The 59400-nt window shown below is 41.9% G+C and overlaps 1 protein-coding gene across 1 annotated transcript; it reads right to left on the bottom strand.

Moving 5' to 3' along the window:
• Nucleotides 1-621: 621 nt before the first annotated feature.
• On the bottom strand, nt 622-32112 carry slc38a9 (solute carrier family 38 member 9). The gene is made up of 15 exons (XM_083930052.1): nt 31835-32112; nt 28667-28808; nt 26104-26233; nt 22982-23100; nt 22790-22853; nt 22546-22639; nt 16792-16962; nt 15155-15214; nt 11016-11225; nt 9207-9314; nt 8654-8760; nt 8239-8352; nt 3723-3871; nt 1910-1999; nt 622-1312 (listed from the first exon to the last, which is right to left on the bottom strand). The coding sequence occupies exons 2-15, from the start codon at nt 28774-28776 to the stop codon at nt 1147-1149; spliced, it is 1692 nt and encodes a 563-aa protein (XP_083786178.1). The 5' UTR covers nt 28777-28808; nt 31835-32112; the 3' UTR covers nt 622-1146.
• Between the last annotated feature and the right edge of the window lie 27288 nt (nt 32113-59400).

Consider the following 59400-nt stretch of genomic DNA (forward strand, 5'->3'; position numbering starts at 1 on the left):
CAAAGCTGTGGCCTCTACACTTCCTGTTCATTTTTCAATCCTAGAGAAGAAAACATTGTTGAAATCTTCTCTTCTGACACAATGAACACTTTTCTCTCATTTTGATCACTGTGTTTTAACAAAATGAAGGTGCTGCCTTGGTTATTTAAAAAAAAACCAACATGCTTGTATAGCAGTGGTTTAGCCACAGGAGATATTCTATCAAATTCTGAACAATAAAAAACAACATTTCAGAATAAATTAAGTATTAATACTGTGTCCACTTATTTTGATCTCCATTGTATGTTCAGTGTATGTATGTACATTGTGAAAGTGAGGTCTGATGCAGTGGCTTGAACCCCAAGACAAATTCCCCGGGATAGACTTTATTGCGGGACAATAAAGTCTATCTTATTGTTAAACTTTCTGGTACATACTGTTGACTCACTTATATTTCTTGTCATTCAGTTATCTGGGATTTGCACATTTATATTCACTATTCTTTCCTACTTTGTGCTGATGCATAACAAGTTCCCTCTGAATAAATAAAGTTAAATCCTATTTCACAATTTTATTAAAAGCAGGAACAAGAGGAAGAGAAAACTGAAGTTCTTTTCCACTGACATGGTTTATTTTCACGCACATATTCCCTTTGTCTATCCTATCATTAGTAAAATACAAGACATTAGATGCAGTACCTGGAAAATAGGCATCCTGTAAACTTGATAAACATGTACATCAACACTGCTCATTAAAATTAAAAGATTGTGCCGTTTCTTCAAATATATGCACACAACATGGCTTGCCTCAAAACAAAGACAGTTTACACAATCACGTTAGTAATATGTCATATAATTCCCTGGTGTCAGCGCGACATAAATCTATATGATCATAAAATCTAGCTGCAAAGCCTCAGGTGTAACAAATTTAAACCTGCAATTACATACAAGTTGTGAACGGAACATTGACATTTCACCTTTTCATAGTTGATCCGATGAACGTTTTAGCAAACAATTCCCTATTACCACATCCAGTAGTTACAGAGCAACATGATTATTGGATTCACAATAGGTACGGTTATGCACTCCATCATTTGACATCTGATTTGAGATTTCCATTCTGAGATCTCAGTCACATCTTTATAAGTGTCTGTGTCAGACTGCTTCTTTACATAAAGAACTGAGCCACCAAGTTGGCCATGCCCAGCAGGATGAGGAAACTGTGGAAGAGGGCTGATGGCCAGCGGAGCAGCCCTTGCCTTCTCAGGGAGATCATGTGGACTAAGGAAGGGAAGACGAACACTAAAGCCAATCCACATGTTGCTCCAGAAAACCTGCGCGGGGAGACATAGAGAAGATGTTCCACTTTATTATCTGGATGTCCTATCAGTATTGATGGTAAATGTAGTTGATTGACGCAATCCATTCCTCAGTGTGGCTATATTGACTGAGAAAGCTGGAGTTTATAGCTGCAGAATCTGTTGTTCTTCCTGAATCCACTGATGTGTCAGTGAGAGAGTCTGGGACAAAGAAGCACTACAGGCATCTATCTCAGCCCAGAGAACTAAACTACTCCTACTTACATATGACTAGTTAGTCTTATAGATATAATTTGGATTGTGGTATTAAAAATTAACAAGATAATAAAATAATAATAATGTTAAATTGAACATGATGCTGTGATATTGTCACACAGAAAACAGATAAAAAGGGAGCCATTTGAAAAGAGGTTGGGTCCATTGTTTAGACCCGTGCAGGCCACTGCAGTTCGTGGTCAACATAAGTTGTTTTCACACCACTTTGAAATGCAAAAATACTTTTGCAGACAGTTTCTATTATATAATGCGAATCATTTGGACTAATCATATTTGATGAATGAATAATGAGCTATCATACAGTGTACGTGAATAGAAAAACAAGTTTAAACATACCTTATGATGGATCCGATATTGGGATAAAACCTGGCCATCAGGACCCCAGCTCCAACAATTAAGATGTTCAGTCCCAGAACGTGGAAGAAACTAAAGAGAGACAATGTGAAATTCTATGATATGCTGCAGTCTTACTGCACAGGAGACTGAAAACACTGTTAAAGAGTTGATCTGTAAATAACAGTCATTACAAAAGAGGATTACAGTTTAAAGGGATTTTTGCCATGTAAAGAAATCTACAGAAAGTACACACACCTTTGAGGATGATATGACTAATGTGTCAGCAAACAGTTATATTTAGCCTTATTTTCACTTACAGCAGACACGGAGCAACATTTTTATTAATTTGGAATATTTGTGTCCAGCTGATTAATCTAATAACCCTTTCACACCAATGGCTTTAACCATAGGTGAACCAGGGTAGATTGTCTTGGACATTATTTGTCTGTCAGAACTTATTTTTCTTTTTTGGATGTTAGAGGCAGAATATCATTTCTGCAATTTTCTGCATTAGGGAAGGTTTTCACCGTACTCTACAGAGGAATTGTTGGGTCTATGTAAATCATAAATAAGTCATTGAGTGTGGTCTTTACCTACTCTGTAAAGTGTCCTGAGAAAACTTTTGTTATGATTTGGCTCTGTAAATAAAATTGAATTGAATTGCATTTTTGTTTTGCTTAAAGCAATTCTTACCTTTCTGGCACAAAGCACAGCACTTCAAAATTTTGAACATGACCAAGTCCGCCTCCCTCCAAAGTCCCGCCCTTTTCCCCCTGTCTGACCTGTGACGCTTCAAAACATTTTTTGTTTCAATCTGTTGTGGCTTTAGCTTTTTTGTTCTGAACAGAAATTATTTGATTTCAGGTGTTAAAGTGTTCAACATGACTATCTGATTAGATGATTTGGTAAAGTATATGATAATGACAGAGAACCATTCTGGCCCATATCAAACCACTGTCACCACAAGCTGGGCTACAGTCAGAATGAATAATTTCTTACTCATATTGAGAGGTAACGAAGGACCTACTCACGCTGTCCATTCGTACCGTACCCAAGCACACTTCACGGCTTAAGTCAAGTTCATTTGACCAGTGTGAGTTCAACTGTTCCATGTCTAGGCACGGCACACTTGCTGGCCACAGTCCGATTGTGAGAAGTGGGCTTTCGTAAAGCACAGATGCACATGTACGTACATGAGCATTGACAGGGTTCCTGATGTCTGTTTATATACGACTGTTCCCGGCGAGGGACATTTAAAAAGATGCAGCTGAAGGGTTTGTGGTGGTCTGATGTGGAGGTGGAGTGTTTACTGCAGATTTGGTCAGAGGAAAATTAAAAAAAAACATTCAGACATAATACCAAGGGGTCATGACATCTATAAGCATGAAGCATTTGAGCCAAGGCTCGGATCGTTTCAAGTAATGTGAGTACAAACGGGTCTGGGCCGCGGGGGAAGAGGGAGGGGGGACAATCACACTAAAGCACGGGGCACGGACCATCTGGCTGTGAGTGCGCCCTAACTGCCATTAAGTTTGAATTTCAGGCTAGGAATATTTTATGATTGATTACTGTTTATTCAAACATGTTTTCTCATAGTTCTGAATATTTTCACTGAAATTTTTGGAGATTTTTAATGAGACTCTCAACTGTGATATCATATCTACATTTTTAATACATGTTTCCAGTGGCTTTAAAGATGTTTGTTCAAATTTGAGGGCATTGTTGTAAAAAAGAAAGAAAAAAAAGAAAAAAGAAAGTAGTTCGTATGCAGATCTGCTTCCAGAGAAATAACAAGAACTTCAATGCAAATTACCTGGGATAATGATTGCCAAAGATTTGGCCCATCACCTGGACCCGCACCAAGTATCCCAGCAGGGGGTAGACTGTGATCATCTGGAACAACAGGAAGGTCCGAGCCACAAACACCATCACATCACTGCTGGGGAAGTTATCTAAGAAGTTCTGTAAGAGAGAAGAAAGTGGAGGGTTTTCAATGTGGGGTTTGTTTGACAAATCTTTAGGGGAGCTACAGACACAATTGATAATGATGTGACTTTAAAACCATGTCTGTTTTAGCAGTTTGTAGTTGTTCTCCAATCCTGATTTGTGTCGCAAATCCCTGTAATGCATTAAAATAAATGTTTCAAATACTTACGATGGCCCAATATTAACTCAACATTTGGCTTTCACTTTCATTGGGACAAAAAAAACATGTATTTCACATATCCTGAGAAATTAGAGCACATCCTTATAACTTGTAAAGTCTAACTATGTGGATTTGAATCCTCCTAAATGTCCCGCTCTTATGCCTCTTACTCTAAAAATGTTATGTTATGTTATGTGCTGTGCATGTGAAAGTATCGTAAATGTTTTATCTCAACTACAACTTCTTGTCAATAGTCAAACTGTTTTAAGAGCTTTTGAGTCATTAGCATGATCCAGATCCAACCAAGACACAAAGGTAATCCATTTTACTGATTAATCAAAGTTATGATTTTTAGTACCTAAATCTTGTCTGGTAATGCTAGAGAATGGACAGAAAAAGAGTTAATATCCAGTGAATGGCAGTGCTGTGGGTGACAAGGCCTTGTTGAGGGTAGAAGTCAGAGGAAAATGAGAAGACTGGTTCAAACTGATAGAAATTAAACAATAACTTTAGGTTATTTACATAACCCCGGTTCTCTGAGTAATATGAGTGAGATGTCTCACTATGGGATGCACGCCTCGCTGCAGCCCTCAGAAGCATTTATCTCATTAGGCCAATCCTGATTGGCTGGTGAACGGTGCCCGTCCGTCACAGGTAGTCCCACCTACCTTAAACAGCTTATGCGGACGGCACCCACTCATTCAAGATAAGCACCTCTTCTCACACGCCCAAGCAAGAAGGGTTGTCTGGTGAGACATCTTACTCATTACATAACCGGGGTTGCTCCCGTAATGCCAGACAGGCTTATCTAGCGTCCACAGACCCACAGGGAAAGGCACTCTGTTCCAATCAGGACAGCAAAACGCACGGCGCGGAGATGTCCAGCCTATAGAAACGGACAAAAGTGAGAGGCGAGGACCAGCTCCCTGCAGCACAAATGTCCTGGACAGAAACTACCCTGAATAAGGCCAAGGATGCGGCCAAGCCCCGAGTAGAGTGCGCCCGCAGGCCTGCAGGTAGCTGCAGATCCTGATACGTATAGGCCAAAGCAATTGCCTCCACGACCCAGTGGGACAGGCGCTGCTTTGTGATAGGTTTCCCTTTATGAGGATTAGCCCAGGAGACAAACAGCTGATCGCTCCTCCTGAAACCCTTAGTTCTATCCATGTAAGTACGCACTGCATGGACCTGACATAACGCATGCCACTGCTGCCCTCCTGGTGAGGCAGCAAAAGCCACAAGGTCAATAGGAGGACATGAGCCCACCACCTTAGGTACAAAAGCCGGGTTGGGCTTCAAAATTATCCTCTCATCCCCCGGGAAAAGCTGAGTGCATGACGGATGCGACGAAAGCGCATGGATGTCACTAACCCGTTAAGCCGAAGCCAGAGCCAGTAACAACACTGTCTTGAGAGACATGTGCTTCAAGTCTGCACCCTCCATTGGCTCAAACTTGGTGCCCTTAAGCCCCTCTAGAACCACAGCCAGATCCCATGGTGGCACCAATGGTCTGGATAAGGGCAGAAGCCTGCGCGCCCCCTTCATAAAACGACATCTAGCGGGCGCTGGCTCGCTGTTTGCCTGCCAAACCCCACGTGACATGCGGCGATAGCCATCAGGTACACTTTTACCAAGGAGAAGGATTTTTGTTTGTCAATCAGACAAACCCCAGGCGTTCTGGATGCTGCCATGGCTGCGCGCACAGTAACAGATAAATCTCTGCCAGCCAATGAGAGCTATCAAAATCAGCGTGTGGCCGTGGTCCCTTACTCTGGATAAAGTGGGGGGTAGCAAGGCCAGGGGAAGGAACACGTGAAGGCATGCGCTAGTGTGTTCATGCCGAGGGGAGCAACCATGCTGCGCAGAGAGTAAAACAGCGCGCACTGCGCATTTCCTCTCAATGCGAACAGGTCCACCGCGGCTCGCCCACAATGGGCCCAGATCTGTTCTACAGTCTCTGGGTGCAGAGTCCACTCCCTGTATATTGGCGCTCCCCTGGACAACAGGTCCGCACCCGTGTTCAGAGCTCTTGGGACGTAGGTCGCTCTCAGGGAGAGGAGACAACCACAGCTCCAGCGGGTCAGTCTGCGTGCCTGCATTTGCAACTGACAAGAGCGTAACCCCCCTTGACTGTTGATATACGCCACCGTCGTAGTATTGTCCGTACTCACCAGGACATGAGACAGAAGGGAAGAGTTTCAGTGATAGGAACACCACTGAAAGATCCAGAAAATTTATGTGAGAGCGCTGGAGGCCAACATCACAGCGGCCCCTCACCGACCGGCCCTCGTGGATTCCTCCCCACCCTGTCAGGCTGGCGTCCGTAGTGACCACCTTCCTTGAAAGGACTGGGCCCGTGGTTACCCAGAACTGGAATTCCCTCATGCGGAGGCGACCGAGACGGACTACGAGAATGGCGCCATAAGTCCGAGTAATCGTAGACTGATTTCAACTGAAGAAGATTTGCCTGGATGGAAAAACGCGAGACATGCCCTGAAAGCTTTCACTCGTTCCACCGAGAGTCGAGGGATAATCCCAGAAAGATTATTTCCTGTGTCGGGGACAGCATGCTCTTTTCCGCGTTTATCACAAAACCCAGATCGAATAGGTGTCGTGTGAGAATACGCGTGGCCTCCTACCTCGATTGTGCCAAAGATATAAGATCCTGATATGTGGCCAAGTGGATGCCCTGCCATCTCAGCGGGGCCACCGCCGCTTCCCTGCACCGTACGAACACCTTCAGGCTTAAAGACAGACCGAATGGGAGCACGCGGTACTCTTAAGTTCCCCGCAAAGCGAACCTTAGATACTTTCTGTAGGGAGGATAGATCGGAAAGTGGAAATACGCATCTCTTAGATCAACAGAAGTGAACCAATCGTTCTGTCGCACCAGGCACAGCAGGGATGAGTGTGTAAGCATCCTGTACTTGTATTTCCTAAGATATCTGTTCAGAGCACGTAGATCCAGGGTAGGGCGAATACCATCTCTTGGTGGAATACTGACATGACCCTCGGGTGGTGCTGGGCACTTTGGCCCGGGGGTCATGTCAGAACAGCGCAGCGACAGGGACCTAGCCGCCCCCGCCCTAGGGAAAGCCGTGGCTTTCACTGGGGGGAGACAGTGGGTTTATTTAAACGGCTTAGTCTCCGGTGACGCCACCGCAGTGACCCCCACCTACTCTCTAGCCTGGGAAAGTTGTCTGAGGAGACTTTTCTTGGTGAACACCGCACAGTGTGGACACGAGCTGGGGACATCGACAGCTGCCAGGGCATGTTCCAGCCTCAGGCAGCACGAGCAGATCTGGTGTGGACCCATGCTTGTTATCTCATTCCCGCAGCGACAGAGTCTAGCTCCAAAGTCTCCGTGCCCTCTGGTTTGAGTGGTATTAGCCTCCATCCTGCGCAAGTCGAGGCAGTTAGCTGGTGTGCTAACTGTGAAAAACAGAGAGATAAGCTGGTGTGCTAATGCTCGGCAATCAAGCAGCCGTGGTGAGGCGTGGAGAGCAGTGCTGACCAAACCGTGGAGGGGCAGGAAAGCACAGAGTTTAATCTGATGTGACCGACGAAGCAGAAAGAAAAAATATATCCAAGCAGACTGGTTTCTTGAACATGACAATGAGTTCACTGGACTCAATGGCCTCCACAGTCACCAGATCTCAATCAAATAGAGCAGCTTGGGTGGAATGGAAGATTTTCATCATGGGTGGCCAGTCATCAATGCAGCAACTGCATGATGCTATCATGTCAATATGGTCTGGAATTACAGCACCGTGTTAAATCTATGTAATGAAGAACTAAGACAGTTCTTTAGGCAAAGTGGGTCCAACCCTGTACCTTTACAAATTAAAACATTTATTTGGATAAGCCCCTTGAGATGCACCATCTCATTTGAGGGGGCCGAGACATACGTCACATAATACACAACAAAGACCAATAGTACTAGCAAGGTGTACCTAATAAAGTTGAGTGTATATTGGACAACAAAACACTGGAAAGAAAGAACTTTTCTTCTCTGCCTCAAACAGAAGTAAGATGTCGAAACAGTGGCACTGTTGGATCTCAATCTGCATCAAAAATTAATCAAGATATATTTTATATTGAACTTTATATGGTCAAAACATAAATAAACAACAAAACACTGAACAAAAAAAGAGAGATAAGATAACTGAAGTGCAAATCTTACTGGTTCAATGCAGTCTTTGAAGAGAGGAGGCGAGGGAAAGGCAGCAAAGATCAACACTCCCACATACAGATAAGTCAGCCCTACTAGAAGATAAGCCACGGACAGGTCCCGCACCTGAATAACACCAAAACATATTCAATTTAGCGTCAGCATCACTTTACTACATTTTCTGAGGTCATTCTTCTGACTAAATGTAGTTTATAAGTGTGTTTTTAAGTGTGTCATCTTAAGTAAATCAGTGTGTGTGTGTGTGTGTGTGTGTGTGTGTGTGTGTGTGTGTGTGTGTGTGTGTGTGTGTGTGTGTGTGTGTGTGTGTGTGTGTGTGTGTGTGTGTGTGTGTGTGTGTGTGTGTGTGTGTGTGTGTGTGTGTGTGTGTGTGTGTATTTGGGCAGGAGCATGGGTGAATGAGGCTCACGTTGTTCTCTTGGTGCTTGTTGCTCTTCATTAATGTGATGATGCAGTTGTGAATGAAGAAGGCCAGAGTGAGGACCCCGGTGAACTGAGGGAAGATCAGTCTGAACTCTGAAAGAACCAAGAATAAGATTGTTAGTATACATTATTGGTCCCTTAGTGGTTGCAACATTTATAACTTCCTACAGTCTAAAGGGTTTATCTCTTTGGGAGCATGAATGTGTTCAAATTTCATAGCATTATATGGTCAGGCCGGCACTGGAGGTAAGCTAATGGCGGGCCAAGAACAGAAAAGGTTCACCCTTACAGTACAATTTAATGCCATTTTGCTGAATAATTTTGATAAACATAAAATATATAGCAACACTGTCTAAAATGACCTTAAACACCCACCAGTACCAGTGTCACACGAAGGACCATTACAACCTTAACTTCAAGCAGGAATCAAAATCCTCATATATAATTGGACTACAGTTATCTAGACTGTGTGTCCTAGATTCATGTGAGTTGCTGTTAAAAGATACATAAAGAAGCATTAAAATCTGCAGGAGGTTTACCTGGAACATAGAATTTGGTTGTGTCAAACCAGTGGAACTCTAGGTGGAAGCCAAGGCGGGCAGCTTTAATAGTGACCAACGCAATCAGGTAGACCACTGATATGGTACCTGGACAGGATGAAAGAATGCAACAATGAATGGATGGATGGATGAATGATGCAGCAGCACACAGCATATTCAAGGTAAACCAGCAGCCTAACCCTGAACTCTGAGCTGAGTAACCCTGAGATAGGATAGTGGGTAACAGAACAGCCGATCAGTCAACAGTCTTTTTTTAAAAAAAAACATTTTTTTAAAAAGACAGAGCCTCCATTTGAATGTGTGTACAAGCACTATTCACATTTATCTAGAGAATAGCAGCAGTGAAAGTTGCAGCGGAGTTAGCAAGTTAAAGTAAAAATCTAAAAAAGAGAAAAGATTTTCATGTAAATTAAAGTCTGTTTAGTCACTATGGCTGAAGAAGGTAACACACTGATGATGGAGGAGACATTGACCACAGTAGCTCACTGAATGAGTATATGTAAGTATTGCTGAACTTCTTATCAAAATGACAATAGTTTGTTTTGCTGCCCCCAGGGACTTGTAGCATTAAACTGCATTTGCCATTAGTAAACAGGGTCAACCAAATCAATCTACACTGAAATGTTAAAGTGGACCTATTATACTCTTTTTCAGGTTCATGCATGTATTTTGTGTTTCTACTAGAACATATTTACATGCCTTAATGTTAAAAAAAAACACTTCAGTTTTCTTATAGTGCTCATGATGATCTTATTTGAAAATCCTTGAGGCTTAAATGTCAGAACGCCAACAAAGTAGAAAAAAACTGTGTGAAAGAAGGTGTTGACAGCAGTCTGTGTCCTGAGCAGATCTGCTCATGGGGGTTAGACTGGTTACCCAACAACACGTTTACCTCATTATTATTATGAAACTTTGGTCACAGTTAGTATGAACAGCGGACATTATAATAAGATATATATGACAGAAACTAGGGAAGAGCATAATAGGAAGGTGACATTTCCTCAATAAATGTGGTGGAATCATATAAACATGCAGTTGTGGTCTAAAGTTTACATACAGTTGTGAAGAAACATGCATGTCATGGCAGTCTGTCACAAAAACATTCATGAAGTTTGGTTCTTTTATGAATTTACTATGGGTCTTCTGAAAATGTGAAAAATTCTGCAGGGTCAAAAATACACATACAGCACTTTGAATTAACAATTGTGGTGATGTAGAAAGTTGTTTTATTTGCTTTGTGGCATGGCCTCTTAATGTCCTATGAGTGATTATGATTGCCTACAGCTGGTGACTTCCATTTAAATAGGGCTTGTTTGACACACTCACTAGACTGAGCCAGAAAAACTTTACAATGGAAAGTCTGAAGAGCTCAGCAAGGATCTGAAAAAGCGCGTTATTGAATGGAACAAGTCAGGAAAGTCACTTGGAGCCATTTCAAAGCAGCAACAGGTCCAAAGATCAAATTTGCAAACCACTGTTTGTAAGTACAAAGTGAATGGCACAGTTTTGTTACTGCAACGATCAGGAGTAAGAATGATTTTAAAAACTATACATTTACTAGTTATCATTGTAGTTGTTGTCGTACGGACAGCCCTTTAATCTCAAAGACAACCAAAGGTCACTGCTGATGTATCAAAACGTAACTGTGAACTCTGTTGAGTTTTCAAATATCAGTGAAACAACGGTTATTCGGAAAGAAATTCTGCTGGTACAACGTCAATGCTTTTTTCAAGAAAGGCAATGACTCACAAATACTGCACCTTACTCCTCATATCATCACTATCTTACCCAAGAATGTGAACCTCGCAAAGAAGGAGGCTGAGCGGAAGCAGAGCAGCGGCAGCAGTAGGATGATGAGGTAGAGGGGGATGGTGTTGGTTTTGCTCCACCAGTGTTCGAAAGAGCTGCCATCAGAAGTTTCATTTCCACTGTTACTGAGGTAAAGTGAGCTGATGGTGTAGTTCCCTCCGGGGTCAGTGTTTGGGTATGGACAGATGACTGGTGAACAAATCAAGAAAGGAATTATCAGAAGGACAGTCAGTTTGTTAACCAAAATAAAAGATTCAGGAAATAGCAAGTCATTTTTTAGAATATGAAGTGTGCAGTCCAGAAATGGGGGCACATCAAACATACACAATTAAGCATTAAGCTACATCTAACTATCAAGCAAGGAATCTCTGTTAGTGTGTCTGTAATTCACATAGCTCGAGAACCATCCATCCAATCTACAGTGCCTATAGAAAGTTCTGATGCCCTTTTGAAAGTCACTTTTTTTGTTTTACAGTCTGAAATGATAATACATGTTTTTCCAGCATGATTTACACATTTTGCCTTACAACATTCAAGTGAAATAGCCTTTTCCAAAATTTCTGAAAATTAATAAAAAAGTGAAAAACTAGAATAGCAGTGTTGTAAAAGTGCTGAGTCCCCAGATGTAATCCTTTGTGGAGGCACCTTTTTCTTTAATTACAGCATCAGTCTGTTTGGATCTGTCTCTACCAGCTACGTGCACCTAGAGTGGAAATATTTCCCCATTCTTCCTGCAGAACTGTTGGAGTTCAGTCACATTCTGTGGTGAGCGCTGATGGACTGCACTCTTTAGGTCCATCCACAGATGTTCTATAGGATTCAGGTCTGGGCTCTGACTGGACCACTCTAGGACCTTCACCTTCCTGTCCTTTAGCCACTCTGTTGTTATTATGGAGGTGTGTTTTGGGTCGTTGTCATGCTGAAGGTGAACCACCCGCCCATTTTCAAGTGTCTAACAGAGGGACCCTCAAGAGTTTGGGTGGACTTGGCAGCATCCATGTTCCCTTCAGTCCTGACCAAGTGCCCAGTCCCTGCTGAAGAGATAATGCTGCCACCCCCATGCTCCATTGATGCTGTGTTTTGGGTGGTGTGCTGTGTTTGGTTTCTGATGAACATAGAGTTTAGAGTTCAGCCCAAAAAGTTCAGTTTTGGTCTCACCTGACCGTATAACCTTTAACACATGGCATCAGAATCTTCAGTATGTTTTTTTTATGAGACTCAGTGTGACATTTTTTCACAAGAGGCTTCTTTCTCTCCACCCTGCCAAACATGTAGACAACCCTCTTCCATTAAGACTTGGAACTCCTTCAAGGTCACCATGGGCCTCTTGGCAGCTTCCCTGATCAATCTTTTCCTGGCTCAGTCTCCAGTTTGGAGGGGCGGCCTGATCTAGGCCAGGTCTGGGTGGATCCATATGCCTCCACTGCTGGACAATACTCTGAACGGTCCTCAGAGAGTTAGTTTAAGCCTTTGAAATCTGTTTATATCCTTCTCCTAACTTGTTCCTATAATGGTTATTCTAAAAGGGACTCATCACTTTTCCAACACTGCTATTCTAGTTTTTCATTATTTATTCATTTTCAGAAATTTTGAAAAAAAATATTTCACTTGAATGTTGTAAGGCAAAATGTGTAAATAACGCTGGGAAATTTTTTTATGTATTATCATTTCAGGCTGCAAAATAGAAAAGTGACCATTTCAAAAGGGTATCATGACTTTCTATAGGCACTGTACTATATTTCCAACTAAGCGAGTGTAGTGCTGGGGGCCCAGTCATGTGCTTTGTTTCGTAGGTGGTGCAATTTGAACAGAGCCTTTAAACCCACTGCAGGGAATGCGCTGGCGACACTGTTTGCGGGGCCATGCTAATCTTCTCTATATCTTTCCCAGTTTAGTACATGTAAAGTGACATGAAGCTTTTAAAAGAGCACCAGAAAGAACCCCCGAGTGCTGATGAAGATTTTTTTGTGTAAAGTCAAATTAACAACACTAGGCTATATTTTAAAAATACTAAAGGTCCTGCATTCAGAATCCTACAAAATCCACAAAAGCAATAACACCAAAATATACTTGAAATACTATAAGTTGCAAAGTAATTACAGCGGTCAAATAAAGTGTAGTAAAAAGTTGAATATTTCCTTTCAGTTGAAATGGAGTACAAGTATAAAGTAGCAGAAAATAGAAATACTGAAGTAAATTACAAGAAGGTCTACCTCAAAATTGTACGTAAATTAGTAAAGTAAGTAAATGTACTTACAACTGTTACAAATGTTACATTCAACCATTAGTCAGAATGTTCGCAGGAGCAGGCGGGAGGAGAACACACACACATTGTAGCACACTCACAATTTCCGATCCAAGCATCAGCTATGTTACTTTAAGAATTTGTGATTTTGTTCATGGAAATAGCATGGTCCCAAGTATCTGTTAGCAAATAATGTGTATACTCTAGCATTGCTGGGAGGGTGCAACTTCACTCAAAAATATAAACGCAACACTTGCTCCAGCTAAAATCAAAGATCTAAGACTTTTTCTGTGCACACAAAAGTCCTATTTCTCTCCAATTCTGTTCACAAATGCTGAGATAATACATCCACCTGACAGGTGTGGGACATCAGGGTGCTAATAAGACTGCATGATTATTGAACAGGTGGGCCTTAAGGTGCCTTCAGACCGGAGCAATTACATACAAAGTTAACGTAAAGATGCAATTTCAAGGCGGGCAGTGTGTTACTCACGTTACGTTTCTATCACGTCCAACAGGCAAGTTGAAAATATTGAACTTTTCAGGCGATTGGCGTGGCGCTGTGGTGCGTCAGCCAATCAGTATTGAGATTGCGGTAAGCGTCCTAGTAAAGTTCTCTGTGATAACATCCAGGCAAGACTAGTACTAAGAGGCTAAGTCACCAATCAAAGATTGTGGTGCTTTGGGGGTATTACGCGCTTTAAAATCTGGTCGTCAATTGCCATGATGCTCAATAGGTGGAGCACAAGAGAACAGCTCCATTGCGCATGTGGCATACCCCAAAGCACCACCATCTTTGATTTGTGGTCTCGATAAAGGGGGCTACTTTTGCCTTGTCTGCCTCGGACTTTCTGTTGGTCAAGCAGCACGTTATTCACATTTCATTGCATCTGCATCTGGTCTGAATGCACCTTTAGGCTGATGATAATAAAAGGCCACTAATGTGCAGTTTTATCGCAGCACAATGCCACAGATGTCTCATGTTTTAAGGGAATGTGCAGTAGGCATGCTGACTGCAGAAATGTCCACCAGAGTACATCCAACCGGCCTCACTATAGCAGGATAGCAGGACCTCCACATCCAACATCTCCACCTGCAAAATCATCTGACACCAGCCATCCGGACAGCTGATGCAACAACCAGTGTGCATTACCAAAGAATTTCTGTACAAACTGTCAGTTTGGTTCTTTTATGAATTTACTATGGGTCTTCTGAAAATGTGAAAAATTCTGATGGGTCAAAAATACACATACAGCACTTTGAATTAACAATTGTGGTGATGTAGAAAGTTGTTTTATTTGCTTTGTGGCATGGCCTCTTAATGTCCTATGAGTGATTATGATTGCCTACAGCTGGTGACTTCTTTCAGCCCATTTAAATAGGGCTTGTTTGACACACTCACTAGACTGAGCCAGAAACGTTACAATGGGAAAGTCTGAAGAGCTCAGCAAGGATCTGAAAAAGCGCATCATTGAATTGACAGCTGTTGCAACAACCGGTGTGCATAACCAAAGAATTTCGGTACCAACTGTCAGAAACCGCCTCAAGGAAGCTCATCTGCACGCTTGTCGATACCACAAGTGCGTCAGTACCAATTTTTATGATAATTTTTAGAAAAAACTTGATTCATTACGAAAAGAGTATTGAATAGTCTGTCCCTAGAAAAAGACCTTAAACTGTACAGTCAAAGTTTGTTTACTGACACATTCTGTTCCTGTCTTTATTCATCTGTCTGTAAAAGACAATTTAGACCAAGCCTTTGTCAAGTGAGTCAGACATTTACCACCAAACTCTCACAATGTGACTACTGATAAACCTCCCCCACATCCCCCATCTACAATAGAGTTAAAGTTGAATAGCATAAGTGCCTTACCTTTATCTGAGCCATTGGTTCCAAACTCTGAATCTGAGATGCTGATATTGTGAGCATAGTCTGTAGACAGGAGAGGAATCCATCAGATCATAGCAAAAGCAAATAATTCCCCATCTTTCAGCACAAATTAAACATTATCTACAAGTAGGTGTTTTGATGCATTATCCCAACAGTGCTATTAATTCACGTTCTGGACAGACAAAGCCACCCATCTATACTCCCTACCACCATATTGCTCTGTATTTGGTATTTGGTAGAGAACATCAGTGCAGAATTTGAAAGGTCAAAAAAGGTTTGGACTCTTAAAGATCTCAATTCTGTTACATTATACATTATATTTGCAGAACAGATAAATGTGTAGCTGTAGTGAATTTGTTCACATAAACTAGTTGGCAAACACAAATATTTTGAAAATACCCAGTTATACTGTCATTGTTCCTTGCCTTGATAGGTATCTCTCAATTTAAAAAAGGGACAAAAAATAATGAACATTATTATCACATCAAGCTTCATCTCACTCCAAGGTAGCTTATGAGTGAGAATTTCAAGAATTTTGCTTAATTTTGTGCCGTGGAGAACAAACCTTATCTTTGCCAGTGTAATTATGGCTAAATGTTACAAAGCCATACAGGATATATGCATACATGTTGCACAGCATCAGGTAATCTAAAGCACAAATCAGATGCATTGTACAAATAGAAGCCAGAGAGTGCCAAGTGTTTTGATGCATGTTGACACCACTGATGAGTGTTGCCTTTTAAGTGCTGAGCTGTCTTTGTTTGAATAATCTACCAAGGAGCTACATCATTATGTGATAACATAGACTGTAATAAGTAATGGTCGGAACAACTCTGACATCACCTATTGATTTGTGGACAAGTTTGGAACTTACCTGTCAACATCTATTTTTTAATTTCTCTTTTTCTCGTTAAGGTCAAAAGTGAGGAGCGCTAAGACGCTGTTGTTTAAATTGTGCTGTGCTAAGCAAAACAGGGTAACTTTTACTAATTTTCTACCGGCTGATGTAAGTTATCAGGTGGACTGCCGGCAGATGCCCAGGGGGGGGCCCAAATACTGGCGCCATATACTGTATATGCATATACAGCAGTGACAAAGCCAGTTGAAAATTGGGAGTGTCCCTCAAGTAACCATCCAACACTAGCGCAAGCTGCAACTACCGAATGCTGATGGAACCATTTTTTGGCAAACAAAATTTTAAAAACAAGTTCACAGGAATTTAAATGTAAACATCGCCGTGAATGTGAATCACCAGGCCTCTATCCTGATTGACAGGTGGCCATGTAGGCCCGCTTTACAGCATAGCATGCTTTTTGGTCTATTTAACTTTAAATGGGACTGTTATTTACTAAATGAACATTGTGCTATATTAAAGACTTAAAACTAGCGATTGAGAGCATTAACTCATCAGGAAAATGTTTACTGAGGTAATTCATGAAGTGAACAGTAGGCCCTTCGTTTACGAGCCAGAGGAGTCATCCTTTGCTGGAACTTGGAAAGAATGCAGGTTTAAGGATTGTATTGGCTTCACTTTTCAGGTCCGGAAGCTAAATCCATTATTTCTTACACTCTATGTGTGGTACCTTTTTTCTGGTTATGACAAGAGCACTGGGACTTACTGTTGATAAACTGTCCAGTGTTGAAGAGGAAATTGGACATGAGGACCCAGTAAACCACCATGGCTCCAATAAGTGACACCATCGAGAAGACCAAACTGGACCACTGGCCAAACTTGCCAAAGTAGTATCTACAAACATCAGGGAACTCCCAGTCGGATGTGTCCACGTAGGCTGGACAGAACAAAGAGAATAAATAGATACATGTGGAATTATTTCCAAATTTTGTAAAGCGGAATATTTTGGTGTTGGCGATCATGCCTTTAAGATATTTTACAGCCAACTCATCCACAATCAAAGATCGAGTCCCAGACATTAGCTCTCCGAATTACCAGTCCTTACCCTGCTCTGTATGGATGAGAGGATATTCAGGTCATAGGTAGGTACAATAGGGCCAAGCATGTGGGCTTCAAGGTGCATTACTGAGAAAAAACCCATCAGTGAGCTAAAATTCTATTAAGTGAGCCTTTTTATAAATGCAGCAGCTATGGCACTGTGCTCCTGTTGAATAATTGTTCATTTGTGGCAGCTCTGATTTGCATCTCTGGCTGCTGTCTTATCAACTGCCTCCTCATGGATGGCTGGATTCAGTATTTTGAGCCATTCACCATACCAGACAGAGAGGAAAAAAACTGTGCAAACTTTAAAATATTTATAACTGCAGCCATAAAGCAGCACTGTCTACGAGATCTCTAAGCCTCTCTGCTGAGGAACACTGATATTCAGACACTTTTACTGAGCCACAGCAGAGAAATTCGGATGATGCTGAAGAACAACAGAAACAACAGAGGTAAATACAAATAGGTATAGAAAGTAACACAAATAAATAAGATGTCGATACATTCACACATTCACGCATCCGCACATTGGCCCTCATTTATCAAACGAACGTACGGCAGAAAAACGTGCGTATGACCATTTCCTGGCAAACTTCGGTATTTATCAATTTGGACGTGACCGGGAGCTACGATCAAATCTCAAGTCTGGTCTGAGGTCGTGTACGCTAATTTGAGCCTGTGTATTTGCGGTGCAGCACAGAAAAATCTGGCTGAAAATAATGAACAAACCTCAGCTGTCATTAAGCATAAGCAGTCACATATTAAGAACAGATCAAAACGGATTCTTAAAACGAATAAAAAAAAAAAAATTGTGGTTGGAGCAATTGATTGTACTCATGTGTGTCTGAAGGCACCATCCATGAATGATTACGCATTCATCAATCGTCAAAAACTACCACTCGATAAATGTACAGGTGATGTGTGATGCCAAGCTGTCGCTTTTAAACGTGGTGGCCGGGGACACACACGATTCTCGGCTCCAGCCCCCCGCGACCCCGACATTGAATGAATGAATGAATGTGTTGGCGCGTGGCTGCAGCAAGATGCACTGCAGAGCCAAACTCATCTCCTCGGTTGGTGGCTACCCTCGATAAATTGCATTAAATCAAACAAGGTATCAGATGATTAACATCTTGGTATGGTTCTAGGTGACAAAGGTATTCTCTTACGGAATACCTAATAACCCGCTGGCAAACCCCGTTACAGAGCAAGAGTGCCGGTGTCGTGCCGTATTCAGCACCCCTGCTGTGAAATGCACCCCCTCGCATTATAGGTGATATTCTGGATCAGAAGGCTGTTGTTTCCACCTAAAGGAGTAGTTTATATACAGGTAACCCACAACGGTCAGACCATTGGTTACTTACAGTCTTTAAACCATTTTAAAGAGTTTAAAATCACAAACTTGGATGATAGCGAACACAAAACACCTTTTTGTATGTTCTGTGGAAATATGCTGCAGCCATAATTACAAAATGAATGAAATGGATCTTTTGAGCAAGTTGAATGTATTTGACTCAGCGTTTCCTAAATATAATCCCAGCTTTTCTTGCAATTCATATGTTCAAAGGTGTGTCCTTTTAATTGGGTTACACCTGTCCAACAGTGCGCACAGACGCACTCGGGTCACAGTGCAGCGCTGCTTCGGGTTGACTGCCTCCGTTATTCTTTTCCATACAGCGTTTTTATGGGCCTCCTTTATTCCACTCTTAAGACTACCAAAAAGCACATCTTTATTTTGCTCCATCTCGGATGTCAGGATGCCGATCTGTGTGTCGGAAAGTTTATTTTCTAACCTGCGTTCCGTCTCTCCGTGTTTGACCTCAGTGGGCGAGGCCTCCGAACCAGGAATATTTAGGGGCGTAACATGTTAAAGACCGATCGACTTCAGCCGCTGCATTTATCAAGGCCCACTCATTCGTACGCTGAGATTGGTCAGATACGAATGTTTCATAAATCACACGTGGGTCCTTTCCTACGACCAATTCTGCATTCAGATCTGCGCCCGTTTTCACGCAAGATTGATAAATGAGGCCCACTGCATACATGATACACTGCCCTTGTGGACTTGCTTATGTTAGAAAACCACAAGAAGACCTAAACAACGGATAAGTAAACACAAAAAAAAACACTATTTTCAGAAAGAATCAGGATTATCCAATAGCAGTGCATTTTAATGACGCGCATCATAAAATCTTTTGACTGTGCTTCTGTGAGATTGAACAGGTCCCCGTTCCTCCCAGGAGTGCAGACCATGACAAAAATGCTCAAGCAGCATGAGTCTGACTGGATACACACCTGAAAGACACTGACCCCTAATGGACTCAATGATGAATTGCTTTTTAATGCTTTCCTGTGAAGCTGATATTGTATGAGTGGATATTTGCAATTTTCAGTATATTTTCACACCTAGTTAATTTTTATCCTTGCTGAGTTCTAGCTAATCTAGGATAAATATGGATTACGCATATATATAACCGTATAAAGTCAAATGAAGTTAGGACATTGTGTAAAACAGAAATAAAAACAGAAAACAATTATTTGCCAATCCTTTTCAATATAATAATTCAATTCAATTAAATTTTATTTATAGTGCCAAATCATAACAAAAGTGTGTTATGGCCAAATAGAAGCCAGAGAGTGCCAAGTGTTTACTACAAAGACAAGATATTTATTGTTTAAACTGATAAACCTTGTTGTTTTTTTGCAAATATTCACTCATTTTGAATTTAATGTCTGCGAGATGTTCCAAAAAGCTCTATTGGAAACAGGTGAGTTTCATGATTGGGGATAAAAGGAGCATCTTTGTGAACAACTGTTTGAGCAAATAGTCCAACAGCTTAAGAAGAACGTTTCTCAACGCTGCCATCCAAGCACTGTCTTTTTCAGGGACGTCCCTGCTTATTCAGCAAGACAATGCCAAGCCACATTCTGCACGTGTTCCAACAGCGTGGCTTCGTATTAAAAGAGTACAGGTAATAGACTGACCTGCTGCAGTCCACACCTGTCTCCCATTGAAAATGGGTGGAGCTTTATGAAGCAAAAATACAACAACGGAGACCTGGACTGTTGAGCAACTGAAGTCGAACATCGAGCAAGAATGGGAAAGAATTCCACCTACAACCTTAAAAGGAAAGGTGATACAGTGGTAAACATGCACCTGTCCCAGTTTTTTTTGGAACGTGTGGCAGGCATCAATAAATATGTCTTTGTATTCAATTGAATATAAGTTGAAAAGGATTTGCAGATCATTGTATTCTGTTGTTATTTATGTTTTTACACAACATGCTAATAACTTCATTGGAATTGGGGTTGTACACTGGAGATCAAAATGGAAATAAAAATGATAAATACTTGATTATTCTGAAATACTGATATTTTTATATTGTTCAGAATTTGATAGAATATCAGCTGTGGCTATACCACTGCTGTACTAACATGTTTTTTTTAATAACCAAGGCAGCACTTTTATTTTGTTAAAACACAGTGAGCAAAATTTATTTTCTTCTCTAGGATTCAAAAATGAACAGGAAGTGTAGAGGCCACAGCTTTGAATGACTTCAGCACATCTGCACCCACAGGACATCACTAGTTTCTCACGCTGCTCTGGTTTGATCTGCGTCCATTCTGACTCAGTCTCTTCCACAGTTCACTAACTGGACTGGGTTTCTTACACATTTCTTTGTTACCAAGGATTTTCCAGAGATTCTCTATGGGGTTTAGATCTGGACTCTGGCCATTTCATTGTTTTAATATTCTGAGCTTCAAGGAACAGATTCACCTGTTTTGCAGTGTGACAGGGGACATTGTCTTGTATGGAAATTTCAGCTGATTTGGAGACAGTCGCAGTGAAGGTGTTGCATGTTGGTGAAAGAGGTTCACATAAACATTTACATTCACTCTGCCATGTAGCTGTACAAGAGGCCCAACTCTTGCTGCAGAAAAACATCCCCAAACCATGACATGATAATACTAAAGTTCAATTTATTTGGGTCTGATGGGAAGCATTATGTTCAGCGTCAGACTGGGAACGACTGAACCCAAAGAGTCTAAAGAAGTAAGTCAAATTTGAAAAAGGAAGTGTCTGATTCTCGATCTAAACCCCAAAGAGAATCTCTGGAAAATCCTTGGCAACAAAGTAATGTCTAAGAAACCCCAGTGGTATAGCCACAGCGGATATTCTATGAAATTCTAAATGTAAAAAATAACAATATTTCAGAATAAATCAAGTATTAATAATTTGTTCTCTAAATTTGATGTGTATTTAAAATGTTGTTCTTCACATATACCTTAATGTTAGCTACGATATCTCACATTAGCTGACATTAGCGCCTGTCCCAGCGTATAGTATCTCTGGCAGGCTAGCATAATGTCAGTTAACTTTAACCAGCCCCATTCTATGTGAAAAAACTATAGCAGAGAGAAACAGACTTAACATACTTGCTGTTTGGTAATTCCCTGTGAATTCATGGAAGACATTACCTTATGCTAGCTGTGTGGTGATACATGACTTCATGGGAACAGGCTGTGGGTCCAGATAACGAACGTTCTCTATCCTTGCCACCTCCTAGTACCTACCCCCATCCCCTCGTCAGCTACCACCACATTTAGGATCTAATTCTGTGGGAAACACTTTACAGTTGCATATTCCCAATACAGTTTACGGAAAGTACAAAGACAAAAAAGTTTGCTGTACTAATATCCACAAAATGACACTTGTATTAAAATTGCACTTCAGACACCTGTTAAAGTATTTAAAAACCACTCTAATAAGATTAACATTAAGTTTAACATGGATTTCCTACATAGACAGGTGGGCAAACAGGAAGCCCAAGCTTCCTGCCCATGGAGCTAACGTTAGCGCACTGTAACTAAAGTTATATCTGTGTGTCCTGAACCCAGTGTCAGTCAGACCCAGACTCTGTTGTTACTCAAATCACTGACTATCAGACGTACAAAATGGTAAGTATAGTTAGCATCTTTTCTTAGTTTCTGTTGTTTGTTAGCCTGTTAGCTTGCAGTGATGACAGTGTCTTTCCTCTCTGTACTGACAGTTTGCTCTGAGCTGGAGGGTTCAGGTTTCTTTGCCGGTGTTGTGTTGAAGTTGTCCCCCCGTTGAATAGGGTTTCACACATTAGACAGTGATTGGTTTATGGATTAGTGACAGACCAACTAAAGCTGCCCAAATAACTGTGAATTTCACACTTCAGGAGAGGAATGTGAAAACACCTCTTGTGACAAACGTTGATAGATACAAGTCACTTTAGTCAGTGCCAGACATTTTAGAGGACAGAAACAGAAGTGGAGGTAGACTTTAAGTGATTGCATCAAAAACATATAATAAGTTTTATATAAATTTCTGTCTGAAATTATAAAGACACCATCAGCACTATAACATATTGTAAAACTGTTCTGAACTTACGTATTGCCTTTGGTGATTTAAGGACGATGTAACAGCAGTAGAGCATCAGCAGGCCTGTGAAGATAAGGATGAGGATCCCCAGAGTGAAACCAGCCTAAGAGACAAAGAAAACACTGACTATTCAGATTTAAGTTTTTCTCATGTAAGACAAGTTTAACTGAGGTCAGTACAAAGCTATTCACGTTAGGTGTGGCTTTGACTGAGCCATTGACTTATAATATGTGGGGGGGAAAAAAGAAATCACCTGCTTTATACCCCAAGGTATGCTAAGAATAGATGTGCCCATCATTGTGTTCCATATAGCAAATCTGTGAGGAGAAGAAAGCAAGGCAATAATCAAAGCAGTCAAAGACATTTACAAGAATGAAGAGAGCATTTAGCTCAGGTTCATTTACTGACTGATAGGACTGTAGACCGTTTGGCTAACAGGGCTTACATGGTGATGATACTGGGGTTTTTAGAGGAGTGGTCGCTTCCTGTCACCTTGAAAGCTGTCCCCAGCGGACTGTAGATGTAGATCTCCCCTGGCTGAGGGATCACATGGTTTGGAGGACTCTAAAGGGAAAAAAAATTAGATACTAAAGGTGAAGTCCTCACAGGTAAAGTAACACAAGCCTTTATGAAAAATGACGTAAGAACCTTAAAAAGGCTTTATGTTCAAATTATGGTTATATAATATACAGAAGAAATCATTTTTTCACTGCAACTTTCAAACTAATCATTGCATTCAACATATCTTTACTTGATAAAGATCATCCTCCTAAGAACTGAAGAAAAATGTGTCAAATTCATTTTTGTGAGATTTCCGACCTATTTAGGGTCAATACTGCATATGTTTTTTACTCAGAGAGGAACGTTTTTGTAAAAAAAACTCAAGCCAATTCATAATTCAGAAATTTCTCTTCACTACACAAAAGACTTTTTAAATAGTTGTTGTAACCCCACCATGCATTGTTCAATCTGCCCCAAATGTTTCATGGTTAATAAGAGTCCAAGCCTGAACACATCTACATCTAAATATTCAGTCCGACTGATAGTGCCCCCTGCTGACAGGAAGTCTGCCTTAAATGACAGATTTACATGAAATGTACACAGTTTAGTCTACATTTGATGTAGACCAACATAATGCACGTTTAGTGCATGTTGTCTAATTGCATGGCGGCCATTTTGCACATCTCACCATGCAACAGAAAGTTCATGTTATGTCAGCATATATTTGTCCAACCTACCCCAAACTTCTCATGCTTGATGCGAGTCCAGGCCTGAGACCAACTTTGTGAAAATATTGACTCAGAGTCAATTGAGTCATAGCGCCACCATGTGATAACAATCATCCCATTTAGATGAAATTTACACTTTGTGGTTTACAATTGATGCAACATAATCATGCCTTATGTTGCACATTAGGGCAAGTAGTGGACGCAGGAAGTGGTGCTAAATTTGAAATAGATCATCATCAGCAGCACCACGTACTCTGTGCAGTGTCCAATGATCGCAAGAATGCGTGGCCACCAGTGCCCCTGACATGTGGGGATGCAAAGACATGTTCAACGATGCTTGCAGCTTTAATTAATCAATTGAGATGGATGGAAGAAACCTCCCTAAAATAGTCAGTCACATTAGACATAATCAGTGGACCTAGCATCAGCTGATGGAGGTCTATAAATCCCAAATATAACAATGAAAATGTTAGACCCTGGTTTATCTTTCAGGCAATAAGTTCAAAACATTTGAGCATAGTAACAGCATGTTGAATAGAAAAGAAACCACCTACCGCCCCTTCCAACTCGGTCAATTCTAAAAAGATATATAATGATCATTTATCACCACTTCAGAATCACTAAAACTTATCTCAAACTATGATTTTGTGAGTGCCAAAATATCTGGATGTATCAGAGAATAATATATTTATGTGATCAGGGTTCTGATGCTGGAGTAGACTTCTAATAAACTTGGTTAGAATGGAGATCATTTAAGGGGCGTATACAATGTCTGATACAGCTGGTCCACACAGAGGAGTCAGTGAGGCGGAAAGTTTGTTAGGTGTATGTTGTAGCATACAGATGATGCTGGAATTTGTGACCGGTGTTACGGTGACACATGTGGGTGTAGAGCATAGTCACTTGGTGTGGTGTTAAAATATGCTATCCACTAAAATTAGAGCGCCCAGGCCATTTGGGTGAAGACCACCTCTACTGAAAAATGACTGGTGGTTCCAGAAGAGATTAAAATGGCTTAGCTACTGCACCTCGCCGGCAGCAGACACGATACAGTTTGAAGCACACGAAAGAGGTGATCTTTAAAAGACTGGCAAAGTGCAAATAATCCAGAAAAAACTCCTCGTTTAGATGTGCGTTTCCACCAACTAGTGGACTCGAGTTGCACCACTAACTAGGTCTCATTATCTCCCTTTCAGGAGTGGCTACTCGGCCGCTCAGTATAAGTAAAAGTTAGTATACCGGCCTGGTCCGGTTAAGATCAAACTAATTTGAACATTTTTACAACAGCAAGACACCAACCAGTCTAATAGCACCTTAGTGCCTTCCAATGGAAAATGGGATAAATCGTCCTCTAAGGTGTCCTTCCAGTGTAGAAAATGCAATGCAGTGCCCTGAATGGTGCCCTTTCAGTGGAGAAAATGTGAGACATGGTTATATAAGACACGATTCCAGAAGCATGTGACGCATTTCTCTGGTGTAATGCCCTCTAGAGTGCCCTTAAAATAAAAAAGATGGCATGTAGTGCAATTAAGACGGCCCTACATGCTAGAAAACTTTCTATACACTGGTGCCCCACTGCATGAAGCTGGTGTCCTTTGGGTTTTTTTCACCCATGCTCCTCAGAATTACATTAATTCAGTCAGTCAGTCAGTCAGTCAGTCAGTCAGTCAGTCAGTCAGTCAGTCAGTCAGTCAGTCAGTCAGTCAGTCAGTCAGTCAGTCAGTCAGTCAGTCAGTCAGTCAGTCAGTCAGTCAGTCAGTCAGTCAGTCAGTCACTCACTCACTCACTCACTCACTCACTTTAAACCAGCTGCGTTGCGTATTTTACCAATCAGAAATGTGGAGCACAGCAAGCCTTACCCCAAAGGTTGTACTGTATGGTGTACTACTGTACTGCCACCGTAATCAGGTACATTTTGGGGATAAAATGTCCCTGGAAAATGTCCCAACACCTTGACCTTGAAACCATGACTGCCCGGGAGAGCAGAGTCGGCAGAAGAGCGGCGTCGTCCAAAATCTTGTGCAAACAATTGTTGCAAATGTGATGACGTTATAGTAACCATTGATAGATTACCACATGGGAAAAGATGTATTCCATGGTTATTGCGAATTTTCACAATCTCATACTCTTCCAAGCTTCTGCTATTGCCCACCAGCCAATTGGACACCCATAGATGAAAAAAAACACAATGCCCCATACCAAAATAATCATCATACAGTAATTGCAACATAGGTCCATAGCTACCTGGCAGGTACAGGGGGCAGTTAGTGCATTTGTGCCCCAGTCATGATAATTTGCCCGTGGCTGTGACAACTAACTACGTCGTGTTTCAACCTACTAGCAGTCTGTCAGAAGAGCCTGTGAGTCTGCCGTAGTAATGGACTCTGCTGTTGAGGATGGCAGCCTCAGCAGAGACTCTCTCCTGTGGGTCATCATCTACGATATTCCTGGGCTCTACGTGGAAAGGCCTAGAAGGAGCAGACAAAAATCACGTCATTTCTAGCAATATTTAATCTATCAAACCATTTTCATAATGCATCAAATGTTTAATGTGTTTCATTTCATTCTAAACTGAATATCTTTGTTATTTCACCTTTGCCTCTGGCAACTATTTTGTGACTTTTTACAGACATGCAGTTGATCAGAAAACAATTGAGAGGAATTAAAACAATAATAAATGCATCATTTGACTCATAAAGAACACAAATAGAAACACTATGTGATTAGTAAGAGCCTTAAACATGTCTTGACTGACAGGAATTCATAAACACTAAAACAAACACACGTGCATGTGACTTGCATGAAGGGAGTGTTTGTAATGCTTTATGTTCTAGAAAGCTAGTTGGTCACTGTGAAATACCTAACTGGATTAAAATTCACACAATCTGCTTATACTAGGGTGGTGCCAAAGACACACACACACGCTCAAACACATCTTAGTACTTGCTTGTCAAGCGAATTCCTGACCTAACTTGTAAAAAATGACCTTGTTTATCATTTAACAAACACCGTCAGAAAAGAGAAGCATTCATGGTATAAGCCAAGTCGGATCAGTTAAAAGCTTTATTGCCTTTTTTTTTCTCTACAAAGACTGAAATTAAAAAAAATCTGTGATGCAGTCCAATAAAACGTGTGCAAACTCCAGTCCAAGAGTAAATGGCACCCATTTGCTGGATTGAGTCATAAAGCTACATGATGCAAGATTTCATTGTTCATACATATGAACTAGATCTAAGTGGACAACAAGTTCACTTAATATTCCATGTAGGGTATGTTTTAAAAGAATTTGAAAATGTAAAGAACAGTTCCCATGGCATAAAATCTATGATCTCTTGATCAGACTCCAAAGTCAACCAGTTTCCAACGAAATTTTATTGGAGCCGTGACTTTACTAATGGTCTGGCTAGCAGCGTCTGCAGAAGAGTGGCAAGTTGTTTTTCCCTATCCTGATAAGTGACTCATGCCATCAACAGCCAACGTCAACCAAAACAAATCACAACTAAGATTTGTAAAATAGAAATAACAGCATAAAGTTGCATACATTTGAGAGCAGAGCTGATGGAGAGGTCTGTGCCTTCTAGCCTTGTTAGACTAAGTTTTCTATGTTACAGCTAACCTTTAAAGCTGGGCACACACTCTACTATTTGAGCCTGTTTCTTCCCTGATTTTTTAGCTGCACATCATTTTAGAGTCGGACTGAATTTCAGCTGGAGAGCGTGAGAGATAGGAGTGATGAAATGTATGTCAACCATAATCAGGCTCTCACACAGCTAAGGTAGAGCCATGAGTCGATTCCCCATGGTCAGAGCCTCTGAAAGTGCCAGGGCAGCATGACGGTTAACGGGACAGGAAGTTGAATAAAGAAACCAGAACGTATCATGTTACATGGTGTCATTGGTTATGATTACTGTGAACCACTGGTATGATACAGACCTCCACCAACTCCACTAGCAAATACACTTCTACCTACCTTGGAGCCTTCAAATTAATCTTTTTTTAAATAGACACAACGGCCTGCCGGGGTCGATAGGTCTTTTTATTTTATATTTGACTCGCACAGCGTGAGCACTCAATTTCTGAGCTTTGGCTTTACGTCACAGTCGATTTACTTGCACAGTATGGAGGTGGAATTAACCAACAACCTTTCCAAAACCATGCTTGCCCAACTAAAGTCTACTACCAGGGAGATCTGTAGGGGAGAGCTGCTAATTCTGTTACAACCTTTTTCATAACACCCAGAAATTATAAGTATGATGACATCCACTGTCCAGTGTGTGGTTTCTGTTGACCGATATTAACGTATTCATTATGGCTCTGCATCTACTTTAAACGTGGTAATACACTGAACTCCCCAGGCCCCACTCCAACTCCTGCTGCTGACCACTCCAAACTGTGAAACCTTTTAGGGGTCGTCCACACCTCAACAGAAAGTTTTAAAAAAGACATTTGTTGTGTTTCTTAAACTATGCTGCAAGTCATAGTTTACATCTAAACACAGACTACACAGTACCACTGCAGACAATACAAGTGTAAATAAATGTAATTCTAAGAACAGAACTTTTGTGTGTCTTGTTATCATAATTGCTGTATTTTATCACATGAAATACATTTTTATTTAATTATTATTATTATTATTAATTAAATTAAATGTTTTGAGATAACGACCGTCCTGCTCTCTAAATATCGCCATCGGCTGTTGAAAAACCTGTATCAGTCGACCACTGGTCTGAGTGTACCAGTAAATGCAAAGAACTCTTTCATGGTATCTATTGAACATGAACCTGTGTGCAGCAGTATCTCAGAAAACACAGGAAATACTTATTACTCTCTGTCATGTGCACGCAGCCGTAGTGCTGGTAAGTACTGCATATTGATTGGTGTAGAGTTTCAGTGTAATCTACCTTTTAGTCTTGATGTCCAGTGAGTCTGTGGAGCCTCTGTGTGAGAAGCTCTCTCCAGTCTGCTCTGAGCTCAGCAGAGGCCTGCAGTCGTCCTCCATGACCTCGGACATTCAGCTAACACCTCTTTATTCTCATCACCTGACTGGGAGGAAATATGTTGTAAAATCGGATCAGTGAGTGTCACAGAGCAACCATAAACTTTCCTATCCTAGTCTCAACTATAACACATATTTATGGATGTCAACAGAACCATCATCATGAATACGTGTGGAGAATTCTGCTATAATATGCTTTCGCCCCTCTCTTTTCAGTATTATTCCTGTTGCTTAGGCATGGCTGACACCAGGCTCAAGAGCTGTTTGATGGAAGTTTAAATAAAACTACAAATGCACCTCATCAGTCTAGAAGATTTTATACATTTAGATATGTAACTGGACACAGCTAAGAAAGAAACAACACTAAAATATCATCTCCTCCCAATAAAGTATAAAATCCTAAATTGGCAGAAAAATACTTTGTTTACTGTGTTGTGTGGGCAAGTATAGAGTATAGCCATTTAGAGACCTCTCAACTTACCTTCCAGGCACTTCCTTCTTCTACCTAAAGTTACATTCAGCAATGAAAGGCAATAACACACCAACAGATCACAGTCTTACTGTCAGTCTTCTGATGCACATGGATCTTTAGTTAATACTAAGTCCAAAGGTGTACCTCCGGGATTTACAATTGCTTGCCTCTTCATAAACTTTAGTATTATTGACCATTTCTGTCAGAGGAAATGGTCAATAATGCATCACATAAGTTAACATTTAGCAAATGTTAGCATTTTTATTGTAAAAATATCTCACAAAGCCACTCAGGAAGAGCACTTCAGTGTCGGGCTGACCCAGATACCAAGTACAGACTAAGCAGTGAATCATCTAAGAATATTTCTTATTCTGTAGTAAGAAAACGGATGGTGGTACTCATTTGGCATGTGGTTCAACGGTACTTAGGCAGATTGCAATAAAAAAAAAAACATGCAATAAGTCGATTCATGTGAATTTGATGAACAGGATATTTATGAATATCATCATGAGGGACTTGACAGCTGAATTTTACTACAGTTTTTCCTCTAACCTTATTATAAATTTGCCCACTGCCCATAAACAGTTCAAATAAAGTACAATTTATTTGATTTCACAGAAATTCTCATTTGATGTAAACTATTATAAGATGTAAAACGTTTGTATTTATTGAATAAATCTATATATAGATTGATCATTTAACAGACTGTATGCATGCAGAAATGGCCATTGCTGAAAATTGTGAATTTAGTTTTGTTAGGTTTAGTATAATGCAACATTTATACTCAAAACTATAGAGGATGCTATTTTAGAGAGTTCCCACACCAGACTCTGTTCGGGTTAATTCAGAGTTGTTTATGATCAAATGTTAAGTTATACAACTCAAATGTAAAGTTACTTTTAGGTGAATTTACTTTTACATTGAATGTCAAAAAAGGGTAGGTGTCAAAAAACAACAACACACGGAATAGGTGTTACATGACATTTAGGCTAAATCGTTTACATCTCTGGTTCGCCCCAAACAAAGATAAAACATTACAGTAATCTCACAAAATCATGTATTCCAAAAGTATGTAATCATGTCTGCGCAATTTAGACAAGTCCAATGGGGTTAGACACCAAGATCACTTGGCTAGGTCAAACAATGAAGAGGTTAGGACAGTGGTTGTCAAACTTTGTACGTACGGACCACCTCAGAAACTATCAGGCTCTGTCCAGTCCCACCACTGAGACCAGTGTTCAAACACTATTCTGCTACGGACAGGCAGGTTTACTCCTCATCAGAGGATTTTTTATTGTTGACTAGGGATAGATGATACATCGCCCCGTCGACTATATATGAGACTTAAATCGAGACTCATAACATTTGTTATCATCATTGTGTCATTTTTATGATGTAAATTGAGGCAGCAAAAGTAGAATCAGCTCCAAATATTGGCTCAAGAAAATCGGCAGTCTGTATCAGTCATCAGCTAAGGCAAAAAATCTGTATCGCCCTCAGCCCTAAAAAAATCCATATTGGTCGATCCCTATTATTGACTGTGTTCAGCCACAGCCACACTGCAGAAGAACATCAGAACGGACATGTCAGTGTTTTCAAACCAATCTTCTGACTCTCTTCCATCACAGTTTAGCTGGTGACTTATGAACGTGACTACGTAGCAGGCTGATACTGAAACAATAATGACAGGAAAAGTTGAAGTATTTTCTTAGTACTCTATTAATTTAGTAATCAATGTTTCCTTTTTATTATTTTGGAAATTCCTTGAGGTTGAGTAGCACCAGTGGTACAAGCACCACAGTTTGAGAACTGATATTTACGGGCTTCCTACCATCTTGAAAATGACACCTTTGTAGTGGTCAAACTTTGGTAAACTTTTAGTATGTTATTAAGGACACCTAACACTACAAAAAAAACAGCTGAGACATCTTTTGTTAGAATTGTCTTAGGGCTAGGTTTTTTTTTTCATATATTACAGCAACACCGGGCTTGTGTGTGAGTAACGATCTCTCTGTGCTCGATGTTGGCCTGTAAAAGTACATACTATTCACACTGACACTTCATAATGACAAACAATGGAGCTTATCCTCTTCCTCATGTCCCCCCAGCCACAGTAATGGAGTCAGCCCGGCACCTACACTCACCTACACAGCTGCTCAGAGTGACATCACTGTGACATCAGATAACCTCAAACACGTGACAACACAAATACAGCTCTGTACAAAGTAACGCACCGTGAGAGAATTACCTTTGTTCAAACATGTTCAGTGATTAAGACTGTGCGAGGCTTTACTTAAATGTATCATCCTTTAAAACATCTTCTTGTGGTAGAGACAGAGACGTGAAATTGTGTCAGCGTCGTGAAACGGGATTTCCGTAGAAATAGGAGTGCTGAGTCTGCAAAAGACATCCAGCAAACAAAATGTGTAACGCTATTCTCACAGGGTGGCACCCTTCGGTTTTCCTTTAGGTAGGTAACCTAACTAAGTCAGGTTACACGAACTAAAGTTAGGTCCACTGACACGCACTGGAGCGGATTTAGCCCGCACTGTCTCTTTTAGCACGGTTAACGTTAGCATCAGTTCAGGGGGAAACCCGTACCTTAGCGTGCAGTGAAGCGCTCCTTCCTCTTCAGCTCATCTCAGGTTTGCTAGGTCAGCAAATGTTACAACCACCAAGTTGGACTAACGTGTCAACACGGCAGCTTCCACACGTCCATGAAACACACACACACACACACACACACAGGCTCAGCAACAGCCCCCCGTCACCGGCCACGGTCCGCACGGAGGGGAAACCAGAAGTGACAGGTATACTTGTCCCTGCGTGTGTTTGTTGTTGTGGTTGTTATTGATAATACATGTCTACTTCTATGGTCTACTTCCTTTCTTCGTTTGTATTTCTTCTTCTTCTGTGGTTTGCAAAGAACGTCACAGTGTTTTAGCGCCACCTCCTGAGCTGGAATGTGTGTGCGCCAAATTGCAGTAGAACAGTGTAAAGAGGCGAAAGGTCCTCGAGGCAGCGGCCACAGGTTCGACTCTGAACTACCAAAAAATAAATAAATTCATAACAATTATTGTAGCTTAATGAACGCCAAAGCAATTTCAATCAAAAAGCAACTGGACTTGGTTATTTGTCCAGTTGCTTTTGACTGAAATTGCTTTGGGGATAATGATGACCTGGACAAATGAGCACATTCACAGGCTTAGCTTAATGAACAGTAGTCCAGTCATTTTAGTAAAACAATTGCAACAGAAGTAAACTCAATAAGTCCTTAGGAAGAAAAAAAAATCTCAACAGGGGAACGTTTCTCAAAAGACCCAAATATTCCCTATGATTCACCTTCAAAATAACCTTCAGATATCATCACCATGAAAATTACTGAGTTGATTATTGACATCAAGACAAACGAAACATGTAATGTATTTTTTGAAATTGTTTGTAAACATTAGCAAACGGGGCGTAATCTAATAACCTCTGTGCTCATTTTCATAAACATTGGGTTTATCCAGGTGAAACTGTTCTGTTGGATCTTGTTGACATAGAACATGTTCAGGTCTGAATGGACCCATTGAGTCGACCCATGAGCGTTAATAAATGGAGGCAGTAGAAGGACTTGGGTCGCTGCTGAATGGGTTTCACTCCTGTTCATGACTGAGAACTATAAACAGATCCTGCAGCAGATAAACAGAGAGATGATTCTAGCTCCCTTTGGTCTTCTGCGTTCTCCTGTTGGCTCCTGTTCTTCTCTCAGACTCATCCCCCAGAAACAGACCTACAGACCCACAGACCGACAGTCCCACAGACCCACAGTCCCACAGACTCACAGACCCACAGACCCACAGTCCCACAGACTCACAGACCGACAGTCCCACAGACCCACAGTCCCACAGACTCACAGACCCACAGACACACAGACCCACAGACCGACAGACCGACAGTCCCACAGACCCACAGTCCCACAGTCCCACAGTCCCACAGACTCACAGACCCACAGACCCACAGACCCACAGACACACAGACCCACAGACCGACAGTCCCACAGACCCACAGTCCCACAGACCTACAGACACACAGACACACAGACCCACAGTCCCACAGACACACAGACCCACAGACCCACAGACCCACAGATACACAGACTCACAGACCCACAGACACACAGTCACACAGTCCCACAGTCCCACAGACACACAGTCCCACAGTCTCACAGTCCCACAGACCCACAGTCCCACAGACACACAGACCCACAGACCGACAGTCCCACAGACACACAGACACACAGATCCACAGACACACAGATCCACAGTCCCACAGACCCACAGACCCACAGATCCACAGTCCCAGAGACACACAGACACACAGATCCACAGTCCCACAGACCCACAGTCCCACAGTCCCACAGACCCACAGATCCACAGACCCACAGATCCACAGTCCCACAGACCCACAGACCCACAGACCCACAGATCCACAGACCCACAGACCTACAGACCCATAGTCCCACAGACCGACAGACCCACAGATCCACAGACACACAGACCCACAGTCCCACAGACCCACAGACCCGCAGACATACAGACCCACAGACACACAGTCCCACAGACACACAGACCCACAGACACACAGACCCACAGACCCACAGACCCAGCCCCAAACCCATCTCTGCAATAATCCTTCAGAAAGGCTGCTTTAAAGTCCTTCTTCCTGCCTCCACTTATTACCTTAATTTATTAACTCTTAATGTTATATGTCAACACGATTCAACAGAACATTTTCACCTGGCCTTACCCAATGTTTGCATCTGTTTTGGTATTTATGAAAATTATTATTATTATTATTATTATTATTATTATTGTTATAATTATTATCATTCCATAATTAGATTATGCCTCGTTTGCCAAAAAAAAACAATTAAAAAAAACTTGTTATATATTTTTGGTTTGTCTTGATGTGAGTTATACACTCAATAATTTTCATGGTGATAATCAAAGGTTATTTTTTTCTATTCATGTGAGAAATATAATATATAGTTGAATCCATAGGGTAATTTTGGGTCTTTTTAGATTCTTCTGGGCTTTTTTCTCTTACTCAGGACATAATGAGGATACAAAATCAGTCGAGTTTACTTGTGTTGCAATTTGTTCAACGTTAACCTCTGTCTTGGCTTTAAAATGACTGGACTACAGTTGTAATGAAAATAACACTGACATGATGCAAGTTCCTGACTTTATTATTTATTTGCACATTTTACTGTTTGGGAGTTATTTGAATATTTTTATCACGTAAAGCACTTTGTGACTTTGTCTGTAAACGGTGCTATGTGTAGTGGTACACCTGAAGTGTGGACATATTTCTTTACACGCAAGCTTTATAAGGACTTTTTATGAGCTCTACTCTTCTCCCTAACATCCAATAGTTTTACAGGACATGGCCATAAGGTCAGCCAATCAGTGGCTGCCAAATTGTTGCACCGCCCAATCGGGACGAGGGAGAGGGAGAGACCAGGGAGGAGGAACGTGGAGTATGACGGGAGGAGAGAAGATGGCGACGCCAAGAGGACTCACACGTGAAAAGAAGTAACAAGAAGAAAACGGTGATGCCAACAGTGCCGCTGAGACAGAGACTGGAGAAGGCTGCACCGCTATAGCTAAGAAGGGGTGGCCGGTGGCACAGCGGTTAGAGTAGTCGCCCCATGTAAATAGGCTGAAGGTCCTCCAAGCAGGAGTCACAGGTTTGACTCCAACCTGTCTCCCCCTCTCTCTCTCCTCCATTTCCTGTCTGTCCTGTAAAATAAAAGGTTTGAAAAACCGCCAAAAAATAATGTAGCGAAGAAGAAACAAGCGCCCGGGGAGATGGAGGACACCACTGCTGCAGGGGACACTGGGTGGAGGAAAATGAAACGAAAATCTGAGGTTCAGGCAAAGGAAACGGAAGCTAAGCCAAGAAGAAACAAAAGAATGAGACCATGGTTGTACGGCCAGCAAAAAAAACACCATTGTCTGAAAATTTTTCTCTGATGCTAGTTTGCGTTAGCAGCTTTATATTCTTTCTGGCGATGATAAAACATGTTAGACGAAACTGAACTGCTTATAAATGTGCATTCAGTGATATTTGCTTTTCTTCGGTTAATATTCTTATCTGCCACTTTTGCAGGACATAAAGTTTCTGTACTTGTGCTTGTCACAAGGCAATGAACGCCAAAACAGATCCAAGAAGGACACGATCAAAGCCGATGTAAAAAGGAAAAAATGCTATAATATAATATCAGTTATGATTAGCCACAACAAATGAACGCAGAATATATATTTACTAATTAGACACAAAATGTAAACATACGCCTAATGTTATCCATGGCTCTAACATTAATCATTACATTTATTTTTTTGCATAGCATAAAAAAAAGAGAACTCACACACTGGAAGAAGTGAACGAAAAGGAAACGTTAACAAACCACGTTTATTATCGGAGTCTAAGGAAGTTCTATTGTTTTGTATTTTCCGGAAGAGTTGGAGTAGCTGAATCTAAGGAGAGTCAACTTTAAAGATGACTTTGATGCCGTTGAAGAAAGCGTGCGAGGTTTCGTGAGGCGAAATACCCTCAGTACATTACCTCGTTAAAGTAGATTTGTGTTTGGTGAGTCTAGAAACTAAGAAGCTTAAGCATCCCGTCGCCTTCTGAGATCTACGCTGGATGTTCCACAACCAGGAAAGCTGTCTCACCTGGCTGCTACAGGCGGTAGCTTCGGATGTTCCCACTCTTTCTCTCCCCCTCTCCCTTCCAATCCCAAGGCACCGACTGTGTGGTCCGTGAGTATTTACCCTGTCACATGTTGTAACAGACAGAGTCTAGATGTGCTATTACTGCAATACTGAATAGCGCCACATGGTGGTGGCGTTTCCTTTTCTTTGGGTTGTGTACATGGTTGGATATACGGATCCATCTTGTTGTTCACCATGCCTCTTGCTCCGTGAACCTCCCTCAAGAAAGAACCAGTAATGAGCTGGTGCAGGTTGCGCTGTCTACGTATTACTATGCATGTATGTCTTGTGAACGTAGCCCCGTGGAGACCTGGCGTTGTATGGTGGATGCTGTATATTTTAGAATAAAGATACTGCCTGGAAATCCCCATTCTGTCTGTCGATTCTCTGAAGCTAACGTGCTATCTGGAGCCTCTGCTAACAGCTAATCCCGCCAGTCTCTCCGCCTTCAACAACTCCCGTTACAAGTGGCACCCGAACATCATTCTCTGGACCTCGTTTCAACCCTCTGGCTCAGACTACGTACCGGACCGGACTGTTTTCGGCATCTTTTCACCGTGGGACTCCATGTAAGTGGATGCTTTGCGGTTTCACCACACATTACCGGGCAGAGTCTAAAGCTAACACCTCCTGGAGCTAACCTCGAAAGACCAGAGTAATACAAGGAGACTGGAAAAAATAAAATAGATGAATAAATAAATGAACAACAACACTCTACATTCAGTCGGGATCAGAAGACCATTCGAAAAAGTGTTTCACCTCTATCAGGATTGTGGACTTTTTCACACTGCTTATGCTTAATGCTTATGGACTGGACTGAGTGGGTAGAGGACAGTGTGAAAGTTAGAAAAAATTAGAGAGCATTGTGTATGCTTATCTGTTGGAGAGTACATTATTTTCACTGATTCACGATTTCACTAATTTTTGTGTCATTCAGCCAATTTAAGAAAAATTATTATAATTTAGTGTTTATTGTGGCGTACATTGGTGGGATTATTCTCCTTATATTTCCTCAAATAGCTTTTCGTCTATCTGTAAAAATTGTTGTGGTTTTACTAAATGTGAAAATCATATACACAAAGTGCTAAATGTAATTTGGAAGAGCCAGTATTATTTGAGTTGGACTACATTGTGATCAGTTATTTTAATTCAGTGGTACTAATTTAAAGGTGTGTGATTTAAAGCTTTAGTGCATAATGGCATCCCACCCAGACATACAAGCTGACGAGTTCGACCCTAACTCAGACTTTAACTCTGTGTCTGTGGAGGCCACTCTGGACACAGGTGCTACTCTTTCAGCTGTATGAGCGGACCTCGTCCAAGTAAACAACTCCTATCCAGCAAAATCCCATCATTGAAAAGGTCCACCTGTGAGCCTTGCAAACAACGCTTCCTGTATCCCTGATGGTGTCACCTGGCTTTCTATTGGCTTCATGAACAAGCGCTTCTACCAGCGTTTCACCGTAATTGACAACCTCTCAACCGCGTTAATTCTGGGAATGGATTTCATGATCAGAGCATCAATGACCATTCATATCCCCTCCAGAATTGTATTCATGGATGACGCCCCTTGTCCGGTGGTGGATGAGGAAGAGAGCTGTGCGGTTGAGCCAATCACCGAAGGAGGAACCATTATGTCCCTCGACACCTTACAATCCTCTCTCAGGACAAAAGTCGAAGAGGCAAACCTTGGGGAGGGACAGAAGGCGGACCTGTTCAGTGTTCTCTCTCAGTTCGATGACATGTTTGGTGGTCATCTTGGACGCACTTCCCTGACTAAACACACAATCGATACGGGAGACGCAAAGCCTATAAATCTCCCTCCATATCGTACATCTCCAGCGAAAAAACGTCTCATCGAGGAGTAAGTACAACGGATGTTACGGGATGACATCATTGAACCATCCACTAGTCCATGGGCTGCCCCAGTTTTGATTGTATACCGGCCCGGGTCTGTCCCATGGTTCTGTGTGGACTTTAGAGGAATAAACCAAGTCACACAAAAAGACTCATACCCCTTGCCGCATATTGACGAGTCACTGGACTTTCCGGAGAGAGGGCAATTCATCACAACCCTGGACTTGGCTCGAGGATACTGGCAGGTGGCAGTTGCAGAGGAGTCCCGGCCAGGAACAGCCTTCATGTCACACTGGGGTCTCTTCCAGGTTCATGTGCTCCCCTTTGGCCTCTGCAACGTACCAGCCACATTCCAGAAACTAATGAATACTGTCCTAGCTGGTCTCATCTCCAAGAGATGCGCAGTATATCTGGATGACATAGTTTGAACAACATCTAACTGATCTGGAGGATGTGCTCAAAAGACTCAAGGCTGCTGGTCTGTCTGTAAAACCCAAGAAATGTTAGTTCTGCCTGAGCGAGCTCACCTTCCTGGGCTACCGCATCACAGCCTCTGGCATAGAACCGAATGCAGATAAAATCAATGCTGTGGTGGAGTTCAAACCCCCAACCACCACAAAACAAGTCAGGCAGTTCCTTGGACTGACGGGACACTATCGCTGTTTTATCCAGGACTATGCACGCCATGCTGAGCCCCTCCCAATGCGCTCACCAGGAAAGATACAGTTTTCCACTGGGATGATAAATGCCAGGAGGCCATGGACATTTTAAGAGGAGTGTCACATTAGCACCCGTCTTGAGGTTCCCTGATTTTGCAAGCCTCTTTTTCATTCATGCCGATGCTTGTGACCTCGGCCTGGGTGCAGCCTTGAAGACAAAGAGGATTGAGAGGTTGTAGTTGCTTATGCGAGTCACTCCCTGCACAAAGCAGAAAAATCTTATTCTACCCCTGAGAAGGAGTGCTTGGCTGTGATTTGGGCTCTCGAACATTTCAGGCCTTATGTTGAGGGACTTCATCTGACTATCTATACAGACCACAGCAGCCTCAGGTGGCTAATGTCCCGTCCTAACCCCACTGGCAAACTAGCCCCTTGGTCACTGCGACTGCAAGACTTTGACTTTACCATAGTGCACAAGCCTGGGGTGTGCAACAACGTGCCTGATGCCCTATCTCGCAACCCGCTTCCCGGGTCCAGTGACACAGATCTTCTACCGGAGTATGCCGTCATCGGCAGTTTGGACCTCTGCACCCTGCCCCCTGTGATGTTAGCAGACCGCACACATTTAAAACAACAACAGTTTGATGACCCAATCACGGATCAGCTGCTCAGAGACCTTGAGGCAAGCTTGTGGTTGCTTTATCAGCTGTTTACGGCTGAGGACAGCCTTCTTATCACCAGGGGTGAATATGTAACAGTCTAGATGTGCTATTACTGCAATACTGAATATCGGCACAAGGTGGCGGCGCTTCCTTTTCTTTGGGTTTTGTACATGGTTGGGTATACGGATCCATCTTGTTGTTCACCCTGTCTCTTGCTCCGTGAACTTCCCCTAAGAGAGAACTCTAAGTAAAGAACTGGTGCAGGTTGCGCTGTCTACGTATTACTAAACATGTATGTCTTGTGAACGTAGCGCTGTGGAGGCGTTGTATGGTCGATGTTGTACATTTTAGAATAAAGATGCCGTGTGGAAATCCCCATTCTGCATCTCGACTCTCTGGAGCTAACCTGCTATCCGGAGCCTCTGCTAACAGCTAGCCTCTTCGCCTTCACCAACTCCTGTTACAATGTGACAACAAATGCCAGCGTGTCAGAGAAGGTAACGTTCTCGCGAGGGACTAGGGCTATACTTTAAGAAAGTGACGAGATGATTCTGGACACTAACAAAAGAACATTGGACTTTATATGAACAACAGCTATTGGGTTAAAGTGTACCTTGTGTTGGGTCTGGATATTTAACCAATGTGTTGTGAAGAAGTTACTGCATTTATGTGTTGTTGGGGGTTATTGAGTTCTATGAAAGTGAATGTGAAGTGAATATCCACTGTTAAAGTGATGGTCCGGTTTCTTTTTGATTCAATTCAATTCAATTCAATTCAATTCAATTCAATTTTATTTATAGTGCCAAATCATAACAAAAGTTATCTCAGGACACTTTACAAACTAGGTAAAGACCACACTCTATGACTTATTTATGATAAACATTGACCCAACAATTCCTTCATAGAGTACGGTGGCAATGAAAACCTCCCCTATAACAGGCAGGAACTTGGGACAGACCCAGCTCTGCGGAGGACGGACATCTGTCTGCACCGGTTGGGGAGGGAAAAAAGGAGAGAGAGAGAGAGAGAGAGAGAGAGAGAGAGAAAAGACAGACAGATGGACAGAGAGAGACAAAGACAGACACAAAGACAGAGACAGACACACTTCCAGTAACTATAATAATATCTATAGTAATGTGCATATAACTTATATTTTATGGCATTTAATACAGCAGAATAGTAGAAACAAGCACAGCTAAGGTGATAGAATATAATAGTAGCAGGAAGCGTCATGCAGGACCACGGCAGCAGGCACCACCACGATCAGCAGAGACCTGCGAGACGACAAAGCACAAACAACTCCGGGTAAGAAGTTGAATTAGTAACATGCATTGATGAGACATGAATGATACAGACAGAGAGGGGAGAAGCTCAGAGTATCAGAAACAGGATTATCCCCATTTAGACGAGGCCTTTAGCAGCATCATTAAGCAGAACAAGATCAGCTTAAAAATAACAACATTGCTAAGGGCTCGTAAGCCCTAGCTGTTAGCTTTATCAAAGTGGAAAGTTTTAAGTTTACTCTTAAAAACATTTCTGCTTCCTGCTTTGCTACAGTGCGGACGCTTTTCTGCTTGCTCTCGCCTTTGCTTGCATTTTTTGCTACTATCTGCTACTATTTGCTTCTCCTCAATAAGAAACAAAGAGCAACAGCTCCTGGATACTTACAAAACCAGTGGGATTATATTTCTTTTAGATAACAGAGGCATTTTTCAATATTTTTACGACTTCCTCAACGCTAGGCAGGGAGGCCTACCATTCAAGATAAGCCTGAGCCTGTGCTACAGTGCTAAAGGTAATCACCAGAAGATGCCTCCCTTCTCTATGGAAGATTACCACAAACTACTACAGAAGATTTTGCTGCTGGAAACAAAAATTAATCGGTTAGAAGTATATATAGAAGTGAATGGATATTGTGGAAACAATACCACTCTAGCACTGACTGAAAACAGTGGACAGGGGCATGCCAGAACCCAGCAAACTAGCAACGATGAAGCTACGAGGAAACGGGAGGTCCCTGTACAGGGTAATAAATCTACCAGCGATAATCCTCCCTGGAACACACTTGGGGCAAAGCCAAAGAGAAGACCACCTCCCTGCGACAAGGGAGAACGGATAACCGGGAGGACCCAGCGCCCCGATATCTCTGATCTGACCGGTTGGCCTGCGCTACCATCTCTATCCAGGCTTAGCGCTTCATCAACTCCCCTGCCACGGAGGACACAGCAACGGACAGCTGAGAAGAGGAAAAGTACCAAGAAACTTCCCCAGCAAGCAAGTGTTCAACTAAAGAACAGGTTTGCTCCACTGTTGTCGGACAATGGATCCCCCTCTGATTGCCTGAATAACCCACCATCACCACGCAGAAGGGTAAGACCTGCTAACTTAAAACCACCGAGAAAGCTAACAAGTGGGCCTGAAAATCTGATTGTGGGTGACTTTTTTGTAAAAGATATGAAAAGCAATAATAACACCAAAGTACTCTGCTTTCCGAAGGATACGGTGTCTGACTTGGAAAAAAGAATCCTGGATATTGTGGCTGCACACCCAAATGTGAAAAATATCATTCTGCACATTGGTTTTAATGACATTGAAAAACAACAATCAAGTGAGCTGAGAGAGCACTTTAATAAACTCTTTGAAACAGTCAGCGCTGTGAATGCTGAGGTGTTTATCAGTGGTCCTCTACCCCCGATCAGGAGAGGAGCTGAGAGATTCAGTCGACTTTACTCGCTGAATGAGTGGCTCTCCAGCGTTTTTCTTGCTCGTTCGATGCATTTTATTGACAATTTTAGCTTTTTCTGGGACCGCAGGCATCTTTTTAAGGCAGACGGACTTTGTCTAAATAAGCTGGGAGTAAAGCTTTTCATGACCAACATGTCTTACTTCCTGCGTCATCCATCTATCATCACTGCCAAGGACAAGAGACAAGAGGAACCAACGGATAAGACAGACACAACACAGCTTATCATGAACGTCGAAGGAGGGCCGCCATTGCAAAAGGAGAGCGCTGACCATGAGAGACACCGGAGCAAAGAGGAGACGTGTCCATCCCCCTCTACCTCCCCTTTCATTTCAAATGGGCTTGAAGATCCCTCCCCCACACCCCCCAAGCCTAAATCCAGGTCTCCATCCTTCTCCCTCCCTCAAGTAAGCCTTTCTCCCCCCTTATCCCCTTTGGAGTTCCGGGAGCTACCCCCACCCACTCCCCGCCCTACTCCTATTTTTACTCCCCTTGACCGACCTCAGCGATCCCCCCCTCAGCGTCATCTCAGTGGCACCTCCCTCCCACCTCCTCCCCCCCCTCCACAAAGGTGTGCTTCACAAACCCTCAGCCCTACTCCGCCCCTCTTACGTAAACCCCCTCTTCGCCCTCAACGTCCACCTCCAGTAGTTCATTCCAGCTCTGACGCTGCCCACTCCTCCTCCCCCTCATGGCCACCCCCGCCCCGCCCTGACAGCAGTCCTGAATATTATTGATACAAAACAGGGTTCAGCAGTAGACCACATTATCAGCTGGGCCCAAGGCTGCCTACGTCAAAGCTTGGCACCTTCTACATTCCTGTTGTGACTACCAAGAGAGAGAACATTGGGAAACGTAGACACCCTGCTAACCTAAACAATCTCATTCCTATCCTCTCCAAATCAAAGTCAACATCGAAGCCTGTCAATAACACCATCAGGATGGGTCTGCTCAATGTTAGGTCTCTGAATAACAAATCATTTTTAGTCAACGATTTTATTACTACTTCCAAACTTGATTTTATGTTTTTAACTGAAACATGGCTGGAGCAAAATAACAGTGCAAGCATTCTGATCGAGACAGCACCCCCCAACTATAACTTTATTGATGTATGTATATCTGGGAAAAGGGGGGGAGGGGTTGCTGCTATATTTAAAAATATATTTCAGGGGAAACAGATGTCACTTGGTGATTTTACATCATTCGAATACCTGTGTGCTGTGTTGAAATGCTCTCCCAAAATTCTTCTGTTAATTATTTACAGGCCACCTAAATACTCAGCAAATTTTTTCGATGATTTTACCGAATTATTGTCTAGTATCTCCACTGACTTTGACTGCCTAGTTATAACTGGTGACTTTAATTTTCATATTGATGATTCGAATGGCAAGGGTGCAAAGGAACTTTTTACTATTTTAGATACATTTGACCTGTCTCAACATGTGAAAGAGGCTACTCATTGTAAAGGACACACCCTGGACCTGATTATCACAAAAGGTCTCAATGTTTCTGATGTTCTTGTGACTGATCTTTCATTGTCTGATCACTTCTGTGTTTTCTTTAATATTTCTTTAATTCCGGAGACACAAACAGAATCAAAGAATGTCAAAAAGCGCTACATCAATGAACATGCTAATGTACTCTTTAAAAATGCCATCTCCTCGCTACCACCTCTAAACCCATGCCATGCTGATGATCTTGTAAACAACTTTAATTCGAAAATTGTGAATATCATAGATGTCATTGCACCGGTTACAGTTAAAACGATTTCTGGTAAGCAAAAGGCACCCTGGAGAAAAGCTGCTGTTGTAACAGCCCAGAGAAGAGAGTGCAGGAAGGCTGAACGAATCTGGCGAAATACAAAACTTCATAGTCACCATGACATCTATAAAGAGAGGCTCCAGGCCTACAATTTAGTCTTAAAAAGTGCTAGAGAAACATTCTTCTCCAATATCATAAACAGCAACACTAATAAGGCCAAAACCCTATTTGCAACTGTCGACAGACTGACCAACCCCCCAACACAAATACCAGCCGAACTCCATTCCACACAGAAATGCAATGAGTTTGCATTCTTTTATACTGATAAAATTGAAGGCATCAGACGTGCCATCAATATCTCAAACAAAAAAGTTGGATCACCACCCCGTTTAGGCCAAAATAACACAGCAATGATGGCAAGCTTTAATGCCATAGACTCTAAAACTCTAGTGGAAACAGTGACCGATCTAAAGCCAACCACCTGCTGTCTCGATGCTTTACCTACCAACTTCTTTAAGAATGTTTTTGACTGCCTATCAACAGACGTATTGCAAATAGTTAATAACTCTATTCAATCGGGCAATTTCCCAAAGGCCTTCAAAACTGCAGTCATTAAACCTCTTCTAAAAAAGCGGAGCCTAGATGCCTCTATTATCAACAACTACAGACCTATTTCAAATCTACCATTCATAAGTAAAATAATTGAGAAAGTTGTACTCCAACAACTAACTCACTTCTTGGCTTCTACTGGCTGCCACAACAACCTCCAGTCAGGATTTAGACCTTTTCATAGCACAGAGACGGCCCTTATTAAAGTTATAAATGACATCCGTCTTAACACAGACTCTGGCAAAACTTCAGTAATAATGCTATTGGACCTCAGTGCTGCATTTGACACTGTCGACCACTCAATACTTTTGGACAGGTTGGAAAACTGGGTGGGGCTCTCAGGCACAGTCCTAAACTGGTTCAAGTCATATCTACAAGATAGGAACTATTTTGTTTCCATTGGCGACTTTGTATCAGAACAAACCAACGTAACGTGTGGAGTCCCCCAAGGTTCAATCTTGGGGCCGACTTTATTTAATATCTATATGCTCCCACTAGGACAAATCATGCAAAATAATAACATTGACCACCATTGCTATGCCAATGACACCCAAATCTATGTAGCGCTATCAACAAATGACTATCGCCCCATAGATCTACTGTGCCAGTGCATTGAGCAGGTCAAACACTGGATGTGCCAAAATTTCCTTCAACTAAATGAGGATAAAACTGAGATAATTGTTTTTGGTGCTAAGAAAGAAAGGTCTAAAGTCATCCAACACCTTCAATCACTGTCCCTGAAAACCTCAAATAAAGCCAGAAATCTTGGGGTTATTATGGATTCTGATTTACATTTCGACAGTCACATCAAATCAGTAACAAAATCTGCCTACTATCACTTTAAAAATGTAACAAGACTTAGAGGGCTCATGTCAGCTCAAGACTTAGAAAAACTTGGGCATGCCTTTATAACCAGTAGGCTAGACTACTGTAACGGTCTCCTTGCAGGTCTTCCCAAAAAAACTGTCAGGCAGCTACAGCTTGTTCAGAACGCTGCTGCTAGAGTTCTAACAAAGACCAAAAAATGTGAGCACATTACACCAATTCTTAAATCATTACACTGGCTTCCTGTACGTCAGAGAATTGATTTCAAAATCCTCCTGCTCACATATAAATCACTTCATGGTCTAGGGCCGAGGTATATCAATGATATGCTCCCACTACATAAGCCTTCTAGATCACTAAGATCCTCTGAGACCAATCTGTTAGTGGTTCGCAGAGTAAACTCAAATCAAGGGAAAGCATCTTTCAGTCATTATGCAACAAACAGCTGGAATAAACTTCCTGAAGATTTGAGACTTTCACCCACTCTGACCACTTTTAAAACTAGACTGAAAACTTTTATGTTCACCTTAGCTTTCTGCTAAATCTTCGCACTTTTAACGTCCGCACTGTTTTGATTATTGTCTATTTTTTTTTTTTTATTCTCCTTGACTTCCTGTAACGCATTTGAATTCATGACATGTTGTGCTGTGAAGCACTTTGAGTCTGCCTTGTGTATGAAAAGTGCTATACAAATAAAGCTGCCTTGCCTTGCCTTGCCTTAAATATATAATATAACACTTGGGAGTTGGTTCCACAGGAGAGGAGCTTGGTAGCTGAAGGCTCTGCCCCCTTCTACTTTTGGAGACTCTAGGAACGACAAGTAGCCCTGCATTCTCAGAGCGCAGAGATCTAGTCGGGTAATACAGTACTATGAGCTCTTTAAGATACGACGGAGCCTGACCAAAAAGAGTTTTGTAGGTAAGGAGAAGGATTTTCAATTCTATTCTAGATTTTACAGGTAGCCAGTGCAAAGAGGCTAATACAGGAGAAATATGTTCTCTTTGATTTGTTTTAGTCAGTACACGAGCTGCAGCATTTTAGACCAACTGGAGACTCTTAATAGACTTATTGGAGCAGCCTGATAATAAGGAGTTGCAGTAGTCCAGCCTAGAAGTAACAAATGCATGGACTAGTTTCTCTGCATCTTTCTGAGACACAATGTTCCTAATTTTTGCAATATTACGCAGGTGAAAATATGCAGTCCTTGCCGTTAGTTTTATGTGAGAATCGAAGGACATATCCTAATCAAAAATAACACCCAGATTCCTTACTGTGGTGCTGGAGGACACCACAACATCATCCAGAGTAACAATGTCTTTAGCTATTGAGTTTCGGATGCCTTCGGGGCCAAGTACAATAACTTCAGTTTGATCTGAGTTTAACATCAGAAAATTGCAGGTCATCCAGTTTTTTATTTCCTTAATGCACATATTGTGGTGGAGAGGTTTGTGTGTCCCTGTGAACCTGAGGGCTGTGTTGTCTGGAGCTTAGTGCTCCTGGTAGGGTCTCCCATGGCAAAGTGGTCTCAGGCGAGGGGCCGGACTAAGAATGGTTCACAAAGACTCAATGGACAAACAACGAAGAGGAAGAGAGACCCCGCCCGGAGCCAGGCCCAGATGGAGGGCTCGTCGGCGAGCGCCTGGTGGCCGGGTTTTTGTCACGGAGCCCGGCCGGGCACAGCCCGAAGAAGTGACATGGCACCTCCCTCCTCTCCATCCTGTGGGCCCACCACTCGCAGGAGGAGCCACTTGGGTCGGGTACGCTGCTGCACGGGTGGCAGTGAAGGTGAGGGGCCTCGACGGACCAGACACGGGCAGCAGAAGCTAGCTCTTGGGACGTGGAATGTCACCTCTCTGTCGGGGAAGGAGCCGGAGCTTGTGCGGGAGGTGGAGCGCTACCAGTTAGATCTGGTGGGGCTTACCTTCACACACAGTCTCGGTTCTGGAACCGTACTCCTGGATAGGGGTTGGACACTATTCTTCTCTGGAGTTGCCCAGGGTGTGAGGCGCCGGGCGGGTGTGAGGATACTCACAAACCCCCGGCTGAGCGCCGCGGTGTTGGAGTTCACCCCGGTGGACGAGTGGGTCGCCTCCTTACGCCTGCGGGTGGTAGGGGGGAAAACTCTGACTGTTGTTTGTGCATATGCACCAAACAGCAGTTCAGAGTATTCGGCCTTCTTGGAGACCCTGAATGGAGTCCTGCATGGGGCTCCGGTAGGGGACTCCATAGTTCTGCTGGGAGACTTCAACGCCCATGTGGGCAATGATCGAGACACCTGGAGAGGCGTGATTGGGAGGAACGGCCTCCCTGATCTAAATCCGAGTGGTCGTCAGTTAGTAGACTTCTGTGCTAGTCACGGATTATCTATAACTAACACCATGTTCGAACATAAGGATGCTCATAAGTGTACGTGGTACCAGAGCACCCTAGGCCAAAGGTCGATGATCGATTTTGTGATCGTATCATTTGATCTGAGGCCGTATGTTTTGGACACTCGGGTGAAGAGAGGGGCAGAGCTTTCAACTGATCACCATCTGGTGATGAGTTGGATCAGAGGAATGGGGAAGATTCTGGACAGACCAGGAAAACCCAAACGAGTAGTGCGGGTGAACTGGGAACGTCTGGAGGAGGCCCCTGTCCGAGAGATCTTCAACTCACACCTCCGGCGGAGCTTTTCTGGCATCCCTGTGGAGGTTGGGGGCATTGAACCGGAGTGGGCAATGTTCAAAGCTTCCATTGCTGAAGCTGCAGCGGTGAGTTGTGGCCTCAAGGTCTTAGGTGCCTCAAGGGGCGGTAACCCTCGAACACCGTGGTGGACACCGGTGGTCAGGGAAGCTGTCCGACTGAAGAAGGAGGCCTTCCGAGATATGCTATCCCAGAAGAGTCCGGAGGCAGTTGCAAGGTACCGACAGGCCAGAAGGGCTGCAGCCTCTGCTGTGTCAGAGGCAAAGCAGCGGGTGTGGGAGGAGTTCGGAGAAGCCATGGAGAAGGACTTTTGGGCGGCACCAAGGTGCTTCTGGAAAACCATTCGACATCTCAGGAGGGGGAAACGGGGAACCGTCCAAGCTGTTTACAGTAAAGTCGGGACGCTGGTGACCTCAGCCGATGAGGTAATCGGGCGGTGGAAGGAGCACTTTGAGGAACTCCTTAATCCGACTAACACACCCTCTTTTGTAGAGGCAGAGCTGAAGGCTGATGGGGAATCATTGTCAATATCCCTGGCGGAAGTCACTGAGGTAGTCAAACAACTCCACAGTGGCAAAGCCCCAGGGGTTGATGAGATTCGTCCAGAAATGCTGAAAGCTTTGGGTTGGGAGGGGCTGTCTTGGTTGACACGCCTCTTCAACATTGCGTGGAAGTCTGGGACAGTACCAAGGGAGTGGCAGACCGGGGTGGTGGTTCCTCTGTTTAAGAAGGAGGACCAGAGGGTGTGTGCCAATTACAGGGGTATCACACTACTCAGCCTCCCTGGTAAAGTCTACTCCAAGGTGCTGGAAAGGAGGGTTTGTCCTATAGTCGAACCTCAGATTGAAGAGGAACAATGTGGATTCCGTCCTGGACGTGGAACAACGGACCAGCTCTTCATTCTCGCAAGGATCCTGGAGGGGGCCTGGGAGTATGCTCATCCAGTCTACATGTGTTTTGTGGATCTGGAGAAGGCATATGACCGGGTTCCTCGGGAGATACTGTGGGAGGTGCTGCTGGAGTATGGGGGGAGGGGGTCACTTCTGTAGGCCATCCAATCTCTGTACACCCAAAGTGAGAGCTGTGTCCGGATCCTCGGGAGTAAGTCGGATTCGTTTCTGGTGGGGGTTGGCCTCCGCCAGGGGTGCGCTTTGTCCCCAATCCTGTTTGTGATTTTCATGGACAGGATTTCAAGGCGTAGTCGTGGTGGGGAGGGGTTGCAGTTCGGTGGGCTGAGGATCTCGTCTCTGCTTTTCGCAGATGATGTGGTCCTGATGGTATCGTCGGTCAGTGACCTTCAGCACTCACTGGATCGGTTCGCAGCCGAGTGTGAAACGGCTGGGATGAGGATCAGCATCTCTAAATCTGAGGCCATGGCTCTTAGCAGGAAACCGGTGGATTGCTTACTCCAGGTAGGGAATGAGTCCTTACCCCAAGTGAAGGAGTTCAAGTACCTCGGGATCATGTTCACGAGTGAGGGGACGATGGAGCGTGAGTTTGGCCGGAGAATCGGAGCAGCAGGGGCATGTTGCGGTCGCTCTATCGCACCGTTGTGACGAAAAGAGAGCTGAGCCGGAAGGCAAAGCTCTCGATCTACCGGTCAATCTTCGTACCTACCCTCACCTATGGTCATGAAAGTTGGGTCATGACCGAAAGAACGAGGTCACGGGTACAAACGGCCGAAATGGGTTTTCTCAGGAGGGTGGCTGGAGTCTCCCTTAGAGATAGGGTGAGAAGTTCAGCCATCCGTGAGGAACTCGGAGTAGAGCCGCTGCTCCTTAGCGTTGAAAGAAGCCAGTTGAGGTGGTTCGGGCATCTAGTAAGGACGCCCCCTGGGCGCCTACCTAGGGAGGTGTTCCAGGCACGTCCAGCTGGGAGGAGGCCTCAGGGAAGACCCAGGACTAGGTGGAGAGATTATATCTCCACACTGGCCTGGGAACGCCTCGGGATCCCCCAGTCAGAGCTGGTTAATGTGGCCCGGGAAAGGGAAGTTTGGGGTCCCCTGCTAAAGCTGCCGCCCCCGCGACCCGACCCTGGATAAGCGGATGAAGATGAGATGAGATGAGACATTTAAAGTTTATCTAACTGATCCGTTTCTTCTGGTTTAATCGACAAATACAATTGTGTATCATCAGCATAACAATAAAAAAATTTATGGATATAATTTTTTATAATATTTCCTAAAGGAAGCATATATAAGGTGAATAGAATCGGTCCAAGGACAGAACGGCTAGCTGCACTAAGATCTAGTAAAAGAGGTACAGAGACAAGTCCTTTGTCTGAAGCTATTAGAATGTCGTTAGTAATTTTTACCAGTGCTGTCTCAGTGCTATGATTCGCTCTAAATCCTGACTGGATCTCCTCAAATAACTCATTATTATTGATCATTACAACCCCCTTGTTTAAACTGCTACATTTAAAATGAGCTAAAAACTAACCAGTGAGTAGGTCAGATGTTTCATGTTATAGGACCTGTTTAAGTTAAGACTGGGTCAGGGTGGAATTATCATCATTATATTAATACAATCATTGGGGAATAAACTTGAACCAATTGCAAATGGTTGGCTCTGTATGTTACATATGTCAAATAAAGTTATTGTTTATTCAATTCAATTCAATTCAATTTTATTTATAGTGTCAAATCATAACAAAAGTTATCTCAGGACACTTTACAGAGTAGGTAAAGACCACACTCAATGACTTATTTATGATTTACATAGACCCAACAATTCCTCTGTAGAGTACAGTGGCAACGAAAACCTTCCCTATAACAGGCAGGAACGTCAGACAGACCCAGCTCTGTGGAGGACGGCCATCTGTCTTGACCGGTTGGGGAGGAAGAAAAGGAGAGAGAAAGACACACAGATAGACAGAGAGAGACAGACAGACACACTTCCAGAGATGCAAGCAAAGCCTAACAGTAACTATAATATTTATAGTAATGTGAATATAACGTATATGTTAAGGCAGTTAATACAACAGAATAGTAGAAACAAGCACAGCTAAGGTGACAGAATATGAAAATGATAATAATTTTTAAATTTTATTTTTTATTATCATTATTTATTTCATGATTCCGTTTTAGCTACTACCTCAATGAAGGGGAGGCTGCACAGTCGTTCAGGTGTGGAAGTGAGGTGCCATGGATAGAAGTGCATAAATAGGCCCACTGAAGAACCTCCCATGGCCAAATATCGTAAAGCGACCTAACAAACAGCCTGTATATTTTATATTTTATTAAATTTGCCTGTTCTAGTACAAAAAACCTGGTTCTTGTATTTATTCATTTTACAATGAAAGAATATGTATCATATCTGCCTTAAAGTGGTAGCCACTCACTGTGCAATTAATAATCTACTCATACATACCTGGACGCTCTTCTTCTTTTTTGTGGGACAACTTAATCCACCACTAAAATGCAATAATTACATTTAACCCGTATTTTATTTACTTTAAATAACACAATGTCATAAACACTCACCAGCCACTTTATTAGGTACACCTGTCCAACTGCTCATTAAAGCGAATTTCTATCAATCACATGGCGGCAACCACGTGCATTTAGGCATGTATACATGGTGAAGAGGATGAGCTGCATTTCAAAGCAGCATCAGAATGGGGAAGAAAGGTGATTGAAGTGAACGTGGCATGGTGGTTGGTGCCAGACGGGCTGCTCTGAGTGTTTCACAAACTGCTGATCTACTGGGATTTTCACGCACAACCATCTCTAGGGTTTACAGAGAATGCTACCAAAAAGAGAAATGATCCAGTGAGCGGCACTTCTGTGGGCGCAGATGCCTTGTTTTAGCCAGAGGTCAGAGGAGAATGGCCAGACTGGTTGGAGCTAATAGAAAGGAAACAGTAACTCAAAAATCCACTCCTTACAACCGAGGAATGCAGGAGAGCATCTGTGAACGCACAACACCACCTACTTTCTACAGAGAGGGAACAGCAGCAGCAGACCACACTGACACTTTATGAAGCACCAGGTGTGCCTAATAAAGTTACCGCTGAGTGTACAGTCCTATATATTTCATCTCTATTCATCTATATTTATCCTCTATACAGTTACAGTCTACACTGAACTTATTTATCTCATTTTCAATTAATTTTACTTAACTTGTATTCTTATCTCTACTTTATAAAATAGAGATAAATAAACCATATATATATATATATATATATATATATATATATATATATATATATATATATATATATATATAGTTTATTGGTTGGTACTCTCTATATTTATTTAGCTTTCTATATTCTACACAAGTGTTTTGTAAACTGCTGGAAGACCAATTTCCTTGCGGGAGTCATCCCAAAGGGATTAATAAAGAGAAGTCTTTCTTCTTTACATTATTATATTATTATTATATTATTAGGAGCAAAGCTGCAGGTACCTGTTGTTCTTGCCAGTATTATTATTCCTCTTCCTCCTAAGAAATCCATGTTTCCATGCATGGAAATGTGCCCAACTTTGCACAAAAGTCCAGACCTGTGCCAAACTTCATCAGTCTGCTTTGTATGCTAATACTCCTGATGGTGGTGTTAAAGCAACCATTTAAAATTCAAAATTTTAAAAAGCCATAACAAATCAACCATACATTAAACTTTGCAACTTACATTAAACTTTAGTCCCAATAGAGCAGAAACTTTTTGATGTTTTGATTTGGCAGCAGTTTTGAAGTCCTTAATTTTTGTTTTTACTTACTTCTATTTTTTAACTGCAAAACTTATAAACCACTATATATCACTTCCCACACTGTTTGAATTGAAGCCAGACTCCTTCATCCAGATTTGTGATTTATGAATGAGGACAGCATACATCTGATGCTGGCTGACACTGGGGAAAGCCTAGAGCTGAAATGTGTCAGCTCACTCTGCTGTTGTGCATTATTAATAGTATTGTATTCAAAATGTATTAATACATAAAACATATTAGTATTATATATAATAATTGATCTTGAATAAGCGGGCAACATACAGAGTTTGCTATATTTAAGTAGTATCTTCCTTTAACAGTCCACAGTCTGGTTCACACCTCAGCAGAACCATGCCCACAGTATATAACTGTAGAGTAAAATGAAAATAACAATGAAAGCATTGATAATCCTGTAAAACATTTAATGAACAATGTTAAAAGAAAGATGATCAATACAACCAATAAACATATACATCTTCTTTTTCCAAATTATTTTCCAGCAACAATCGGCAAATTTTCCAAACAACTTTGACCTTTCAAGATTATATTGATGTTTGCTGTCCTTTAACTCTGTTACATGAAAAAATATTTAAACACATAAACATCTGAAGATTTAAGACTACAAAAGGATGTCATCAGATTGTCTATAGATCTTTTAGACCTTTGTCACAAAGGCAGTGTAACTGTAAATAGACTTCTTAGAAATTGAACCACCTCATGACTGACTGTTTGAGATACTTTTGGTTTATGTTGCCTTTATGATACGGGCCAATTTTCATATTTAATCATTCTCGCTCAGCCTGTTCCTGGTTGGGATTTGACTGAGAGGTGAAGAGGTTGGTGATGACATTTACAGTTAGACTTCCCTGTCTGTGACTAGGTAGGATATCTGCCACCTCATATGCACTTCATTTCTAGTATTCAGTCAGAACTTCTGACAGATTGTAATAACAACCTCCATGTCCAAGTTTATGCTCCATTTAAACTTCCTTTGTCTTTGTCTTTGAGTTAAGATGCTCCTTCCCCAAAGACATGAATGTATTTTTTGGGGGATACTCCACAGGGTGAAAGTAACACTGTGTGCTCAAGTTTGCAGAGCCTGCTGCTATGTTGTCAGATTGCTGTATTGTATAACAGTTGGAATACTAACTTGAAGGGCTGTTGCATTTTAACAAATAGAAAGTTGGAATTTCCACATTTCTGACATCTTTGGGAGGCAGCACTCATTTGTGAACAGCAGTAGGACATCAATTTTCTCTTTTTTTTCTTCTTTTGATAGTTCCTCTTTGCATGCATTCAGTTGGGGTCCATAGAAGCACCTTTATATAATGTAACATAGCACCATTTTTTCATATAGTTTTATACTGGGACCCAACCATTGGCATGCATACACTCTAAAAACGTTGTTTTCTTGGTTACCATTTCTAAACGTAGCATCGTTTCAAACAAGGCAAGTAATGAATATCCATACAGTACTTTACATGTAAAGATGAACTAATACAGTACACATTAAAGAAAGTGCTAGAGTACAAAACCTCCTTGTTTTTTTAAGTCTTACTCTACAGGACTATAAGACACACCAATGTATTACAGTACATTTATCTAAATATACACCTTTTCACATTGTCATTATTCACTTCAATTCATTTTTAAATGATTACCAAACATCTACATCTCTACATTTCCAACTCCAAAACTCTGATGATGAACAGAAGGCAAAACAAAACAGCAAACCAGAACATCTTCTTCAGTGTGCATACTTCACATCACTCTACCTGCACGACCACACATACACACGTACACTTTGTCGAGGTGAGTCCACCTCTTACTTTGCTGCTGTAAAATGATCATTTTCATCCTGAACATGACTGTGCCATCCAAATGTACAGTAACAATGAGTACAGTAACATCCTATGAGAATCTTCTTCTTGGCTTGTGGATTTTTTTTAATCACCTCTTACTCGCTAAAACAAAGCACATTTATTCAAATAAGCAAAGACACCATCAAAGGTGTTTTAAGGCGTCAGGGTTGGAAACATTAGATCTTTGTTACCAGTCCAGATCTCCTTACATCAACGTGCTCATCAAAGTCCAACATCCTGCAGGCCTCCTGCTCTTTGCTGTTCACTGAGACTTAAAGGACCATACAACCAGTGTGTTTGTATGTATGGTGTTTGTCACTTCAAAGTTACAATCCAAAAAGTTTCTTCTTGGTATTAAACATTCAGCTACTGGTTGTACTTTCCTGGGTGACAAGGAAGAGCAGCTGTGATCAAAATATGTCTGAATGCACTGCTTCTGGTTGTGCTTTCATCATCCCGTGTCATGGTCTTCCAAAGCTGATGGATAACTGGTCAGCTCCAGACAGTGTGATGGGCTTAAAAGCACCTGAAGTTAGCCATTGGACCTTGATCTAAGGTGGTGTGGTTCAAACCAGAGAACAAAGTTTTGATCATTTTTGTCAACTGATTCCACTGATCTTGCCGCCGTTGTAATCCAACGTCAGTGAGGTGGAGCTGACCACAGCTGCTGTTCTCTGTCACTGAGGAACCCACAGCTTTTCTACAGACGCTTTATTTTACAGGTGCATCATTTCTGAATAATTGAACTAGGATGTTTCATGGAAAGAACCATGTAATTCCACAGCAATTATAGGTACAAATTGATGGTCATCAAGTGTAATAATCCAGATGACCTAAACCACTTCATTTGGAGATAAAACTGAAAGTGTTGCTAATAGTCGCCCAGGAAAACTGTGCACACAACTTAGAAAGTAAGAACAGTAGGTTCAAATTGACGCAGGAAGTCAACTGTTTGTTTAGTTGGTAGATGTAACGCAGACCAACTACATGGTGGTTATATGCAGTCTGTAAAAAGTTGTCCCAAACTCTTTGAATCACTCTGTGTTTCTGCTATCAGTTGATTTTGCTATATGAGCAGTGATATTCATGTTTTTTTTTCAATATGAATGTACACTGGAAGATGCGGACTATTGCCACTAAAGTGGGAGTAGCTGTGGTGAACGCACATACCCTGACATCACGGTGCACAGGGCTCATGTCAGGGATTTAAGAATTGTCTGGTTGCTGTTGTTATAGGCAATCTTTTATGCCAGACGTATCCAAATTCTCCAAATTCTTTTTCATCTTCCATTACTGTTCTTGTCTGTCGTTTGGGTCAGAGGGTTGACTGTTAAAACAACAGAGTTGGAAATCAGTCTGATAGTATGCTTTCCAAACAGCTCAGCACTCAGTCATATGAAGGACACAAGATTGGTTGGTAATGGAATAAAAAAACAGCAAAGCACCAGTTTGCCTCTTTAAGGGCAACAGAAAGCATAGCAAATATAAATATATGAAATACCCACTTTTATTATGCAAATAAGAAACTAGCATTGTTATAAATACAGACAAAGCATTTGCACCTTTTTATCTATCGATGTCGATCTATTGATCGATTTTGGAGGCAGAAAATTGAGGGTTAATTTGTTATTTTAATTCAGGGTCACTCGTTTTAGACAAATGACCAAAATGTCACCCAGCTTTCTCAAGAATCATGTTGGCACTGCAATATGACATAATCTCCCAACACTAAGGAAACTTTTATGAGGGTTCCACCACTGACACCCAGTACACCATTTGCTTCTACGGTAAAGACAGGAGCACACAGTACTAAATCAGAATAAGTGATGTTTTAGAGCCGAGGTCATTTTTCCTCTTACCCTGAACTCAATAATATTGGCCTCATGAAATATTGTGAAATGAGCACAAAGTCATGACATGAAACTTCTGCTAACACCAGTAGGTACTTCCAACAAGAGAAAAAAGACTGCTTTACAGAAGAGCATTGCATTCATCAAGATCAATATACTTTTGATAGTGTAGGATACAAAAGTTGTCATGGTTGTAACAAACCAAAATAATCCATTATTGATTTTTTTACCACCCACCAACCGCCCCCACTGGTGGGGTTCTATGTGTGAATGCAAATATCTGATTCAGTCAGACAGGGCATCAAATAGAGTTTAGCCTACGAGCTTCAAGTGCAAAGTGCAGGTAATCTCCGATGTTGGAACACAGCTGCTCATTCTCCGGTTTATCTATGGAGTTGAACTGGGTGCCTTGATGATGTTTACACCATCGTCCGCTAAAAGCAGCGCACAACAAACCTGTCAGAAAAAGAAGGATGCTCAACACGACGGCGGCAAACAAATGGTTTAAACAACAGCAAGAGACTTGGTTGTTAACGACCAAATTAGGAACCGGCTCTATAGGGGGGTGTTGTAACTACGTTATGTCCTGTATCTGTTTTTTTCGCTACCCCTCCTACAAATTTTGAACAAACCTTACAAAATTTGGTATAGAACATCTTTGGACTAGGCCAAAAAAAGTTACTTTTTTTCATGTCCCGTACAGTTTTGCTAAGGGAATTCCAATTTTGCGCACTCATTCTGAACGAGCATACGTTCCGAACCAGTACGCCCCCACCAACACTGAAACAATAAAACTGGAGCCAAGCAATCCACCCATTTCCAACAGGTATTACTTAGAGATCCTGAATTGCCCCCCGGGGACAATTTTTTGAATTGAATTGAATTGAAGAGATGATATCGGCTCCTAAATAGACTAATTAGCTGGATCTTGTTATCGGATGAATGAGGCTGATCCTGTCATTTCTTTTTATTAATATCATACACAGCAAAACAGTTACAGTGATCTAGTCACTTCAATTCTATGTTTGCAACAGCGGTTAGGGTTTAAAATATGTTTGCAGTGCACTTTACATGGAAGTGTTATTTATTTCTTTTTGCTGCTAATCCACACTTTGTTATTTCTTCATAAATAATATTAAGTACATTTATATCTGTGTTCATTTGTGACCTTTTTTTAACAAGGTTAAATGTTTATGTGAAGCCTGATGCCTTCACTCACATGGACAGGTTTACGCTTCATTCATTCAACAGTAGGATCAGATCGATATCCACCGATACGCGCAGCCCAGTTATCTGTGTCTGAGTGGATCAGAAAACACTGGATCGGTGCATTTCTAGTATTAGTTACAGTATAAACACTGGTCTTTTCAGTTGCGGTGATAGCGAGATCAATGGTGTAAAATTCAAAAAGATTCCATACATTACTGTGTGTGTCATAATGACCTGTTCAGCACTGCTCCTAAATGCTCATCGTTTAGCGCTAGCAGCAACAAAAGCCTAGTTTACTGACCGCAGGACTATAGGCCTTTTGAGTTTATAAACTGTCATTTTAAATTCAAGTAGATATTTACACAATGAACATTTTTAATGACTAAGTCATGCTAGAGAAATCTTCACATTATTCATGTCCACAGGGTGAAATCTGCAGTTCAAATGTGCTCATTTCACAAAAATCAATGAGGCCTTAGTGTTTCAGTACATCTCACAATGATTATTTAATATGCCGCTTGCATTAATATGCACAAAATGTTCAACTCCAGACTGTCATCACGATGAGAAGCTGTCAAAATTGGACACAGATCATGGTGGGACTTGTGTGTAACTGCAGCTCATCAGGTTCTATAAGCAGGGATCCACGATTGTCACTTTACACCGAAGGCATGGATAGCAATGGTCCCTCTGCGTCAACTGATCACAAAGTAGCAGAACGAAAGTGCAGCTTTTATTTAAAGTGCTTTTTGGAGTATTATATATTTGGAATATAAAAGACAGGTGACATTATATACTTTTTAGGAATTCACTTTTCTCTTTCAGGGGAATAAATATCACGTCTTTATCTTAACATCTTGGCTGAGGCAAGGTATAATCTTTGAGAAAACTCTAATGCTGAATCAGATTCATGTAAATCATTCAATATATATTCTAATTCCACATACATTTTTAAAATAAATTGTGCTTTACTTCCTACACTGCTTTATATAACTTTTGCCATTCATATGAAAATAAAATAACTCACTCATTAAGGTTCATGCCCTACACCAGACAGTACAACAAACACACCAACCCCAACTAGTTCTGTGCTTTTCGTGCCCTGAAGGCATCACAAGAACTGGCTGCCACCAGTACAAATATTCTAACACTGATTTTATTTTTTTTATCAGCTTTTGCATTTTTTTTCATCCTACACCACTACCAGTCATCTCATTACATCTCAACTGCGTTAACCTTTACTGTGCACTAGACAGCAGTCAGTACGCTGTAGAGACAAAGGGCCCGACTCAGACTCTCCTGTGTGGTGTGAAAGGGAGTTGCTTCTGGTCAGACATGGACTAGTCAGTACACAGACGTATTTACACTGCCTTTCAGGAAATAGTTGATTTAATTCCGTTTCAAATCTGAATAAAGTACAAGTAGACCCTGCAGCTCAGTATTATCCAATGATAAGGTAAGAACAAGGTAGCAAGGTACAAAAATAATACATGAAAGCCACAACAGGGTTCACTCAATTGTGATGTGGCAGCAAAATATTCAGATCTTCTTATCTTTTAACGCCTATTTGTAATCATTTCAAGCTACAGTACGGTTGTGTTCCTTCTAAGACTGAGACTGACCTGAGGTGACATGTTCACATTGCACACAGATTGAGAATGGTTAACTGGAGATAAATTAAATAATTGTATCAATATATATGTTTTAATGGACACCAGCCAGCAAATTGTTTAAAAACACTCCAAAAGAAAAGAAATCCCCATGTTATATATATATATATATACTGCTGCTGATCCAGGTACAGTGTTTGGAAGTCCAAACACCTTTGACTGGGCATGTTGGTGCAGCTCTGATAACTCTCCACAGCAGGACAGCTGCAGAGTGGCTTAGGTGCATGATCAACATCTGCTGGCCAATAGGATTTCTCATATGATAGTCATCCTTAATGCATCCAGCCATCCGCAGTAGAGATGCAC

This window comes from Echiichthys vipera (genome assembly GCF_963691815.1).
Source record: "Echiichthys vipera genome assembly, chromosome: 16".
Lineage (NCBI taxonomy): Eukaryota > Metazoa > Chordata > Actinopteri > Perciformes > Trachinidae > Echiichthys > Echiichthys vipera.

Excerpts from the sequence above, each read along its gene's own strand:
- slc38a9 (XM_083930052.1), bottom strand. The coding sequence starts at position 28,776 with ATGTCCGAGGTCATGGAGGACGACTGCAGGCCTCTGCTGAGCTCAGAG. Across the intron at positions 26,234-28,666 it reads CTGGACATCAAGACTAAAAG|GCCTTTCCACGTAGAGCCCA; the intron begins GTAGATTACACT and ends TGCTCCTTCTAG. Across the intron at positions 9,315-11,015 it reads TGCGAGGTTCACATTCTTGG|GTACCATATCAGTGGTCTAC; the intron begins GTAAGATAGTGA and ends CATCCTGTCCAG.